The sequence below is a fragment of the Thamnophis elegans genome, chromosome 2 (genome assembly GCF_009769535.1).
Source record: "Thamnophis elegans isolate rThaEle1 chromosome 2, rThaEle1.pri, whole genome shotgun sequence".
Taxonomy (NCBI): Eukaryota; Metazoa; Chordata; class Lepidosauria; order Squamata; family Colubridae; genus Thamnophis; species Thamnophis elegans.
In genome coordinates, this window is record NC_045542.1 from 51,490,332 (window position 1) to 51,561,959 (window position 71,628).

At 44.3% G+C, this 71,628-nt stretch overlaps 3 protein-coding genes across 5 annotated transcripts in view; 2 read left to right on the forward strand and 1 right to left on the reverse strand.

The window, feature by feature from the left end:
- LRRC59 (leucine rich repeat containing 59) overlaps positions 1-2,881 on the forward strand; it is a 16,043-nt gene extending 13,162 nt beyond the window's left edge. For all 3 annotated transcript variants that reach the window (XM_032210476.1, XM_032210475.1, XM_032210477.1), the window contains exons 7-8: positions 1,345-1,518; positions 2,211-2,881. In XM_032210476.1, coding sequence (XP_032066367.1) covers positions 1,345-1,518; positions 2,211-2,452 — 416 coding nt within the window. In that variant the 3' untranslated portion in view covers positions 2,453-2,881. The remainder of the gene's footprint in view (positions 1-1,344; positions 1,519-2,210) is intronic.
- A 3,987-nt stretch (positions 2,882-6,868) lies between these two features.
- On the reverse strand, positions 6,869-20,703 carry EME1 (essential meiotic structure-specific endonuclease 1). Its single transcript, XM_032211228.1, has 10 exons — positions 20,625-20,703; positions 19,331-19,406; positions 17,185-18,047; positions 16,966-17,093; positions 16,692-16,781; positions 15,573-15,685; positions 14,460-14,598; positions 13,471-13,586; positions 12,187-12,376; positions 6,869-7,123 (listed from the first exon to the last, which is right to left on the reverse strand). The coding sequence occupies exons 3-10, from the start codon at positions 17,996-17,998 to the stop codon at positions 6,947-6,949; spliced, it is 1,767 nt and encodes a 588-aa protein (XP_032067119.1). The 5' UTR covers positions 17,999-18,047; positions 19,331-19,406; positions 20,625-20,703; the 3' UTR covers positions 6,869-6,946.
- Positions 20,704-20,745: 42 nt separating this feature from the next.
- MRPL27 (mitochondrial ribosomal protein L27) lies at positions 20,746-37,610 on the forward strand. Its single transcript, XM_032211227.1, has 4 exons — positions 20,746-20,854; positions 24,133-24,255; positions 35,970-36,037; positions 37,239-37,610. Exons 1-4 carry the CDS (start codon positions 20,800-20,802, stop codon positions 37,443-37,445), a joined length of 453 nt encoding a protein of 150 aa, XP_032067118.1. The 5' UTR covers positions 20,746-20,799; the 3' UTR covers positions 37,446-37,610.
- The last annotated feature ends 34,018 nt before the right edge of the window (positions 37,611-71,628 follow it).

Here is a 71,628-nt window from a genome sequence, read left to right on the forward strand (position 1 = left end):
GTATGGCACTCACTATTAAATGCTTGGTTTTGCTTGGCAGCAGGACTGATAATCTTACTCACAAACATCTATATTACATGCACTGATAACCCTATGAATTTTAGATTGCTGGGGACAGAAATGTTCTATATCAATTAATTCTGTCCCGCTGTTCAGTTTAAATGTTTATCCAGAAAATCTGTGAATTTAATGCCAAGTAACTCAGTCTCTTTCTTGGATGGGTGCAAACCATCTCTTTTGTACAGTTTTTAATTGGACCAGCTGCAGACATTATGACTAATAAAACCAAAGCCTTCCCTTTTACACCACTCCTTTAGCCACATATTAAACTCTGCTACACGCTGGCCCTTCCCTTTTTGTTCCTTATATACTGTTAAAACCTCTGAAAAGATAAGCCTACAACCTATACTACTGTTCATACCCCAAGCTCTGGAAATCATTCTTCACAGAAAGTACATCTTTTTGGGTCAGATCATTTGTGCCAAGGTGTATAATAGCATCATCACAGTCCTTACTTGCATTCTTGACTAGTAATCGTAAGGAGTTCTACAGTAGGCTGCAAAAGTCCTTCAGGATAAGGCTGATAAAACCCACTTTTATCTTCCTTGACGCACTGCCACACTGCCAAAGACTTAATTGGCAATTAGCTTGGCAAGGCCACACGGAGTAAAGAATCAAAACGGAGCTTCAGAAGATAAACTGACCAGCATGGACCAAGTTGCTTCCTTGCAAAGGCTCATGTGCCTTTGCTCCTCCTTTATGTCCTATGGGAGGGGCCAATCAGTTCCAAACCTTACTTCCGAGTCGCCCCTTCTGTTTTAACTGTTCTTGCCTTCTGGACGCTCTGCCCATGCACACACTGGGAACAGGGAGAGCCTGTTACTCTGCCTCGCTGCTGTCCAACTCTGGAGGCTCAGGAGGCAGCACATAACTCCCAGATGGCCCTGGCCCCCTCTCTGCCTCCGACGCAGAGCCTTCATCCAAGCCTTCACCAGACTCCAGGACTGGCCCAGGTTCCTCCCCAACCTCCTCACTGTCTGACTCTGCTGCCAGCTCTGCAGGCCGCTGGCGGACCACAACAATTTGGCTGTTTATGATTGGTGAAGAGAAGCCATCACTGCTAGTCTGTGTTCTCAATACCTCCTATGTTACAGCATAAAAATTGATACACTGGCCTTGCAGGCCATCTTGGTTGTGCTGGATACAAATTCAAGAGAGCCTGTTTGGTAAATGCAACTTTCTTATTTGAGATAAATCCGCAAAGCCTGTTTCTCCTGATTGGATAGAGCAGTGTGAAGGTGCAGTCTTCTAAAAGAAATATTTTGGGTTTATGCTTGTGTGCAGAGCTAGAGAAGAAGCGTGAAGCAGAGCGGCAAGTGAGAGAGGCTCAAGAGAAGGAACTACGTAAGCGGGAGAAGGCTGAAGAGAAAGAACGTCGGAGAAGAGAATATGATGCTCTTAGAATTGCAAAGCAGAAAATGACAACACAACAAAGAAGAGAAAAGGGTGAAAATCAAAGTAAGAAAATAATATTCTTATCTAAAGAAAGATAAGAATTATCTGAAATAGGGAAGAAATTATCATGACTAAGTTTGGTAAATATGCCGTCACAGAAAGACCAACAAGGACACAGCACATATATAGTCTACAGACAGCCTGAAACCCATAGGGGGGATAATCCAAAAATGGCAAAAAAAAGTGAGCAAGCCACATATCTATTGAGATGTTTTATTTGCCCAGTCTCTTTCTGTTGCCAGCTTTCAGAACTGAGTAGAAGATTGTGGTTATATAATTTAGCCATATTAGTAGCCTTTTATTTTTTTATATCAGCAAGGCTAATATATTAGCCATTAGGAAAAAAATACCAATTAATCAAATATCAAAGCACTCATTCTCTGGGGAGCAGAAGTCTTAAAAGTACGGAAAGATCTTGGCTGGATAGGAAGGTTCGCTGAACTATTTGGGTTGAGTTTAACAACCCTCATATGTTTGCCTTGATAGGATCAGTTAAACATGGAAGAGTCCAATTAATTTACTTGTTCTGCTTTGTATTCCTTAAATAGCAGAGATGATTTCACACTGGATGTACTTTGAATTTATGGAGTTAGGTCTGAGGCAAAATTGATTTTGCTGCTTAGCATGGAATTGATTATTTTTATTTGGCGATCAGTTTAATAACAACTTTTTTGTTCCCATTGTTTTTTTTACAGAACCCTCTGTTTCCCATCCGTCTCATCCACTGAAAAAGGAACGCTCTTGGTCTAGAATTTTGCTGAAGATGTTTCTGCTTCTCCTGTTAGGTGCCTTGAGCACTCTGGCTGTTTGTAGGGTTACAGAGCTACAGCACCAGCCACTGTGTGTCAGTGTGAATATGCTGTATGAAGATGCATTAACCTTTTTACCAAGTCGTGAAATCTTTCAAAATATACTGCAGCCAAACTCACAGCAATAATGCTGTCTGGGCTCTGAAGGACACTTGCCTCCTGCTCCCCCCCCCCCACCCCCATATTAACATAGCCAGAATTCCTATGGAATTATAAACTCTGGTGAAAATCACTTTCAGTTGTTTAGCAATGGCGGCTTTAAACAGAGCAGATGTTGGCCCAGATCTTCTTTACTGTATCTTTTTGATAAATAACGTATTCTTTTTCCAGAGTGGAGCCTTTTTTAGGCTGCAAACCATAGACTTCTGGTCTGTAGAAAAAAACTGCTTATCAAGTGAAGCTAGCTTGTCATTATAAAAAGCTTTACTACGCAACAGCCTTTGCATATTACCATTCTAGCAAAGATGCTCATTCTGGAAACCTTTATACCAGATGGCTAAATCATCCATACAGTTGAGAGCTAAGTTTATTGTTACATAAAAACTCCTTCAAATCCAGTTTGACTCCTGGTGACTTTATGAACAATATGAACATGATTTGCCAGTGCCTTCTTTCAAAATGTTTTCCCACTTTTTTGTATAGCTACAGACTTAATACTCTCTAGAGCAGTGGCCCCCAACCTTTTGGGCACCAGGAACCAGTTCCATGGAGAGAGGTTTTTCTGCGGGCCAGGGGAGGCATGGTTACACATGCTGCCTACATCCCGTGGATGGGGCTTAGCTTGTTTGCATGGATCGGTTACTGGCATGCCATGAACCGGTGCCGGTCCATGGACTGGGAATTGGGGATCCCTGCTGTAGTTTCTCAACCTCAGCCACTTTAAGATTTGTGGTCTCCAGCTCCCACAATTTTCTACCCAGCATGCTGGAAGTTGAAGTCCATATATCTTCAAAAGCAGCTGAGGTTTTGAAACACTATCCTAGAGGACTCACATTCAAGTATAGAAAATCTGCCTGGTTCCTGCTTAGTTCTTGTTACATGCCCGCCCAGGCAGTATTTCTCTGTTGCTTTATACATCCAAATGTGATGTTTCACATCCAAAACCTTAAACGTGCATATTACAGCATCTAATCTACACTGCACTGCTGGGAAAATGTATTCAAGTCTTTCAAGAACAATGTTTCTCAACCTAGCAACTTTTAAGATGTGTGGCCATGTCTGGAACTGAGGTCCACACATCTTAAAAGTTAGTAGGATGAGAAACATTGCTCTGGATAGAAACAAATACATACTTCTGCATATGCCCAAATATAATATTTTGGTAGACATCTACATTCTCTGATTTTGCTGAAGACCAAAGAACAAATTGGCAAGGTTCTATCAATGGTGTACCCAAAGATTAGATGTTAACAGACCATAGATTAGATAAGGTAAAGGTTCCCCTCGCACATATTTGCTAGTCGTTTCCGACTCTAGGGGATGGTACTCATCTTCATTTCAAGGCTGAAGAGCCAGCACTGTCTGAAGACAACTCCGTGGTCCTGTGACCAGCATGAGTAAATGCTGAAGGCGCACACAACAGTTACCTAGCCGCCCAGAGTCCTACAGGATTGGGCGGCATACAAATCTATTAAATTACTAAATTACTTCCCACCAAAGGTGGTCCCTATTTTTCTACTTGCATTTTCTGGTCAACAAGCTTAGCATCTTAGCCACTGAGCTACCATGTCCCTATAGATTAGAGACATCTCTGTACATTTCTGAACAAATAACATTTGACTAGGCTGCCTCAACATGGTAAGCAAAAACTGTATTATGGTTGAACTTAGCAAAAGCTTCTGTTTGCTGTTCTTACAAAAAAGTTCCTTTTGCTACCTGAAATTCAGCTATTTTACATTCTCTAAAGCAGTCGATTTAGATAAAACTAAAGCCATTGAAGCTTCTAGATAGATGTGTATTAATAAGACTGAAATGGTGGGAATTTAAAAGCATAAATGTGGGTTAGAGAAACTTCTGTAACCTCTATAATAAGAACCATAGCATTGAAACCTGTGCCACGTATTTCTAGAAACTATACCCTCCAGACTTTTTAAAAAAAATTTCCATTTATACAGCCTTCTACAGAGTACAGGTTCCTGCATTGAGAAACTATACAGTTTAACATCCATTTCAGGAGTAATAGTGTGCGAGAGAAGAATGCATAGTTTGGTAACGGTTCAAAATGGGCAAAGAGCATATAAAATAGAAATGCCAAAGTTTGCTGGATGAGGTAGTCCAGAATCACTTAGCAGAGCTGCAGTTCAAAAGCTTTTACCTGACAAATGCTGTTTATTGAATTCTTTATAGGCTATACTTATTACGTTACAAAGAGTGTACACATCTATGTTCAAATATACTTTCTAAAACAATGGTAAATAATGCTAAGTTAAGGAAATGAAATATTTCGCTTGTTTATTGGAAGCCATTCAGCTCATAGGTTTCAGATAATTTTTATTTTTTAAAAGAGCCCTCTAAAATTTATAATGTACTAGCCGATAATCTGCCATTGCCCGGGTATTTATTTATAGGGGGGAAATGTTCAGACCAAATGTAATTTCTAATATTGGATTTTCATCCCTACCAGAGGGAGCCTCCTTGTAGAGTATTGTGAAGCCTTTACCATAGCAATTCCACTGTGCTGTACAGTAGAATCCATTTTATGGCAGTACAGTAGAAGTAATTTAAAGGCACAACAGGCTGCATCTTAACAGAGATGTTAAGAGGGTTGTTAAGTCTGTGTCTCCCCCCCCCCCCCCCCCCAGCATTTGTCTCTAGAGAGTAATAGAGAGTAAGTCATCTGTGTACCAAGTTTGGTTGAAATTGCTCAAGGTATTCCAAAATTATGCTGGAACACACACACACTCGCACAGCCAAATTTTATTTATATTATATATGTTATATTTATGCTGATAACAAAAAGGCAACAGTAAAAAATATTGGGTTTCTGTCTGGATGGTCTCTTGTGACGAGCCGAAGACAGAGAGTGGAAGTGTGACCTTCCTCCCATATTTGGGCATACCAGGGGTTGTGACTTTAAATATATATATTTATATAATTGAATTGAATTGAATTTTATTATTTGTATGCCGCCCTTCTCCGGGAAGGACTCAGGGCGGCGAACAATTCAAAAGGGGAAAAGGGTAACATAAAAACGAAATACAGATAATTAAAATGAGCAAGAGTCACGCAACCATACAAGTCGAGAGGGGAGGGAACTCATCAACCCCAGGCCTGCCGGCAAAGCCAGGTTTTGACGGCTTTTCGGAAGGCCTGGAGAGAGGTGAGGGTCCGAATCCCTGCGGGGAGTTCGTTCCAGAGGGCTGGAGCTGCCACAGAGAAGGCCCTCCCCCGGGTAGTAGCCAGATGGCATTGGCTAGTAGATGGAACCCGGAGGAGGCCAACCCTGTGTGATCTAATGGGTCTGTGGGAGGTAATTGGCAGCAGGCGGTCTCAAGTACCCAGATCCAATACCATGAAGGGCTTTATAAGTTACGACTAGCACCTTGAAGCGTATCCAGAGACTGATCGGTAACCAGTGCAGCTCGCGGAGGATAGGTGTAACGTGGGTGTACCGAGGTGCACCCACAATCGCTCGCGCGGCTGCATTCTGGTATATGTATATATATATGTATATATATATGTGTATATATATATGTATATATATATGTATATATATATGTATATGTGTATGTATATATATATATATATATATATATATATATATATATATATATGTATGTATGTATGTATGTATGTATGTGTGTGTATGTATGTATGTATATATATATATTCAGATGATAAAGGAGGAGAACCTGTGGCTTAGTGGCTAACACAACTGCCTAATATGTAATATATGTATATATATATATGTAAAATATATATATTGCATTTTGTGCTGATATATATATATATATACACACACACACACACACACACACACACACACACGTTGTATTTGTGCTGATAAATGAATAAAGGAGACTAGTATAGATCTATTTCAAGCTATTTAGCTCTCATCAGCTAGCCATACCCTTACTGGGATTAGAATCTGTGCTGTATAATCCCAGTAAGGGTATGGCTAGTTGATGAGAGCTAAATAGCTTGAAATAGATCTATACTAGTCTCCCTTTATTTATTTATCAGCACAAATACAACATAAATGTAACAAAGGCAACAGTAAAATATTGGGTTTCTGTCTGGATGGTCTCTTGTGACGAGCCAATAGGCAGAGAATGGAAGCAGTAAACTTCCTCCCATATTTGGGCATACCAGGGGTTGTAACTCTAAATTATGTATGTATGTATGTATGTATGTATGTATGAATGTATGTATGTATGTATGTATGTATGTATGTATGTATGTATGTATGTATATAATGACACAGAGAAAGAACGTCAGTTCTTAATTTCCATCAAATGTTTATCTTCATAAATGGGTTTTACGAAGATTTCCACAGGATAAAAGAATCAGTTTGGATCGAGATCCAAGCAGTAGCGTCAGAAAAGTTTAATTTAGAGGAAGTACGGTAATTATGTTTTTAAAAGTTGCTTGAGCAGAGTTTTAGAGAAATCCACACTTTAAGCTCAACCAGTAACATCCAGGGAAAGGTCAGGGTTACGAGAAGTCATCTGCAAATAAATCCGTTTGGAGAGGTCTGGACCAACTCGCCTTGTTGTCGTCGTCACTCCATCGCCACGACGGACAGGAACCTCCGCAAGAAGATTGTGTCGCTCCTGCTCAGAAGTGTGACTGTCATAAGCCTGGAGGCAGCCAGAACACAAAACATTATTTCTATAAGTAAACATACATGTTCTTTTGGATAGTTCATAATTGTTTTGATACCTATGATAAATGTGTCGGGCAGAAGATGGAAAAGGAAAGTAGTGTGAAATTCTATTCCTAGCTGAGCAGCAATTTTTCCAACTTCAGTCATTCCATGGAAACTGATGACACGTAGACTAGAATCACATATGCATAGCTGACTACCAATAATGGGACCAAGTTAGGTCATCTTTTTAGGAGGATACTGTATCTACTTGCTTAGGGAATAAGCTCTCTTTAAGCACAATTAAATGTAGCATCTGAGTAATTAGGTAGGTTTCTGAAGTGAGGTGTGGGAGGAGTAACCAATGGTATTAACCCAGCCCTTTTGCCTAGAAGACTGAGGTAATCTTTTGAAGCCACACCTACATTCCTCCTTCTGACCTCTCCAGATTAACCTCAGTCTCCGGCCTAAAAGGAGTGTTTCTCTGACTCTCCCTTCATTTTGAAGACTTAGGATTTTTTCTACAGGGTTTTTTTCCTTAGAAATGGATTTTACCTTTATCCATCAACTGCATCGCTGCACCCCTCCTCTGCCATGCTCAGCACTGCTAGAATCCAAGCCTCGCTGCTTGCTAGCGTGTGCGCGCGCCCCAAGCGACCGGACGGTCACGTAAGAGGGGGGGAAGCCTCCGCATCGCGGGGGCGATAGGAGTGACCGTGCGGCCTCGGAAAAGGCCGACAAAGACCAGCGGAGGCCCGGGGATCCATCAGAGATCACCACAGCGCTCCCCAGCTCCAGGAGGAGGCTCGGACTGCAGGTCGGCGGTCGCCATCTTGCCATCGTCATCTTGAGCATGTGAATGAGCGTGTGATCGGCGTTCTCCTACGGATGCCGAAAGCGCTCAAAAGGCACCAGTGAAGCCAGAAGAGGCTGCCTTTAGGACCAACTCCGCCAGTGATGCGTGGAGGGCTCCAGAGCGGTGCCTGCCGGTGGCTCAGACCGCAGATCAGCGGCAGAAGAGAGAAGAACGCGGATTCAGGGACAGAAGGAGGAGATCCCCACGCCAGAAATGTTTCTACAGGTGCTCAAATCTCAGTGGGTGAAGCCAGGGTCTTTTCCCACTCCATGGGGAAATGAGAGGAAATTCTATAACCTTAACCCAACCTTTGCCCAAGCTCTCCAGGTTCCTGAGGTGGACAACCTGGTTGCCACCCTAGCTTCAGCGTCAGCGGTGATCACAGGGGACATCGCCAGCTGTCTCAAGGCAGAGGACATTGTACTGCGTAAGACGTTCCAAGCTATAACATGGGCCATTAGGGCAGCCGCTTCGGCTTCTTTTTTCAACAGGTCCACGGTGCTGTGGTTGGAGCAGCTGAGGGACAGGACTCCGGCCTCAGAAGTTCGTTTGTTGCAGGACATCTCCAAGATGCTGGCAGCCACGCAGTTCTCAGCAGATGCCACCCTGGACGCAGTTAAGTATGCGTCTCAGGCAATGTCATCTTCAGTGGCGTCTAGGCTCCTGCTGTGGTTACGCCACTGGCAGGCAGAGTCCCGGGTTAAGTGGCACTTAACAGGAGCAGACTACACTGGTGATAAGCTGTTCGGAACTGCGCTGGATCCTATCCTGGTGGAGGATAAGAACAAGCGGAAGGTCTTCCCAGCGACCACCAGACGCTCAGACTTCCGGCATGCTCCATATCCCAGGAGAACCTCGTACTGGCCGCCTGAAGTGGAGACCCAGAACCAGAGGTACCAGAACCCCAGGTTCCACAGGCAGGGGGATAGGCAGTTCCATAGAGGCAGGTTCAGAGGTCAACAGCAGGACAAGCGGCCCTTTCGAGGAGGAGGCGGTCACCCTTTCCGCAGGTTCAAGTGATCTGTCCGTGGATCACCCTATTGGCGGTCGCCTCTCCCTTTTCGCGAATGCCTGGGAACGAGTCACCTCAGATGAGTGGGTCCTCCAGACTGTAAGGCTCGGGCTGCAGTTGGAGTTTCGCTCACTACCCCCTAGTAGGTTCCTCACCTTCGCCTCCTCCACAGATCCGACCAAACGGGCCCTTAAGGCCAAGGCCAAACACCTGTTAGAGATCAGGGCCATTGAGAGGGTCCCAGAGAGGGAGAAGGGCTCCGGTTTCTACTTGAACCTATTCCTAGTCCCCAAGAGTTCAGGGGGGTGGAGAGCCATCCTGGATCTTAAACTACTCAATTCCAGGGTGGTCTTCCGTAAGTTTAAGATGGCCTCCTTAAAATCCATCTTAGAGGGCATCCGATCAGGCGATTTCCTGGCCTCCATCGATCTCATGGAGGCCTACCTTCACATCAGAATCGCCCCGGAACACTGCAAATTCCTTGGCAAGAGCCAAGGTGGCGCAGTGGTTAAATGCAGCACTGCAGGCTACTGCTAGATCAGCAGTTCAGCGGTTCAAATCTCACCGGCTCAGGGTTGACTCAGCCTTCCATCCTTCCGAGGTGGGTAAAATGAGGACCCAGATTGTTGGGGGCAATATGCTGACTCTCTGTAAACCGCTTAGAGAGGGCTGAAAGCCCTATGAAGCGGTATATAAGTCTACTGCTATTGCTATTGCTTAGGTTTTCCCACGAGGGCAACCACTTCCAATATAGGGCCCTTCCCTTTGGGCTGGCCTCAGCCCCCAGGACCTTCGCCAAGGTGTTGGCTGCAGCCGCAGGCCACCTGCGCTCCTTCCCAGTCCGTCTGTTCTGTTACTTAGACGACATCCTCGTCTTAGCTAGGTCCCCAGAATCTGCCAAGGAGGACCTGGGGACCACCATCGACACCCTCAGGGCTCTGGGATTCTCCATCAACTTGGAGAAGAGTCGCCTGGTCCCATCCACCAGACTCCAGCACCTAGGATCCATTATAGATTCAGTAGCTGGGGAGGTCTTCCTTTTGGCCACACCGTCCCTGGCTAGCAGACCTAGTGGATCTGTCCTCAGCCCCCCACTGGAGGATCCCAGCGGGGGAGGTGTCCCTACACCAGGAGTCCCTGGAGCATCCGGATCCGGAGTGGCTTCATCTGACCATCTGGCGATTGAGCGGGAGCAGCTGAGTGAGGCTCATTTTTCCGAGAAGGTCATTAAGACCGTGGAGGCGTCCAGGAGACAGTCCACCACTCGTATTTACAATGCCTCCTGGGTGGCCTTCACAGACTGGTGCCAAGCTAAGGATCTCCGCCCAGCTTCAGCCTCTGTACCACAGGTTCTGGACTTCCTCCAGGAGGGACTAGAGAAGGGTTTGGCCCCTAGCCAAGGTCTCCGCCCTTTCTACGGTCCTGAGGGGGGTGAATGCTCCCCCTTTATCCCAACATCCGGTCCTAAGGCGCTTCCTCAAGGGAGTGGCGAATCTGAAACCCCCAGTGGTCCATCGAATCTCCACCTGGGACCTACACACAGTCCTCCAGGCCTTGACGGAGGCACCATTTGAACCCTTGAGGGAGGTTTCCGTTCAGTTTTTGACCCTTAAGGTCGTCTTCCTGGTTGCCATCACCTCAGCCACGAGAGTATCTGAGATCAACGCTCTCTCCAACAGAGCGGATCTCTGCACCTTTCTAGAGAACCGGGTCATCCTCAGGCTGGACCCCGCGTTCATGCCCAAGGTCAATTCCCCATTCCACAGGGCCCTAGAGATAGTACTGCTGGATTTCTGTCCGCAACCCTCCAGGGATAGGGAAAGATCTTGGCACAGATTGGACGTCAGAAGGGCCTTGCACATTTACCTGAAGCGCACAGCCCCCTTTAGGCATTCGGAAGCCCTCTTCGTATCCTATCAGCCATCCACCCGAGGTGCCAGGGTTTCCCCGGCCACCATTAGCAGGTGGATTAGAGCGGCCATCTCTCAGGCCTACGGGGCACGGGGACTTCAGGTCCCAGAGGGCATCCCAGCGCACTCCACCAGAAGTGCGGCCACCTCAGCAGCCTGGTCCACCCAGGCACCCATAGAGGAGATTTGCAGGGCTGCCGTCTGGTCTTTTCCCTCACCTTTCATTAGGCATTATCGGCTAGACGCTTACGCCTCTGCGGAAGCAGCCTTCGGCAGGAGGGTGTTGCAGGGAGTCCTTGACTCTCCAGGGGCTCAGGCCCATTAACTCCCTCCTAGGACATCTAGCTTTGGTATGTCCCATTGGTTACTCCTCCCACACCTCACTTCGGAAACTGGCAGTTGGTCTTACCTGAACTGCATGTTTAGAAGAAGGTGTGGGAGGAGTCACTTCTCCCCCTGTGCAGGGCGCCCTGCGCCAAGGGCCTGAGTTAGCTCAGTGGTCAAGCAATAGCAGACAGGAAGGATTTGTGTTGTGCTGTTCTTTGTCTGTCCTTCCTTTAGGGACGTAGGTGTGGCCTCAAAAGATTACCTCAGTCTCCTAGGCAAAAGGGCTGGGTTAATACCATTGGTTACTCCTCCCACACCTTCTTCAAAACATGCAGTTCAGGTAAGACCAACTGCCATTCTCGACTTACAACCATTCGTTTAGTGACTCTTTGAAGTTACACCAGCACTGAAAAAAGTGACTTACGACCGCTTTTCACATAACCGTTGCAGGATCCCCATGCTCATGTAATCAAAATTCGGATGCTTGGCAACTGGATCACATTTATGAGGGTTGCAGTGCCCCAGAGTCATGTAAATCACCTTTTGTGACTGTCTGACAAGCAAAGTCAATGGGGAACCTAGATTCACTCAGCAACTCTGTTACTAACTTAACAAGTGCAGTGATTCACTTAACAACTCTGGCAAGAAAAGATGTAAAATGAAGCAAAATTCTATAACTATCTTGCTTAACAACAATTGAGCTCAATTGTGGTCGTATGTTGAGGACAATACTTTTGTCAATGGTTCTGAAGTACTGGAATATCATCCAACAGAATATATGAAAAACAAAAATCAGTTTACTTCCAAAATCTAGGTTTTCTATGTGAAACAGTCTCTTTTTTCTTGTACCATCTGAGAATTTCAGCATGAGATTTTAAATTTCTTCTGCTAGCTGGATATGAATTGGCATGCACACATTGAATATACCTTCTTATAGAAATGTAAAGCCTTGCCTGTATCAGAAGCAGAGGAGAAGGGTACTGGGCTACAATGGCATTGGCCATCTCCAGACTGACTCGGTTGAGTTGCTGAATCTGTCTCTTCCATACCTGAAGCAGTCCTTTTCCAGTACGATCCACTTTCACACCTCTACACCAGTCTCCCTCAAGGCAGAAGGAGAAGCTGGTTTTATTTTTTTCCTTTCTACAAAAAACGACAAGGAAGAAATGTGGCAAAATATTGAAACAAACCATCTCTTGTGATGTTTTTGTTGCTGTATGCAAATCAAAAGCTGGAAGATGGGATCTTCATACAGATGCCATATTTGAAGTCGGGCACTTTGTTTGACGGAATGATATTTGAAGGAATTGGATTACTTCGAGAGATAAGCACAATATGGGCCAAACTCGTCTCTTTTCTAAAACATCTGGCAAACACGTGCTTCATTACTTTGCCTACATCTTAATTGCTAAATTTTGATGTAAATAACCCCTTTTGTAAGGCATCTACCTATAGTGCGCAGTGACACCAAGACTTTCCTTGCAAAACAGACGAAGATGATTTGTGGTAGAAAATTAGAAATGAAATAAAATAGGAACAAGACGCAGATTACGGCAAATGTGCCAGGAATTCACAGAATGTATTTATTTAATGGGTTTTTTAGGGCTACCAACTCAAACAATTGAGTAGGCAGTATACAACACAGAGAATAAACGGGAAAAAAGCTAACATTAAAAAAGCAACCCAAAATATAAAATAAAAACCAAGCACGGCAATGAAACAAACAAATAGAGACAACTCCGCTGGTCACAAATGTCTGGGGAAAATGTAGCTTTTTATTTTTTTACATTTTTTACATTTTTAAAAAATGTATTTTTTAGGAAAAAATATGGCTTTTCTAAAAGTAACCATATTTGGCTCTTAAAAAAGGGAACCTGGAGCATGGCCTCCTCGTAGGGGTATATGGGGTGAGCAGGTGCTCCTGAAATTGAGTAGGGCTTTAATGCTGATAACCAGGACTTTGAATTGCACTTAGAAGCCTCTTGGGAGCCATGGCTGCTCATGAAGTAGCCATATCACATAGATACAACAAGCTGCACTGTGCAACGTTGCATTCTGGACCAACTTAAGCTTTCAGGTGCTCTTCTAGTGAAGCACCATGCACAGATGCTGCAATCGTCCTATCAGGAATGATTAAAGCACAAGTGACCATGAGCAAATCCTGTCCAGGAATGTATGCAATGGGTACACAAGATAGCCTTAGATACTATGCATATACTCTTTGTTAGCTCACTCACTTGAATGGGGCTTCAGCCACAGCCTTAGTGAACATACTAGCAAATTCTCCAAACTCCTTCCAGTTTGCAAGCACTTGAACCTGGACACCTGTGTGAAGCTGCAGCTCAACCAGAGCCTGAACAAGCAAGGATGAAAACAGACGTATCTTAAAAAAATATATATATCAAGAAAGACACTAGACATAAGTTACTATTTCATAACGGGTGGCACTATTTCCTTCAGGATGGCCACTCTTCCAGCTCATTGGATCCAAAAACATTTCCCTCTGCCCCCAGTAGTTCAGAGCGTCGTTATCTCTTTTTGGCCGGCATATTCTGCTGTCCTGAGTACCATTTTATAAGGCAGTCTTTTCCGATCCAGTGCCTTTCAGTTGTATTCGGATCACAACTCCCCAAATTCCAAGCTAGCACTTGGCCACTAGGAAGAGCACCAGATCAGAATGAACAATTCTGTGATTAGGATGAATGGGGATGGAATTAAAAGTTTCCTGGAATCTAGAAATAGCTGTATAAGCTGTGTTCTTTCATAATTTAAGTATGCCATCTTAATGCTGAACAAAAACAGACTTCAAAACCCATTAAATTGCTATTTATTTATTTATTTATAAAATTTATATGCTGCCCAATCCCGAAGGACTCTGGGCGGCTTACAAAAAAGAGAAGAAAAAAAATTGGCTAGGGTTGCTTCTCTAATGTCTGAATGTCATGATTCCTGGCATCCTTCACTCACCTATCTTCCTTGCTGATTGCATCATGCAGTCTCCTCCTTTCAATCTGTGCATCTGAAGCCTACCTTATTTAGTTTAATATGTGGATGTGTATTGCAAGGAGAGACATTTCAGGGTTCACCATTAGCCTCCCTTGGAGATTGAAGCCCGATCTGGCAGCAGAAAAAACATCATTTCCAGAAGAGGTGATGATCCCAAGGAAGAATCTGAGACATGGCTGAGATAGCCAGCCACACAACCCTCTGCACCAGGTTTACTTACTTCTTCCACATCCAGCCTAGACAACTGAGAAACTGGAATGGCCTTTTCTTTCCGTTTCCTTGGCTTGCCTTCCTCCTGTGCCTTGCTGCTACTTTGCTCTGCTTGCTGCAGCTTCTTTTGTGACTTGGGTTTCTGAGAACTGAAGACACAATTCAATTCACTGATGTATACATTAGTGGTGGGATTCAATTTTTTTCACTACTGGTTCTGTGGGCATGGCATGGTGTGGCTTGGTGGGCATGGCAGGGGAAAGATACTGCAAAATCCCCATTTCCACCCCACCCCACTAACCTGCTTTCCAGCTCCATTCTGCACAGGGCAACAGAAGATGATGCAGCCAATCAGCTGGGACTCGGTAGGCATAGAATGGATGGGGGCGAGGCCAGTCAGAGGTGGTCTTTGCCGGTTCTCTGAACTACTCAAAATTTCTGCTACTGGGTCTCCAGAACTGGTCAGAACCGACTGAATACCACCTCTGGACTATAAACCTTGGATTCATTTCAAGGAGATCATCTCAGCTTCTGAAACTGTAGCCGTGGATGGGCAATATCTGGGGAGGTGTTAGGAGATACCCAAACTCTGGCCTTTTGGGTTGTGGCACTCTGCTCTAGAACTACTTCCTAATAGAAGTGTATTCCCAATATTTTAATGTCAGCTGCTGTTGAAGCTGCATCTTTTTATCTGGGCCTCCTCTGAGAGGTTAACCATAGTATCAGCCTAGCCAATCCAATCTGCAGGGTGGGTACACTCCGGACTACTTTAGTTAAACAATGCCATCTAGTGGGATCCCAGGACTGTGCCTTCTTAAATGAGGTTCCCTGAGATTTGAACAACCCCCACCCTAAGGTGTTTCCCAGGGCCTCAAAGATCAAATTATGAGATTTCAGAGGGTAGGAATTTCTTCCGTGTTTTAAGCAGTAATTTATCTTGGAGTGGCCTGGCCTATCAAGAACAGAAAGCATCTGATTTAAAGGATCGATGTATGTCAGATAGATAGATAGATAGATAGATAGATAGATAGATAGATAGATAGATAGATAGATAGATAGATGATAGATAGATAGATATTTATTTATTTATTTATTATTTCAGAAATGAAAAGTAAATTTTAACCTGAAGTGTTTTTCTAGTTCTGTTACTGCCAATGACAGCGTTTTCCCAGGAATTTTCTCTGTGATGTTCGCCACAAAACTCTGCAGTGTTTCAGATGGACTTTCCATCCTAGGCTGCAAAAATTCAAAAGGTCAGAAAGGATAGTTCTTTAGCTCTTTGGACTGAAGCAAAGATGTGCAGCCCTTCCAGCCTCTTAGACACAGCTCAGATGATTTCTCCTGCTAAAGCAACAGAAACGCCTTGGTGGACTATTCCAAAGGATCATTTTATCCAGCATTTTGCATTGCGCAGTGTTGACCCAATGCACTTGACTAGCCCATCCTGAGAACCAGAGATCGTTCTCACTGTGGCTTCCCAGCAAGAGGAGGAGATATTCAGCAACTAGGCCTGGTGGCCACTGAGAGCCCACTGCTTTGGAAATCAAAATGCAATGCCCAAAGGAAATAATCAAGGTGCATAGCAGTGTTAGTTACACAGTACATTCTGTAGGGAGTCTCCTCCTAAAGAGAAGTCAAAAAGATGCATTCATATTTATACGTGTCAGAAAGGAGACGAAAATGCTGCATGCATACATGTCCATAAATAATAGCATAATAAATCTCAAGATTATTTCTTGCCCTTCTGCTATCTACAAATAAATTTTGGATTACTTCCTGCCCTTCCTCAGATTACTTCCTACAGGGAATAATGGTCTTAGTTAGGAAAACAAAACAAAACATTTGCATCTTGAAATTCAAGAGTTGCAATGGAATGTACTGATAAGAACTTACAATAGGCCACTGTAAAGCTAAATGTAGCAAGGCCACATTCTTTTTGTTTCAAATCCTTTCCATTCTAGTGAAAACTGATGTTCTCCATTCTCCAATTCTGCTCCCTAAATTTGTCAAGCAAAAGCATTGCAGCTGATACACCCATAAGGAGGGCTGGTCAGTTTTGGACGCATCAACTTTTCATAATAAATGAGAACATTCACTGCCCCTGAGTCTCCTTACTCTTTATTTCACAGTGGGAAATCTGATTCATTATTTAAAAAACACGTGTTGTGTGTTGTATTTTAGAACAAGAGATTTTTGTTTTGCTTTGCGCTTTTAGGGTTGGACATTGCTAGACCGATCTTACCTGCTTGCCGTTATGAATCATTGCAATGAAGTCTGGGAGCAGCACTGGCACTAGGACATTGGGTTCTTCCATCCAGTTGTCTTCTTCAGCCTTCAAGCCAAAGCATACATTTAAAATAGGAAGGACAAAAATAGAAGGACAGTTACCATTAGTAAAAAGGAACAACAATTAGGTCATGGCCAGGATTCCTTCAGAAGAAAAGATTAACCAAGGAAACTTCATTAATCAAAACTACCAAACAAAAGACTGCGGGGGAGGACACATACTATCATACCTGTGCTAGGCCAGTTCTCCTTCTCCAGGTGATGCTGCAGGGCACAATTTGGCTCTCAATCACATAGCTACTCTCCATTGACTGCAAAGCAGCAAGGATCTCATCCGCACCATTAATCTGTAAGAGACCTATTGGAGGCTGTGATTCAAGATGGATTCCCTAAGAAGGAGAAGAACAGATAAGAAAGCCAAGTGTGTGTGTGTGGGGGGGGAACCATACCTGGGTCTAACACTATTCCAATGTGTTTCAGACACTGCTCTGGTCTTTGGGCTTTGCGAAGTTGGGCCAAAGCTGCTTTCCTCTGTTTCTCTTGCTCCTGCAGCTGCTTCTGAGCTCCTTGCTCTTTGCCCTTCTGCAGGGCAGCCTGGCAAGCTTTGTCCAAATCCTGATGGTTCTTTCTTGTACTTGTCTGAAGAGGAAAGGACTTCAGGCATATTTGGCGGGTACCATCCTGCATCTTATTATCAGGGATGCGAACTGGGAGCTGGGGCAAGGATTGTGACTTAGCATCCCATGAATATAGCTCTTGATCACTGTCTGAAAATTCCCAAGTGCTGGGTGCCACGTTTTCTTGGAGATCTGAGCCAGCAGGTAGTGGCTCCTGCCAGCAAGTGGGCACCCATTCTTCATCACTGACACAGGGCCTATTTTGCCCACTGAGCTCTTGGGCACTCTTTGTTTGGATCTTAGTAAACGAAGGAGCGGTTGTAGAGGGTCCGGCTACCAGCAACTTCCTTTGCAGCCTTTCGGCCAAGGGGACAAGCATTTCTTCCTCCTCCTCCTCCTCACTCTTGCTACTGAGCTGCAGTCTCACATCTGTAGAAGCAGCCATCTTGACTGAATTGCATGGACCATAGGGCTTTTTCCTGGCAGGTGAGCAAAGGAATGAATCTTCCGAGTCTGAGCTAGAGAGCACAACTATTTGGTTCTCAGGAGAAGGCTGGAGGCTGGTTTGTGGGTCAGAAGGAGGTTTGTTTACAGAAAGGAAAACTGGTAGTTCTTCACAGTTGCTCTCATCCAGTTCTGAGAACATGATGTTTAGCTTCAGGCACTGAAGAGACTGCGCTGGGTTGGAGTGGCATCTGAGGGGGGGAAAGCAAATTGTTGAATTCAACAACAGAAAGTTCTCCCTCTTCAAAAGTCACATTCCTTCAAGGATACTTGATCAGGGTCTAATGCTAGAAAAGAATCAGCCAACTGTGAGAGAGATCAATCAAAACCAAGTCACCAGATCTCAGCATTTATTTGTTCCTTCTATTCTCCTGCCCAGTGTACTCCTGCATGAGGAATGCCTATACTTCTGCAAGTCAGGATAAGGAGTGTAAGTTTCCACATTGGGTTTAGCTAATGTAATGTCAAAACAATCTTCAGTACAGTTTCCCCCAAGTGATTCTTCTCCATGTGTGTTCGTGATATAGTCCCTAAAATTTCCAACCAGCATAAGCAATGCCCATGTTTTAAGAATTTAGAGACCCGAAGACTGTTTATCTCAAAAGATAACTGATCACATAGCTTGGAATTCTGGATGCTGTGGAAAAATACATTTCTCTTCCTCCTGCAGCTGCTTGGAGTCTTGGAGCTATTTGGAGCTACTGAAGAGGTCTAATCTGAGGAACAGGAAAAAGATATTTTCCAGCCACATATTAATCCATTGCCTTCTGTGGGCTCCCCTACTAGTTCCCAGGAGTTGCAGATGATCTGACTACCCAAGTGAAAATGGGTCATGCCCCCAGGAACTCTACAATTAGTTATTCAGCCCTGGTTGCTAAACAGTTCATGTGTGGAAGGGGGGAACACTATTATTCCTTGTGGTCACCCTATAACCCACAAAGAAACATCTGCAATAAGGGCAGCGTCAAAAGTCAGTGGAGTGGACCTTTCCCACTGACCTGCCAAGGATTTATGGTAATAACTCATCGCTGATGTCTTCCTTCTATATTTTCAAAAGGACTATATTTTATCATGTATTCATATTACTAATTTGTTCTCAGGGATTGTACAATAAAAAAATTAAAGTTACCCACCAAATTGGCAGAACAGGAAGGTCTATAGAGCCTTACAAAGTGAGAGAATCAAGTTTTCAGGGGAACTCCAAAATTCCATTTTTCTGGAATTCCAAAAAACAAGGGACCATTACAATAAGGGGCCATAGCAGTTCTTTTGCCCACTTCTCCCCCAGTCATTTGTCTGCCTGAGGGTTTTTAATGAGTCAGAATGCAAGATCTCAAATATCATCATCTATCTTTTCTTTTTCCTATATTACGGCCAGACAAAATCAACATACAGTAATTGATTTTTACATACACAATATTGATCTCCATATATTCTAGCTATTTGCATTAAGATATACTCCAAATTTACTTACAAGAGAAAGGTTCATAAACTACAATTTCTTTGATGTGAAACAAGCAGGATTCTGTCACCAATTATGTGTATTTCTCCTAGGGAAAGAGAATACCCATTATGAAATGAATTGTGTTGCCTGTTATTTTAATTGTATATTTTATTCCCAAACAGCACAGAATGACACTTCTACTTATAAAGTGATAAAGATGGATATGGAACAACTCAAATAGGAGAACCAGAGCCAATATTATTCAATTGCACTGAAACTACACCTTAGATGAAAGACTGATTTTGTATTGCTTTACCAGTATTATCTTCCCTGTTTATAATTTAAAAGCAATCCTACACTAAAATGGCCCATCAATCTCTTTTCCCCTCCCAGGAAGATAGTTTGCTTTGGAAGGATGAAGCCTCTTTGAAGAATTTTCATCTTTTTAATGAGTTGTTGCAAATTCTGTTTCTGATTGTTAAAGTTTTGACTTTTTTATTGAGTAGGGTTCATTTCTAAGTAGACAGATAGAATATATTGCAGTGGGAGGCATATCCAGCTACATCCCTGCGCAGGAAAGTGGATCTGCTCAGTACACATACACATAGGATTAACTGCTTCAACTTGCTGTTGGCAATAACACTTTAAAAAAAAAACCAAAAACAGTTAGAATGATGACAAGGTTGACTCAGCCTTCCATCCGTGGGTAAAATGAGGACCCAGATTGTTGGGGGTGATATGTTGGCTCTGTAAAAACTGCTTAGAGAGGGCTGTAAAAGCACTGTGAAGCAGTATATAAGTCTAAGTGCTATTGTTATAAGCCTATCTCACTGATGGGGTGACAACAAAGATTAAGGAAATGTTGTGCGAACATAACTAAAGAAGATATCAGAGAAAGCTTACAACATTGTCCAATGGTACCATATCTCCCCCACTATATAAATATTTATAAAATATGCCCCATTCCAAGCACATCATAACTTTTTTTAAAATCTTGAAAGTATTACGGAAAGATTTGTCTAAAATCTTATAACATAAATATCAGATTTGTTTGAAGAAAAAGAACTACTGTACTATATATTAAAAGCGAGTTTGAACCAGCTATGGAATTCAGCTTGCTGGCTTTATGCCCTAATTGGTGGATGAAAGGAAGGAAAAAGGGAGGGAGGGGAAAAGGAAGGAGAGAAGGAAGCAAGGAAGTAAGATATTTTCTGTTTACGCAAACCGCCTTAAAATATTACTCCACCCTTCATCACGTGAACTCGGGTGCTGGTCCTCCAGAATTCTCCGTTTACAAAACCACACGAAACGTTTCGGCTCTCACCCCCTCGCTTTCGATCTCTTTGCAAAACCAGACCCTGCACCTCCGAAGCCAGGCGCTTCGCTCATTCATTCAAAACGTTCGTTCAAATCGCGCGCTCGCCGCCGCCGCCGCTCCCGGACCCGGAAGTGTCGCAGCGGAGGCTGGGCCGCTTCGCAGGGCGGCGAGGGAAGGTCAAATGGCGGCTCTGCTGGGCCGGCTGGCTTCTTTAAGTTCCGTGGCCGGCAGGCAACGTGAGTCGGGAAGGTCGGGAGGGCGGAAGCCTACCTGGACTGGGGGTTAACTCTGGGGAAATGGCAGCGGGCAACGCTAACTGGTGGGACTGGGAAGATGTAGAATGTGTGTGTAGTTACGAGCAAGAGGGGGAGAAACGCTTACGCTTGGAGCAGGCAGAGCTTCCTTCGCCTGCAAATGGGTCAGAGGAGTATGTTCCTAGTAGAAGTTCATGCACAAGGTTTGCATTGATTGCAAACCGCCGATCCTTTGCAGAAATTGATGCATTTCGTCCCTGTCCCCGCTTAGGAGCGAGCCTGGAAAAACCCCTACAAAGCTCGCTCTGTTGGGCGATGTTTATTTTATTTATTTTTATTTTATTTATTTCGTCAAGCATGCATTAGATAACATCTATAAGAATAAACATAATTTTGGATACATGAAATGGATACGAATACAAGGGAACATTAAGACAAGGACGGTAGGCAGGCTGGTGAGCTTATGCACGCCCCTGACAGACCTCTTAGGAATGGGGTGAGTCGACAGTAGGCAGGCAGTGGTTCCCAACTTGGGGCCCAATTTGATTTTTAATGGGGGCAATTTGAACCTTGTTTAAACCAAGTTAATGGCCTTTTAGGCTTCCTCCACATGAGTAGAGTTCACTTTTTGAGTAAAGTAAGAATTATATGGTGTGCATCAGGATTTTAGAGATGCTTAGGTGGGGCATGGCCAAAAAAAGGTTGGGAACCATTGGTCTAAGGTTAAAGTTTGGGGGGTTTAGGGAAGAAACCACAGAGTCGGGTAGTGCATTCCATGCGTTGATCACTCTGTTGCTGAAGTCGTATTTTCTGCAATTGAGTTTTGAGTGATTTACCTTGAGTTTATATCTATTGTGTGCTCCTGTATTGTTGTGGTTGAAGCTAAAGTAGTTATTGACAGGTAGGACATTGTAGCAGATAATTTTATATACTACACTTAGGTCAGACCGAAGGTGTATAGTTGTGAATGATTCTACTAAATCCCAAATGTGCTTCTTTTTCCCCCTCCCAAGAGGCAACTGGACTTTCTGGTTTTTACATTTCACTTCTCATCCAAGAAGCTTCTTCACCTCTCCTTGAATGAGAAGTGAAACATCTTCAAGGAAAAACAAAGAAAGTCCAGTTGCCTCTTGAAAAAGCACCTTTGGGACAACCAGGACCTGGATGATGACTGAGAATCTCATACATACCTAGATTCTACTAAATGTATCTTCCTTGGGGAGTTCAGTCATCTTCCTTCATTGGTGTCACAAGGTACTGTTTTGTTTTAACGGTGCTATGGGTAGGCTTCATCAGCTTTCAGAATTTAGATTATTCTGTCTTTTTTAAAATTATTCTTAAAGGTCCCATTTTGGAGCAATTGAACAATGTGATATTGACAAAACCCATATGTGGGCTTTTTTTAAAAAAAAAAATCCTAAGAATTTTAGGCCATTTCCTTTTCCGCTGACTTCAACCAGTACAGGTAGCCTTCGACTTACAACCTTTCATTTACTGACCATTCAAAATTACAATGGTACTGAAAAGAGTGACTTATGACCATTTTTCACACTTAGGACCGTTACAGCATCCATGTGGTCACGTGATCAGAATTTGGGTGCTTGGTAACTAGCTCATATTTATTTATGACGGTTGCCGTGTCCTAGAGTCATGTAACCATCTTTAGGAACAATTTGACTGAATAATTGATTAACTTATAAATTAATACAATACAATACAATACAATACAATAGCAGAGTTGGAAGGGACCTTGGAGGTCTTCCAGTCCAACTCCCTGCCTAGGCAGGAAACCTTATACCGTTTCAGACAAATGGCTCTCCAACATCTTAAAGACTTCCAGTGTTGGGGCATTCACAACTTCTGGAGGCAAGCTGTTCCACTGGTTAATTGTTCTAATTGCCAGGAAATTTCTCCTCAGTACTAAGTTGCTTCTCTCCTTGATCAGTTTCTACCCATTGCTTCTTGTTCTATCCTCAGGTGCCTTGGAGAATAGTTTGACTCCCTTTTCTTTGTGGCAACCCATGAGATATTGGAAGACTGCTATCATGTATCCCCTAGTCCTTCTTTTCATTAAACTAGACATACCCAGTTCCTGCAACTGTTCTTCATATGTTTTAGTCTCCAGTCCCCTAATCATCTTAGTTGCTCTTCTCTGCACTCTTTCTCGAGTCTCCACATCTTTTCTACATTGTGGCGACCAAAACTGAATTCAGTATTCCACATGTGGCCTTACTAAGGCATTATCAAGTGGTATTAACACGTCACGTGATCTTGATTCTATCCCTCTGTTTATGTAGCCTAGAACTGTGTTGGCTTTTTGGCAGCTACTGCACACTGCTGGCTCATATTTAAATGGTTGTCCACTAGGACTCCTAGATCCCTCTCACAGTTACTACTATTGAGGAAGGTACCACTATACTGTATCTCTGCATTTTGTTTTTGTTGCCTAAATGTAGAACCTTACTCTCTTCACCATTGAATTTCATTTTATTAGATAGTGCCCAATGTTCAAGTTTATCAAGATCCTTCTGTATCTTGAGCCTGTCTTCTGGAGTATTGGCTATTCCTGCCAGCTTGGTGTCATCTGCAAATTTGATGAGTTCCCCATTTATTCCCTCATCCAAATCATTGATGAAGATGTTGAAGAGTACTGGGCCTAAAACAGAGCCTTGGGGTACTCCACTGCATACTTCCCTCCATGTAGATGCAGTTCCATTGAGGACTACACATTGAGTGTGGTTGGTCAGCCAGTTACGAATCCATCCGGTGGTGATGCTGTCTAACCCACATCCTTCTACTTTATCTAGTAGTAGGTTATGGTCTACCTAATAATTCTGAGTGTTTGATTGCATCTCTGTGGTTTGACACTTTGCTACATAGTTGTATGATTTCTTGCTTCAAATACTGTAAAAAATCTACCTGTCCAAGCATCCATGTCCTAAATAGGATGCTGAGGGTTACTATACTAGAAAAATTCAGTAAGGTTTTGCTGGTGTTTGGTGCTTTTTAGTTGTGGTGTCAGCCTCCTGGAACAGTCTCCCCAACCTGAAATCTGGAGGATTGAACTCTCCTGATGTTTTATTTTAGAAAAGCTGTTAAGACTACATTTACTAAACTAAGCTGTAGTTATTTCAAATTGTCTTAAACATGGGGAATTGATTTGCATTTTGGACTGGGAACTGCTGGCTCATAGTGCATGCTTTTTATTATTAGCAGATTAATCATTGCAAACTCTTGCTTTCTTCCCCTTCCTGTAACAGTTTTGCCTGTTCCCACATTCAGTGCAACTGTGGTGAGATTTGCATCCAAAAAAAGTGGAGGCAGCACCAGAAATCGTGGAGGGAACAGAGCTGGAAAAAGGTACGGCTTCAAAAAATTTGATGGTAAGTTTCTCAATCACTTTAATTCGGTTTCCTGCTTATTATTATTATTATTTACTTTATTCATTAAACATGAAACTCAATCGACTGAAAATCCAAAAATGCATCACAAATACCATTGACTGGTGCTGATGGTTGATAGGGGTTGCTGTCAGCGTTCCAGGTATCAACAAGTACCTTCTTAAATATACAGTGTTCCGAATAGCACAGATTTTTGCAGTTCCGCTGCTGTTGTTGCAGGAAGCTGCAATTGTTGTTGTTACGTTTATTGTGTTTATTATGTTTATTATGTTATCATTAACAGCCCATCAAAAAACCAACTGAAAAAAAACCCCAAATTAATTTTCTTGCTCTTTGCTATCAAACATGGACTATACTGTTTGAAGGGTCCTGAGGCCATGGCTTTGGTGATTGAAGAATCCTTTCCCTTCCTCTTCCCTTTGTTCCATCCAGTTTTGTCACTTCGGCCAACTTTATTCTTTTTGGGGTCGTGACCCGACAAATGCGCGAACGACAAAAGCGTGCCGACAAAAGCGCGGCACTAAAACCACGATGTCAAAAGCGCGCCGACAACAGCGCGCCGACAACAGCGCAATTTAAGTTAAGGTAAGGTTTAGGGTTACAGCGCACTTCTGTCGGCGCGCTGTTGTCGGCGCGCTTCAGCGCTCATTCGTCGGCGCGCTTTTGTCACCGCGGTTTAGTCACCGCGGTTTAGTCAGGCATGCTTTTGTTGTTCGCGCATTTGTGGGTGAACCTTTTGGGGTTTGGGGTTTTTTTCTTTGTTTTTGAATATTTTATACCAATTTGTTAAGTGGCCTAGAGTGGCTAAGAGTTTTGGGCAGCATATAAATTGAATCCATTATTATTTTCATCTGTTCACAACAACGTGAGGTCACAGCTGCCAGCTCTTTAGCTGGTGTTGGCCTGCATATGCATTGAATCATTCTCAAGAACGTTGGCTGTTCAAATGTATCGGTAAACAGGTAGTCCTCAATTTATGAGCACAATTGAGCCCAAAATTTATGTTGCTAAGTAAAACGTGTTAAGTGAGTTTTGCCCCATTTTATAATCTTTCTTGCCACAGTTGTTAAGTGAATCATTGCAGATGTTATGTTGGTAATCTTGTTAAGTGAATCTGGCTTCCCTATTGACTTTGTTTGTCAGAAGGTTGCAAAAAAGGATCACGTGGTCCCAGGACACTGCAACGGTCATCAATATGAGTCAGTTGTCAAGCACCCAAATTTTGCTCCTGTGCCCAAGGGGATGGCGCAATGGTCATAAGTGTGAAAAACGGCCATAAGTCACTTTTTTCAGTGCTGTTGTAACTTTGAACGGTCATTAAATGAACTGTTGTAAGTTGAGGACTACCTGTATTACAGTATATGTGCAGGTCTAATCAGTGTGATCTGCAGTTGACAGATGGAAATTTCGTCAATGCGTTGCCATGTTAGGTACTATGTATTACGGTTTGTTCCACAGTCAGCAAGATGGTTAGACTGGATTTGGCATTTTTAGCCACCTATTGATTCCCAAGGACCTGGGATAGGGAGATGTTGTTATTTGATGGCATTAAAATATTGTTACAGGATATAAACTATTTCAGGTAAAGTTGCCTTTTGCAATTGATGAATATGATTTGGCCATCTGGATAGTCCTGTGTTATGCCTGTAAACTATGAGACAGCCAGTAGGTGGTAGAACTGCAATAGTATACTGCAAAATTGTGTCTATTTCTTGCAGAATGTAGATCCACTATTTACAATTAGTGCTTATATTCTGTACATTTTTCTCTAGAATATAACTTGGGTGGGGGGGAGGATACAGTAGCGCCATGATGGCGAACTCATGGCACGTATGCCACAGTTGCCACGCAGAGCTCTCTCCCGGGTACGCGAGCAGTTGTCCCAGCTCAGCTCCACCGTGCATGCGGCATGCCTCCTGGCAGCCAGCTGGTTTTTGGCCCTTTGCTGCACATGTGGGGGGGGCGCAGGGCGCATGTGGGAGATATGTGCTCATATGCAGGGATGTGTGTGAGGGGTGGAGTGTGGATGCATGGAGGTCACACACATGTTGGGGGGCGGGATGCATGCTGGGGAGGTTGCACATGCATGCATAGGGGCACAGGAGGGTCATGTGTGCATTGCATCATAGGTGAGCGCACGCGCGCTTTAGGCACGCAGCAACAAAAAGGTTAGCCATCATTGCAATAGGGAGAGTCTAAATAAATTACCAATAAGTGAAATGTACTGAGAATTCTTAATCAGGTTTATATAACTCTGTAGAACATTGCTGGTTTTTCCTTTACGCCATCCTTGGTTGCTGGCGAGTAAATCTGGTTGGTAAATTGGGTCAAAGTTATAGCCAGTGGTGTTATTGGGAAACCAGAGGGAAAATAAAGATATTCAGTAGACTACATATTGTGCAGAAGTATCCTTCCAAAAGCACCCCTGATAGCAAAAATAACGCTTAAGCCAAAAGCCCTTAGGGGACAAATATTTACCTTCCAGCCCTATGATTCGATCATTTTCTGATCATGTCCAGAATGCCTTTTATGAAGTCCAGTGTGCAATGGTAGATTTGTTACTCTTGATGTTACTGCAAGGGTCCCTTGTTGTAGCAGACGCATGGTCATAGAAATTTGAACATGTGTTTACTGAGAGAAGGAACAGTGTGGGAGGAAAGGAAAGGAAAAAAAAAATATAGCAAAGCTTGGCTCCAATCCCCCTTTTCTCTCTAAAGCAGGGCTTCTCAACTTCAGCCTTTTAAACTCTCTGCATTGCCTGGGGATTTTTGGGACTTGGAAGTCCACACAACTTAAAAGTGGTTGAGGTTGAGAAACATTGTTCTAACATTCAGATGTTGAAGCAGAGTCCAGATTTGGGGGTGGGGGGGATAAATTGAAAGCCCTTTTTGTGGGGGTTGCTTTTGTAGAGCTATGCACACATGAAGCTTTAAGGAAATACAGGTAATCCTCAATTTATGACCACAGTTGAGCCCAAAATTTTATGTTGCTAAGTGAGAAATATGCTAAGTGAGTTTTTCACATTTTACGACTTTTCTTGACACATTTGTTAAGTGAGCCACTGCCATTGTTAAGTTACTCACATGATTGTTAAGTGAATCTGGCTTCCCATTAACTTTGCTTGTCAGAAGGTTGCCAAAGAGAATCACATGTCCCTGGGACACTGCAACCGTCATAAATATGAGTCATTTGTCAAGCACCCGAATGTAAATCATATGACCATGGGGATGCTGCAATGGTCATGTTATTTTTCCAATGCTGTTGTAACTTTGAACAGTCCTTAAGAGAACTGTTATAACTCGAGGTCTACCTGTATGCTAAAAAGAGTTAAAAGTCTAGCCCTGGAAATAAGGAGACTGGGGTTTGGGGGGAGTCAATAGTAATTAGTAATTTAGTAATTTAATAAATTTGTATGCTGCCCAATCCCGTAGGGTCAATAGTCAATAGTATTCCCCCCACCCCCAATTTGATGATGTAGTGGTGATGACAGTGATGATACTTACCTCGATTTTTATCTTAGGACAGTGTTTCTCAACCTTGACAAATTTAAAATAATGTGGACATCATGCTGGCTGGGAAATTCGTGGAGTTGAAGTCCACACATCCTAAAACTGGCAAGGCTGAGAAACACTGTCTTATGTAACACCTTCATTAAGATAACAGAGCACAAAAATGCAGGGTTTTGCAAGATCATACACTAAATTCTGAATTCAGAGATTCAAGACTAACGAAAAGAAGTATTTTTAAAAAATTGGCAGTCAGATGCAATATCTTGTTCGCCTTGCTTGCTCTCAGAATAATCTAAGCAGGATCAGATGTGTTTATCTTCTACCATCCTTGGTAGGAAATGTCAGCTGTTGACTGGATTGTGGAGCCAGAAAAATATCCTAGAAGCAGCTATTAGCAAATACTGTAGTGCTCATATAATTTTCTTGACAAAATGTACCTGGAGTTGCTTGAAATCAGTTTTGACTTGAGGAGCTCCTTCCTTTTTTAACAACAAAAAGTTAATTCCATTTAAACTGAATATACTGCAATCAGATGGTCATGGTTAGAGATTTAGACCACTATAAAAAAGAGGATTAGATTAGGGTTATCGATAGTCACTAGTCCTGATGGTTGCTTGGTGTCTCCAGGATTTTCAACAGCACTCCTGACATATCAGCTGCTTTGTAGGAACAATGGAAAAGCGTGCTTGCCCTCCTTGCTAAGTCTTTGAACTTCGATAGAGACATCTGTTTGAGGGTCATTAAAGGCTGAACTAAATGGGCTATTGGCTTGATGCAGTTCACTAATTCTTTATATGCTTAGCAAATCCAGCTCTCTTGTGATGGGATAAAAATGGGTTGGGGTACAGGGAGCCTGACTTGACCCTAGCATTAACAAAACCTGCAAGGTCAGATGGAATCTGGGAGGACATATATGCAAAAATTCAGGACCACCCCCTGAAGCAAGCCAACGTGTCATGCTTGCAAGCGATCTTTTCTTTTGGACTTCAGGCCTGCCACACTTTCTACTATTCATTCTCCATAGTGAGGGGGGAGGAGTAGCCAGAATGGGTTGACCTTGTCCTCTCATGATTGGATGAGTCAGATAAGCTCTTTGGGCAACGCCCCCTGGCCAGCAGATATTCCCCATATTTGACTCATCCACTCACTGGATAGGTTGCACCACTCTGGACCTCCAGTAATTTACAAAGGATTAAGGAAAATAAACTTGGACCTGGCGAATCCTGCCTTCCTACATCATGCACAGCCTCCTCCTGCAAGGACTGGACTGCCACAAGCCCCCTGGGGCGGCATGCTGCCCTGGCCACTGAGTGAGATGGAGTCACTCAGTGAGGACCTTTGCTGGGGCAACCAGGAGGACAGGGCACATGCTTCCTAGAGGCAAGCCCTTGCCGCAGAGGCTTCTCAGGAGCAGGAGCACTCCTCCGCTCCCCTCAGGGGTTGAGCCACGAACCGCGGGTTGTTAAAATGCCCTGGAAAGCCTGCGCTGGCAGCTATCACCAGTGAACAAGGTGAGAGCCAGAAAGGCTCAGAAAGAGCTGCGGGAGGCAGGGGGAGGCACGGCAGCGGCAGCCACATGGCAGTCTGCAAAGGCACAAGCCATTTCCATGTCCTCCAGCAAAGAGGAGCCTTTTGAATTTGGAGCCGGGGGCCATCTTGCAATCACGTGGTTCAAGATGGCGCCCCCCAGCAGCTCAGAGGAGGCCGGCAGGAGCCCAGCTCTCAGCCCTCCAGCAACAACCACCACCAGAGGCTCTGAGGCGCCCTTAAAAAGGTGAGAAACCATCGCAGAGGCATTAGCCAAGGGCGGGAGAGGCAGCAAAGGGCCAAAAGGAGGCTTATCAAGGAGGTTAAAGGGGCAGGTGGTGGGTCAATCCCCCCCCTCCAAGGCTACCTCCTAGATGAATCACAGAGGCAGCTGCCACAAGACTTGCAGCAGGAAGAACCCCCCCCCCACCTGAGAACTCCTCCCCCCAGGGGAGGGTCCCCTTCGGCTTGTCCTCTGGTGTTACAGCAACCTTGCCTCACGATGTATGCAAGCCCGTTTCTGTCCCTTTTCTGACTGCCAAGTAACAGGAGAATTCCAGAGGCTTCCCCCTTAAGAACACTCTCCTTTAAGTAGGAGAAAGAGGGGGGCGGGGCGAGAAGGCTCTCAGAAGGAGGCCACAGTTAACAGCCAGCAGCTCTTAGTAGCACAAGCTGTGTTTTTGTTGCTAATTCTTGAGGGCGGGGCTATGCTATTTGCCCCGCAGAGCCATTTGGGAATAAGGGGGAGGAGAGGCCCCACGTGGCCCAAGATGGCAGCCCCCTGCAGCTGGGAAAACAAGCAGAAATCAGCCCTAGCTGCTAAAGGCTACAGCTCTCAATGGAGGGACAGAAGAGCCTCCAATCAGGTTAGAAATTGCCCCTGAAGGCCTTCCAAGGGTGGGGGCGACTAGGCAAAGAGCAAAACACAATGCAATACAATACTATGCAATACAATAGCAGAGTGGGAAGGGACCTTGGAGGTCTTCTAGCCCAACCCCCTGCCTAGGCAGGAAATCCTATACCATTTCAGACAAATGGCTATCCAACAGCTTAAAGACTCCCAGTGTTGGGGCATTCACAACTTCTGGAGGAAAGTTGTTCCACTGATTAATTGTTGTAACTGTCAGGAAATTTCTCCTCAGTTTTAAGCTGAATTGAATTGAATTGAATTTTATTATTTATATGCCGCCCTTCTCTGGGAGGACTCAGGGCGGCGAACAATTCAAAAGGGGAAAAAGGGGAACATAAAACCAATACAGATAATTAAAATAAGCAAGAGTCACACAACCATACAAGTTGAGAGGGGAGGGAACTTATCACCCCCAGGACTGCCGGCAAAGCCAGGTTTTGACGGCTTTTCGGAAGGCCTGGAGAGAGATGAGGGTCCGAATCCCTGTGGGGAGTTCATTCCAGAGGGCCGGAGCTGCCACAGAGAAGGCCCTCCCCCGGGTAGTAGCCAGATGGCATTGGCTAGTAGATGGAACCCAGAGGAGGCCAACCCTGTGAGATCTAATGGGTCTGTGGGAGGTAATTGGCAGCAGGCGGTCTCTCAAGTACCCAGATGCAATACCATGAAGGGCTTTATAAGTTACGACTAGCACCTTGAAGCGTATCCGGAGACTGATCAGTAACCAGTGCAGCTCGCGGAGGATAGGTGTAACGTGGGTATACCGAGGTGCACCCACAATCGCTCGCGCGGCTGCATTCTGGACGAGTTGAAGTCTCCGAATACTCTTCAAGGGCTGCCCCACGTAGAGCGCATTGCAGTAGTCCAGTCTTGAGGTCACGAGGGCGTGAGTGACTTGCGAGCACCTCCCGGTCCAGGTAGGGACACAACTGGTGCATCAGGCGAACCTGGGCAAATGCCCCCCTGGTCACAGCCGACAAATGGTGTTCTAAGGTCAGCTGTGGATCCAGGAGAACCCCCAAGTTGCGAGCCCTGTCTGAGGGGCGTAGATTTTCACCCCCCCAGCCTGAGTGATGGAATATTGACCAAATTTTGGGGAGGGAAACACAACAGCCACTCGGTCTTGTCTGGATTGAGTACAAGCTTGTTAACCCCCATCCAGACCCTAACAGCCTCCAGGCACTGGCACATCATGTCAACCGCTTCACTGAGTTGGCACGGGGCGGACAGATACAGCTGTGTATTGTCCGCATATTGATGGTGTTTTATCCCATGCCGTCGAATGATCTCACCCAGTGGCTTCATGTAGATATTAAACAGCAGGGGGGACAGGACCGAACCCTGAGGAACCCCATATTTCAGGGGCCTAGGGGTCGACCTCTCCTCCCCAACTAACACCGTCTGCGACCTGTCCGAGAGGTAGGAGAAGAACCACCGAAAAACGGTGCCTCCCACCCCCACCTCTTGCAACCGTCGCAGAAGGATACCATGGTCGATGGTATCGAAGGCCGCTGATTATGTGATCAACAATTTCATCAGCTTCTTTGCAAAGTCTGCATTTGGCATCATCAGAGGATTTTTCGATTTTGGCCTTAATGGCATTTGTGCGGATAGCTTGTTCTTGCGCAGCCAGGATTAGTGACTCTGTTTCTTTCTTTAATGTACCTGTTGTTAACCATAACCAAGTTTGTTCCCTGTCCACTTTATCTTTTATTTTTTCCAGAAATTGGCCATGCAGTGCTTTGTTCTGCCAACTCTCCATTCTTGATTTTATCACATCTTTTCTGTATTCTTGTTTTGTCTGTTGGGCCTTCAGTAGATTTTTGTTCTTTACTTCGATTAATAGATGTTCTTGACTTTCTTTTAAATAGTCAGCCAGTGCATGTTTTTCTTCTTCAACTGTTTGCTTCACTTGTAATAATCCTCTGCCACCTGTTTTTCCGGGCAGGTACAGTCTATCAGTATCACCACATGGATGTAAACTGTAGTGCATTGTCATTAGTTTCCTGGTTTTTTTGGTCCAAAATGTCCAAATCAGCTTGTGTCCAGTTAACTATACCAGCTGTGTATCTTATAACTGGTATTGCCCAGGTATTTATGCCCTTGATTGTATTTCTACCATTCAATTTAGATTTCAAAATTTTCCTAACTCTGTTGGTGTACTCTCGCCTGACAATAGTTTTTACTTCTCCATGCTTGATGTTATCCAACTGCAGAATGCCTAAGTATTTGTAGGCTTCATTTTCTTTGCATTTAATTAATTGGCCATTGGGCATTTCAATTCCCTCACATGCAGTGATTTTGCCCCTTTTTATGGATTCAGTGGCGCATTTTTCCATGCCAAACTGCATTGAAATATCGGTGCTGAATACTCGGACTGTGTTTGTCAATGATTGGATTTCTATTTCTGACTTTCCATAGAGTTTCAAATCATCCATATATAGTAAATGCTAAATTTTTTCAGCTTCTTTGGCTGTTTGGTAGCTTAATTTCATTTTTTTTAAGATTACTGATAGTGGGATCATCGTGATGATGGAGAGAAGAGGTGAAAGTGAATCACCCTGGAAAATTCCTCGCTTGATATTAACCATTCCGTAGATCTCATTCCCTACTGCCAACTCAGTTCTCCATTGTTTCATCGCCTTTTCAGTAAAGGATGTAATATTTTTGCTAATGCCAGTTATTTCTAAGCATTTTGTGATCCAACTATGTGGCAGTGAGTCAAATGCCTTTTTGTAATCAATCCAGACCATATTCAAGTTCGTTTTTCTGTTCTTACAATTTTCTAATGTCATTTTATCAATTAGGAGCTGATCTTTTGTGCCCCTGCTCCTTCTTTTGTTGCCTTTTTGCTCTACTGGCAAGATGTTGTTTGGACTACTGCAATGCGCTCTACGTGGGGCAGCCCTTGAAGAGTATTCGGAGACTTCAACTCGTCCAGAATGCAGCCGCGCGAGCGATTGTGGGTGCACCTCAGTATACCCACGTTACACCTATCCTCCGCTGCCCAGGAACTGATTTGCCCAACTCCTGTCCCACCCGTTGGAGAAGAAGTGGCACACACTGGGCGTAAGGAGGGTTCTGAGGATTTACCTCAGGAGAACCAGGTCAAACAGGAAATCCGAAGCTTTGTTTGTCTTCTTCCAACCAGGTCCTGGGTAACGAGGTGACTTCCACCACAATAGGCAGGTGGTTGCGAACCTGCATTGCCACTGCATACCAGTCGCAGGGCTTACAGACACCAATCATATCACAGCTCACTCCATGCGGAGTGCCGCCACATCCACAGCTTGGGCCATGCAGACATCCCTGGCCGAAATCTGCAGGGCAGCCACGTGGGCTTTCCCCTCTCCCTTTGCTAGGAACTATAAACTGGACTCTTTTGCCTTGGCAGAAGCCTCTTTGGACGCAGGGCATTGTAGGCGGTTCACAGGGCGGGGCCCGTGCCTCAACTGGCATGAGCGGGGGAGATGGGGCCTCAGGGGTTTCCCTCCCTAGGGACGTTCAGGCTTTGGTACGTCCCATTCTGGATACTCCTCCCCCCTCACTATGGAGAAAGGGCGCTGGTACTTACCTGATACGCCTCTCATAGTGGGGGGAGGAGTATCCAGTCCCTCCCTGACTATGTTTGTACGACTAAGTGTTATGTTCATGCTTTTATGAAGTTATATAAATATTGATGTTGAAGATGATTAAAGCTAAGAACTGAATTAAGAGTCTGGAGTGAATGGTGCAACGAGTCGGATAGAGCTCTTTGTCAAATATGGGGAATATCTGCTGGCCAGGGAGCGTTGCGCAAAGAGCTTATCTGACTCATCCAATCATGAGAGGACAAGGTCAACCCATTCTGGATACTCCTCCCCCCACTATGAGAAGAGGCGTATCAGGTAAGTACCAACACCCTTTTTCTATTGTGGGAAAATGGGAGGGGGATTATATGCAGTTGGGTGATATGTAGCCATAATAACATTCTTCTTAGAAAGCCAAGATCATCCTTGTCTCTGCACCTGGCCAGAACTGGATGGGTGGAACTGCCAGCAAGGCAGTGGAAGATTGGACTATGTGATGAACTTGTGGGTGTGGGGACAGGATCTTGAACTTTCAACTGGGTGGGAAAACCTGGAAGATTTCAGATCCGAGTTTTCCCATATGTGCCAACATGGCATCTCTAATAAAGTGGAACTTTGAGGAAACTCAAGCCTCAGAGTTTTATTTCGTTGGGGGTATTGACACAATGTATGGTTCCTCTTCTGTTCAAAATGTAACATTAATTTATATCCTTAAGGAAGTATATGGGATGTTGAAAAATAATGTTTGCAGTAACAAAGCTGGAGAACATATTACATGGTTTTACTACACGTTTCTTTTTTAAGTCAAAAGAGTGTAACTTCAGTGGGTACAGATTTGGCTGCTGACTTGCTCCATTTGGAATGAACCAAATCAGAAGTGATGTTGATTGATCTTGGTGACATATAGCCACATCTGTATCATTCTCTTGGCAATAGTGCTGCAGAGGTTTGTCAGTTTCCTCCCTCCAGGATGTTTGCCAAACTCCACATTTTTCTACAGACCTGAGATTCCCTGGTGGTCTACGGCCCAGACCAAGCCCTGAGAACTTCTAAACCAAAACAAATAAGTGTCCACAAACCATCAAGTTACAATGCTTAGTCCAAGGCAGATGAGTCATTAATATGGCTCAGGACATGGACATTCTGGCCTTGTGATGATGCAGAAGGGACTCTTTCCTTGTGTCATCCTGCTCAACATAATCAGTAAGTTGCGCAGCCAGATACCAGATTTCTTCATCCTTCTCACACAAATACAAAACAATTCAGTGCTATCATAAGTCCCACTCCCTATTTTCCCATTTAGCTTAGCAGCCCTCCTAATGTTGTCTTCTCCATAATTTCCCTATGAGGAAAGCAAGGATGTCCCCATGAGTCCTTGTAAATTAAGCCATAACATGTTGGGTTACAAGTAGTTCTCAATTGAAAACCATTTATTTAGCAATTGTTTGAGTTACAAGGGCCCTGGAAAAAGTGATTTACGACTAGTTCTCATATGGCCTCCTAAATATCTCCATGGTCAAATTTGAGTGCTTGGCAACCGGCACGTATTTATGATGGTTGCAGCATTTCAAGATCTTGTGCTCACCATTTTGTGACCTTCCCAGCTGGCCTCTGACAAGCAAAGTCAATGGGGAAAGCTGGATTAGCTCAACACCCAAATGATTCATTTAATAACTGCAGGGATTTGCGTAATAACCATGGCAACATGGTTGTAAAATTGAGGCACAAATCACTTAACTGTCTTAGCAACTGAACCTCTGGTCCCAATTGTGGTAGTAAGCCAAGGACTACCTGTAATTGAATGTGGATTCAGGATTAGTGAAATGGAAGAGTTTTCCTTCTTTTCCTTTTGGTAATCTCAAGATGGCAGTCTACACTAAATGGAGTGTAATGTGGTGAATTAATGTATGAATCGAGGCTATTCTGATAATCTGTTGAGAAAATACTTTGGATAGGTGTGCTAGAAAGCCTCAGCCAATCAGACTAAGTAAAATTAGGGGCATGACTCTCAAGGTTTGAGTCTGAGATTTTTCACCTTTGACCTCTTATCTTCTGCAATGGGTCCTATTTCGTGAGAAGGAATGTTAAAGACAGTTGCTCTGTTGTACTTGTCCATTTGTATTCAGCTAAAATGCATTCAAGCTGTCTTGTTTCTGAGGTTTACTTTCTTTAACTCATTTGCAGGACAATTTGTTCATGCAGGCAACATATTGGCCACTCAGCGTGTGTTTCGGTGGCATCCGGGAGCTCACGTAAGATGTTCTCTTTGTTATTTCAAATGCCATTTAATTAAGACTTCATTCCATTTTTTATCAAAGCATCTGTTTCCTTGTCTTAGTCTAAATTATCCTGGAATTAAACATTTTTCATCATGGTCTGTCAAACCTCTTGGTTTCAGTTTTATCCTTTTTTCCAAGAATCTTCCTCTCAGCTGAGACCAGAATAAAATTCTGTTTTTGATCTCTCTTGCTATAAAAGTGTTGACATTAATAACCAGAAACTGGAGCCTGCCTCTCACCCTGATTAGAGTTTCAGACTTCGAACCACCTATTTAGTAAAAATTCAGATCCAGTGTAGAAATACAAGAATGTGTCAGATACTCTGGAAACCCATCCTCATAGATGGGATAACCTCCCTTTAGAATATCCTGAGGTAAAGAAAGAACAACATAAGAAAATGCATCTTGGAGCATTGGATGACTTTGATCATTGGAGGGGGAGGGGATCAAGTTGTGAAAAAGGAAAATAATTAGGCATTTCTTTACATTGATCCACAACACAACTTGTATATATTTTTGTAATCGGTACCTTCTAAAGAGAAACGCTTGCTTACTCTGCCCAGAAGTAGCTGGGTAGAATGATATATAAAATTGGGCTTGTTGGAGATACCATCTTTAAAACTGAAATTATTTTCAGCCATTTTTGGATGTGAAGAAATCAGCTGTCACTCAACATTTTTGAGCTCACAAGCTGACATTCCTCGTATTCAGCTGGCATGGAATCAGATTCAGGCTGAATGGGTTCAACTGTGATGTTATTAGAAGTCCAAAACACACCATCAAGAGCAGGTGTCAACAAAAGCTGGAGAGACAAGGAGCAAATGTAATTGACTTGCAAGGAAAAACAAATTACTTGCTACAACCCGTAAAGCCAGGCACCCCTGGTTACAAGTATAGGCCCTACCAGAACAGGGATTCTGAATTTAATTTGCAGACGTGTCTTTCATTTCTGCAAGTAACTGGAATCCTGCAGTCTCACTTTGACATCTTTGCATTATGCTGTATCCTTCTGGTGATAGCAATGTTTTTCTTGCGCAAGCAGTTTAGCACACAGTTGGCAAACTATACCAGAATTTGAGAATTGTTGACAGTCCCAATGATAGGCATGGGCCTGCGCTCTGCTCCAGAGGCTGCTTCTTCCCTTCTTTAATTATGATTGTGTCTCATTGACCCAGGTGGGGATGGGATACAACAAATGGCTGTATGCTCTTGAAGATGGAATTGTGAGGTTCACCAAAGAAATCTACGTACCGCCTCCCCGTAGCAAGGAAAGCCGAGAAGTGATCTGCCGGTTGCCCAAAGGAGCTGTGCTGTATAAAACTTTCATCAATGTTGTTCCTACCGAAGAAGTGGGGAGGTTTAAGTTGATCACCATGATCTGAGAGCTAGCGCTGAATGGCTTTTGGTTAGTCCTCTGCAGCTGGGAACGAAGCAATATTTGCAGCATCTACAGCATGTCATAGAGACATGTTCTTAACACACACCTCTGATGTGTGCTGCTGAAATAAAGATTGATAAGTGTTTCTTTCCAAAACACAACAGTAATACGACTGCTGCTCATTTCAGCGGAACCATCTCAAGCCAATTCTTTATTCTTGGGGTAAAAGCAGATGCTGGAGGTAGGTTTCCAATTTAAGAGTGTCCTTGAGTATTCATTCTCAGCAGATTTCATACACCAGTAGTGATGTCTACCTGCAGATGTATGACATTTTTTCTTCCCAACTTCAGCACATCACAATCTGGGTACAGTATGTACACATTTTAATGTCATGAGTTGTACCAATGTATGCACACAATAAACTTTTGCAGTGCTGCCTGCTATGTACCAAACAGATGTGCAGCTGCTGTAGATGCAGTCGAGCAGGAAGTTCCTATCCCATCTCAGCTTCTTCCTTATCCAATGTGTCAAGCACTGATCACTTTACACAGCTTGTTCAGATAAAATGTAGTTTCTTTGGTGTTCGCTTGGCTTAGTGCAGGGGTGTCAAACTCAAGGCCTGGGGGCCAGTATGGCATATGGGGTGCTTAGAGCTGCCTCACGGGGCTGCCTTGGAAACCGCGAAGGAGCGGCCCACAGTACCTCTGCCAATGAAAACAGCTCAGGAGGGCTGCATGTGGCCCTCTCCAGCTCTGTTTTCGCTGGCAGAGGGTTGCAGGAGGCCGTTGCAACTGAAATGGAGCTCTGGAGCACATTTTTGCTGACAGAGCACTTGGGCCACCATAGATGCCGCCAGCACGAGTGATGTCAAGCTGGCCACACCCAGCCCCCCCCCCAGGTCAAACGCAATCCTGATCCGTCCTTCAATGAAATTGAGGTTGACGCCTCTGTCGTAGTGCATGATGTGGATCCAGCCAGGTGGTTTGAAAACCATAGGTTGTAGCATCACATGTGAACCACAGTTATTCCTTAGAGCCGAGTATGGCTTCAGTCCCAGTTATACAGCATATGACTATTTGGGAAACCTTTATAGCAATACATCAATTGAAACTTTATTGCAACAAAAGGAGGAAGCAAGACAACTTGATTGCTTTAGACTAATTATAAATTTGACTTTTATGGTACCTGTGTAGAACTTTTCATCTCTAGATAATTTTTCTGTTAAGACTCATTACTTTGAAATTATTTTACAGTGGTGACTGGTCTTGCCGCTATTAAAAAAAGCAACACGTCCTTAATATACAACATTGAAATTCCAGTCCTTGGATACATTTCTTTGTCACTGTGACCAACTGAAGAAGGAAAAAGCAGGTGACCTAGGATGTAGGCCACAGCATAGCATAGGCAATCAAGATTATAGATGGGATGGGATGCAATTGCATGGCAAAGTGTATGTGTTTCGGCCTGCTTTCACCCATGAAATCTGAAAACTTAAATGCCTGTGCCTCCAGGTAGCCACATACAGTTCTAGTGCACAGTTGACAACCTTCCTTGACCATTAGCAACATTTCCTGGGGCCTAAGAAGTTAAGAGTTTAAACATCTGAAGAGTGCAAGAGTGCCTGTTCCCTTCTAAATCATATACATTATTCAGTCAGTCTTCATCTTTCATTGACCGCCTGCTTTTTTTAGATTGAAAAAAATATTGTAAATTTAGGGCTTGTCTTCACTGGGAAAATTGTCAAATCACCCTGCACTGTACACCGTTAGAATATGAAATGCAATGCTAGATTTCATGTGCATTTACAGGCATGATTTTTTTTTCATGTTTCATTGACAAATGCATAACCAACGGATTCACATATCCCACTGATCCCAAAGAAACCAGCCACATTTTGACTTTGGGTATTTTGGGACCTCAGTCAATGAATGCCACAGATAACCCCAGATGAGGCAAGTTGCAGATTTGCTTCTCTCTTTTAAGATCTGATGTAAAAATAAGTCTGACTTGACTTCACATATCCCACCAAGCCAAAATGGGATGATTCAATAGGTCACGGTGACTGGCTTCCTATTGCAATCTGAGTCGAAACTCTTTTATAGCTTAATGCAATGTGTGAAACTAGCAAACTGGAGGCCCATTGGTGCTAGCAACAGAGCACTTCCTAATCGCCGTCATTTCCTTCTGTTTTTTTTTATCTGCAGATACGTAGCCATAGTTCTAACTAAAGTTCAAGTAAATCATTCAACAGGCTATGGAACTCAAGACAGTAATTAGCTGTATAAATACAGCATGCTAAGCTGCAGTGTGATTTCTTTGGTTTTGCCTAACTGGGGCATGGGCTGTCTAACAAACCATGGATAAACTGGTTTCATGCAATGCATGAACCTAGCTGTTAAGTTAAAGGAAAGCCTGCTTGCCTTTAAACATGAAAGACAGTATAGTACAAATAAGGTGTTAAAGGGAGGGGGGATAGGAGCAAAGAAATATAAATTTACTGCAGCTATCTCTTTATGGGTTAGCCATATCGAGTGTTACATTAACTGTCCTTAAAATAAAACCTGAACACAAATATACCTCACATTCCTTCTTTTCAATCTCACAGACAGGAAAGAGTAAATAAGTAACTGCATTCTGGTAACTTACATGTTAAGACTGTAGAAGCGATCCCAGGCATTTCCCAATTAGATTAATTTTCAATGATAGCATTAGGAACATTTGGAGTGATTATTAGTCAAACACAAACAAACAAAAACCTGCCTCCTCCCCCCCCCCCTCCAAACAGCAAATTAGATTTAAACTTATCAAGATTGTCTGAGCTCCAGCTGACAAGCAGAATAAACAATTCTGGTATATGTGAAAATAGCTAAATCTTCCCTTCCAGGGAGATTTCTACATTTTGACAGGTAAGTCTTTTTTATCAGTTATGGCTTGGCTGCAAAACAGGCTATTTGTATTTCAATGGGAGAAACATGAGACAAAAGTGCCAGACTTGTCTTCTACTTAATCTCTTAAACTTGTCCAGATCGGCAAAATGGCTCCCACCCTGTCTTCAAAAGGAGAAAAATCCCACCAGAATTTGTCCAAAGAGTCCGTTCACTGGTGTAGCTTGAAGAAAATAGCCAGAGGGTAAAATACATTCATTGTGTCATCTGAAGCCCCGCAAATGGTGTCCTAGGGATAGTCCTATGACGGCTAACAGAAAATAAAATGTTTGGGTAAATATCTTGAAAGTTTGGCAGCTCTAGCAGAGGTATTTTTTTTAAGTGGAAGAGCTGCTGTATGTCCTCCCCCTCCCCCAGGGTTGTCTTTGAACCAGAAGCCTTTATCTCTTCAAAGCAACAATCAGACAAGGCTTTGATGTTTAGCTCCTGGGGATCAAACTAAAATTCCAATGGTTTATCTGCTTGACTTACTCCTGCAGCAAGATCATCTGGAGATATCTTTGAAATAGTCTCTAGGCCAGAGAGTGGCAACATTCGTCCACCTAGCTGGGAAATTCTGGGATTTGAAGTCCACACAACATAGCCAACCAAGGTTGAGCCAACATTGTTCAAGGGTGTTCTTGGTGAAGTTGATTTGGGGGTCCGATGTATAAAAAAAGAGGACGAGAGAAGCTGATCAGAACTTCCCTAGGGCCATTTGTTCCATTAGGATGAGGAAATTTTTTGTCTTTAAGGATTAGTTCAAGACAGCTGTAATTGTTGTAAGGGGGAGGGGGGAAGGAGAGAGAGAGAACATGGCTTGCTTTGCAACAATGCCGGAGAGTTTCATTCCACTTCCTCAGCATCAAGGTTTGGCCGGCTGCAGAAACGAAAGCATTGCCCAGTCTGTGCCATGGAGCTTGGAGGACTCATTTCCAGCCTACACCGAAGTGTTCCTCTGAGTATGGAAAGTGGGAGAAGCTTGCAGCATATCTGGCAGGCTCTGCCTGGTTGACAACTCTGAGCTGGCTCCAGTTCTTGACAAGGCGGCAGGATACCTCAAGGCCTGTTCGTAAGGGGGCGGCAACTGTGAAGAGAAGATCAGGAACACGGGTATATTCCCTACAATTGAACTCCACACTCCATTCAAGAATTAGTAGAGGGGGCAACATATTCACCAGCCACTACAACCAAATCTTACATGTGTTCTGACCCAGGCTTCCCAAGAGCATGAAGCAAACTCCTGGTCCCAACAAAAACCCCTTTTATTAATTTACTGTGAATTCTGCTCCTTCGCATCCAGCAAAGTCTTTCAAGGGAGGATTTACAGTCACAGACCTTATCTGGCTTGGAGAGCTGCCAGGTCGATATCTGCAGAACTTGGCAAGGAGTCTTAGAGAGTCAATAACCAAGTAAGCGAACCAATTGTCTCCTGCAAACTCCACTCCCCTCTTGCTCCTATTTTATTTCCTCTGAGAGGGGCCATTCATTGTCCACCTGTGGCAGGGGTGGGTTCTTACCAGCGTTGGTACTGGTTCACTTTGTGGGCGCTTCACATGCACGCAGTACACTGTAAATTGTTCTGCGCATGCGCAAAGAACACTAAAAAACATGCCGGTAAGGGCAATGGAGACCGGGGAACTGGTTCGGGGTCATGGCCAGCCTGGGTCGCTGCCAGTTCTGAGACCCAGACCAAATTACCACTATCGGTTCGCCTGAACTGGTGAGAACTGGTATAAATCCATCTCTGACCTGTGGCCTTACTCCCAAGTCAACCCCTGTTCTTTAGCTGTTCCCTTCATCTGGCAACTCTGCGCATGCGCCCACTTGGAACAGGCTCCAGCTGTTCCTCTGCCTCACTGATGTCTGACTGAAGGCAGCTGATGACTAGCATATGGCCCTGGCCCCCTCTCTGCCTCCGACACAGAGCCCTCCTCAGAGCCTTCCCCAGACTCCAGGACTGGCCCATGTTCCTCCCCAACCTCCTCACTGTCCGAATCTGCTGCCAGCTCTGGCGGGCTACAACAACATGGGTGACTTCAAGGCCTTACATCCGTGGCTGAATAAAAGTGGAGGCTGAGGTAGATATGAAGAAAACCTCTTACAATTACTGAATGAATTCTACTAAAAAGACTGAAGATACAGGTTCATTGGCTTGGGCCTGCACATATTGTGCTAAGCCAAAAATATTAATGGGTGCAAGCTTGATGCCAGGACCTCAGTACAAGGACAAAACAGTATTAAGACTATTTTAACTTCCCAGGATACTCCATTACACATCTCAAAGTAGCTGGTTTTGCCAGTAGAATTAACGGAGCAGCTGCTGAATTCACTTGCCTCAAAAGGTTTCAGGTCATCTCAGTAAACTTCAACACGTCCAATGGATTTTTTTTTAAAAAAAAGCAGTTTTCTGTAATTTGTCTATGGAGATTCTCAGCCATTCAGGTCATAGTTGTCCCAAAGGTGCTTTATCAAGAGGCAATTGGACTTTTCTTGTCTTCAAAGAATAACAAGGAAGTCCAGTTGCCTCTTGAAAAAGCACCTTTGGGTTTTCTGTCTCACGTATAATCTGTATCTCCTTAAACGCCCAATCCCCCCGCCCCGCTCCCATTGCACTCTAATTTTAATCCTGCATCAATTAAAACCCACTTTGAAAAGTGAGCTGTAGTTCACAAAAGCCTTTGAATAAGACAGGTTAGTCTGAAAAGAGGTCTCCTGATTTTTGGTTACTACAAGCTTTTCAAAATGTATTGTACAGACCCACTCATTATGTCTAATAATCCATGCTTTATGGTTTGGAGCAATGAGTGATCTCAGTCTTTGCGATGTTATATAAGGACAGTGCAAACCAGTGCAATGATTTTCTGCATTCTTCTGATGTAGCTTTTATTTCCATTTTTTTTTAGGGTCAGCTCTCCTTAGAATAAAGGCCTATAATCACCCTAGCAGCTTCTTTACAGGTAGTCCCCGACTTACAACAATTCACTTAGTGACCATTTGAAGTTAAAACAGCACTGAAAAAAGTGACATTTTCATACTTAGGACCATTGCAACATCCTCAAGGTCATGCGATTTTCATTCAGATGCTCGACAACTGAGTCCCATCTATGACGATTGCAGTGTCTGGGGTTCATGTGATCCCCTTTTGTGACCTTCTGATAAGCAAAGTTAATGGAGAAACCAGATTCGCTTAACAACCATGTTACTAATTTAACAACTGCAGTGATTCACTTAACAAATGTGATAAGAAAAGTTGAAAAATGGGGCAAAACTCACTTAACAACTATCTCACTTAGAAACATAAATTTTGGAGTCAAATGTGATTGTAAGTAGTACCTGTGTACTTCTTAACTTTTAAAATAAATTATTCTTTCTTTTTCTCTTTTCACTATTTGGTTTGTGTGTGTGTGTGTGTGTGTGTGTGTGTACATACATACATACATACATACATACATACATACATACATACATATATATATATATATATATATATATATATATATATATACACACACACACACACACACACACACATATACATATTTCAAGCACTGGAAATGCATATTTCTTATGTGTGAAGTGGGTGTTTGTAAACACACCAAATGTTTCAAAGAATTGTGATAGAATTTTTCTTTAGTTGTTGCAATTAAATTACCCAGCAGCTGAGCAAGTGATACACTGCGCTGAAGCCAAGGAAGTAAACTGAAAAGCAGTAAAATATGATAAACACCTAGCTTGCAATATAGAAGAAGCTTGTCTGTAGTCTTCCATTGGCATGTAAATGTTGTGTTTAAACACTTGCTACATAAACTAGGATTGTCATCCAATGCTTTAATTATACTTCAGCTGCAATCCTACACCCATTTATCTGGGAGTAAGCATTACAGTACTGAATGTAAGGGCAATTTCAGTAAACATACAGTATTTTTCAGAGTATAAGATGCACCTTTTTCCCCCTAAAAAAGAGGGTGAAAATCTGGGTGCGTCTTATACACTGAATACAGCATTTTTGGCCTACTGAAACCCCGTCTCCTTTGCAAAAATGGATGTGCAGAGGGTTTGGGAGGCTTGCAAACTGCTCCTGGGGGCTCGGGAAGGCAAAACCGAGCAAAAAATGGGCTGTTTTTGCTCGTTTTTACCTCCCACAGCCCCCAGGAGCACTCTACAAGCCTCCCAGAAACTCTGCATGCCCCCCCCTTTTTTTTGCAAAAAATGAGGTGCGCAGAGGGATTGGGATGCCTGCAGAGTGCAAATTCCTTTTTTTAAAAAAATTTACCTCTTCATAATCATAGTGTGTCTTATACTCCAGTGTGTCTTACAGTCCTAAAAATACGGTAGGTAGGGCTGTAATGTAGTCAGTTAATACATATATGTGCCTTGGCATGCAGAAAAGAACAACAGCTCTGAAGCTAGAATCATGCTTAGTTTTCAGAGGGTACCAGTATATATAGTAGTGGATGAAAATAAAGGGACTCCTTTATTATTGATTCAAGATTTCAAACCTGCTAATGGAACCGACTGACTTATTTTTTTTATGTTGTGGTTCCTGGAAATCTATCATAGGAGCCTTCTGATAAAATAAGCTGCTCCCCATACCAAGAGGAAAAGAGAATTGATGTCGGAGGGGCCAGTATCCTCAGATATTTCCCTTCATCATTCCCGTCATAACTTCCCATGAATCTTATTTTTCTGATGGAGGCAAGGACAAAATGATGGAGAGAGGAGAGGCTTTGGATCAAGCGAACATAAGACTTCTTTGTCTTCACCCATACACCCAAAGAGCTTCTGACCTAAGATAGAGTTTGGGTTTGCGTTGTAGGAAGTTAGCATCTACCCCTCTCCTAGAAAAATGAAATGGGCCATTAAAATGCCTGAGACAGTCTATTCTACATAACAAAGATATCCTCCCTTCAGCTCCAGAGTGATGTAAGTAAGGCATAATAGTATTAGCCCTTTACCCATCTCACCACAGGGCACCTGGGAAGAAGTAATGCTCAACCAAACTTGGACTCAAAACACAGCCTACAGAGTTGCCCTTGCCTGGCCCCATGGGAGTCTGACAACCAATCAGAATACAAGCTCAGGTTCAAAGCTCAGAGAGGGCATAACCATGGACTTTCAGCATCTCTCTCTTTTTTTCTCTTCTTCACCCAACATCCGGGAGCATGTGATGCCCTTTTCTGTTCAGAAGCTCAAGCCATGTGATCCTGTTCACCATTAAAACCATCTTTCCAAGCAGCTTTCATGTTTCCAGTGTCTTTTCCCCCACTTGGAACTGAACCCAAAAGGACATTTCTTCCAACGGCGTAATCACCATTTCCCACTCCCCCCAAAGGGAGAAACTGTTGATTTTTTTTTTAAAAAAGAAGAAAGACCAAATCGGTGATATTATATTCCTTCCTATGCCCAGCTGATTTTTCAGCAGCAAGAGCGTGGATTCATTGGGATTTCAACACTAGACCCTTCCACAAACAGAAGGGACTTTGACAAATATTAATGCCTATATTTTAACAACAATTTCTGTGTCAATTTTAGTGGGGATGATTCTTGTATAATCCTTTGGCCTATTCTCTTGAAAATAGTTGATCAATCAGATCATGGTTGGGCTATGTGAGAGTTCAAAAATAATTTCATTTATATTTTTAAAAGAACTATCTTCTTAAAAGAAGACGGTTTTGTGAGCAGCAAAAGCAATGAATCAGTGCAATAACAGCGAATGCATTAAAAAACGGAGTATTGTAATTCACAGACACATATCCGGCAGCAGTAATTCCCCATCAATGAGGTCTCAAAGGCATTCTGGGAACAACCAGGTTCTTACATGATTTTACAGATTTCTGGAAGGAGTCCTGTAATCCAGAGGGGAATCCTCTTTGCCTTGCGATGGGGAGAATTTGATAAGGAATGTCCATTTCAGTCATAGGACAAAATGGTAGAAATGGGGTGATTATCACCTATTACATCAAAGCTACACACATACAGTATTACACAACTACCTTGGGACAGGGCAGTTTTGACCTTGTTTTTGTGCAAGGATCACAAAAGCTACATCTGGTTAAAACCTTCCTATCTTCTCCCTAACTATTAAGAACCAGAAGAGTCTACCCTCGGTATCTTGGCACTGAGATGGAATGTGACCTAGTCAGGATAATGTCTAATATATTAATCCATATAATTGTGAAAACATGCCCTAAAGACTAAAAGAATCTATAAGTCAAAAGGTTAATAAGAAATCGCAGAGAGAGGCCACTGCAAATAATCTATGGTTGCTGAACTTACTAAGCATGTGAGGTTGGATTTCTGCAGTAGCTCTAATACAGTAGCTCTAACTCAGGAAAGCCTCCAGAGTCTGGGAAGGGCGAAAAACGGCCCAAGGGCAAACTGGATGTTTGTTCCCAAACTTCCGGTTGGGCTGTTGGGCCGTTTTTCACCCTTCCCAGGCTTCAGGAAAGCCTCTGGAGCCTAGGGGAGGGTGAAAAACAGCCCAACCAGAAGTTCGGGAATGAACTTCCAGTTTGCACGTTAGGCCATTTTTCGCCCTCCCCAGGTTTCAGGAAAGCCTCCAGAGCCTGGGGAGGGCAAAAAACAGGCCTGATGGGCCAACCGGAAATTCGTTCCTGAACTTCCGGTTGGCTCATTGGGCCTGTTTTTTGCCGTCTCTAGGCTCCAGAGGTGTTCCTGAAGCCTGGGGAGAGCAAAAACGGCCTCCCCCGGCCCTCCGGAAGGCGGAACATTAGCTGGCCAGTGCGTGCATGCACACCAGAGCTGAAGGCTGCCATGCCTGCCAATATGGTTTCGCGTGCCACCTGTGACCCGCGTGCCATAGGTTCGCAATCACGGCTCTAATACATAGTTCCAAATAAATGGCACCCACAATAAACATTAATAGTCCTGGCCTTGTTTAGGGCCAAATTTTGCCTATAAAAATTCTGTTTAATTCAGAGGAAACATCTTTTCAAGGAAAGAAAGGAAGAACAGCTTTTTTTATATCTAAGGTGACCAGATTTTCAGATTGGTAAAGAGGGACACCATTGACCGGGGGGGGGAGGGGGCTTGATTAAAAATTTTATATTTTGTCGAAAGGTCACAAAAGGCGATTACATGACCCCAGGACACTGAAACCAGCATAAATACGAATTTGTTGCCAAACATCAAAATTTTGATCACGTGACCATGAGGATGCTGCAACGGTCGCTAAGTGTGAAAAATTGTCGCAACGGTGGCTAAGTGTGAAAAATGGTCATCAATCACTTTTTTCAATGCCATTGTAACTTTGGTCACTAAATGTTTTCCCCCTCCTCGAGACACCTCACTTCTTCCTTCATTCCTCTTGCTTATCTACCTTCACCTTATCCGTCTTCTGCTCTTTCCCTCTCTTCCTTCCTTTCTCCTTCCATCCTCTCTTCTTTCCTCACTCATTCCCTTCCCCCTTTTCTCTTCCTTCCTCCTTCCATTCTTTCAGCTTCCTTTCTTTTGCCTATCTACCTTCTCTGTCTTTCTGCTCTTTCCATCTCTCTCTTCCTCTTCGCTTCTGTTCCTTCCTCCTTCCATCCTTTCACCTTCCCTCCTTCCTATTTCTTCCTTCCTTCTGCCTATCGACCTTCACCTTCTCTGTCTTTCTGCTCTTTCCCTGTCTTCCCCTTTCCTCCCTTCTTTCCTTTCTAGTTCCATCTTTTCTTCTTTCCTCTCCCCCTCCCTTTTTCTTTCTTCCTTCCTTCCTCCTTCCTCTTGCCTATCAACTTCATCCTCTTTGTCTTTCTGCTCTTTCCCTCTCTTCCCCTTTTCTTCCTACCGCCTTCCCTCTTTTCTCCCTCCCTTCTTCTTTTTCTTCCTTTCTTCCATCTTCCCCCTTCTCCTTCCTCCTTCTATTCTTTCTCCTTCCTTCCATCTTTTCTCCTTCCATCTTCTCCCCCCCTCCCTTCTTCTTTTCCTTCCCCCCTCCCTCCTTCCTTCCTCTCCTTCCCACTCTCTCCTTGGGAGGGATTGGGGGTGGGGGGGAGCAGCAGAGACCAAATAAAGTCAGAAAATCTTATTAAAACTTTCCTATTTGTTGGATCGCATTGCTGCGGACTTATAAACCAAATCAGGGGAACATTTTGCAACCGAGGATGCTGCAAGGAAAGGGGGGAGGCAGCCCTGCCCTTTCCCCAGTTTTGCAAGGAATGAGAAATGGTGCTTTAATCCGAAGCAACTGCAATCGGAACCGCAGACAGGGAAAGAAAGAAAGAAAGACCCTTGTAGCACAAAACCCACCTTTGCATGGTTGTGAGAACATAGGTAAAAAAAAACAAAAAAAGCACAGCGTCCCTCCGTCCTCTGAATGGGACTCAGCGTGACTCCGATTTGAATAGAAGGACACGGAGCTGGGCGGGGAGATAAGCACCCTCATTTGCATTCTCTGCGACCATGATGCTTTGCGAGGAACAATCCCAGGGGCTCCTCGTGACTTTTTGCAGATTTTTCTGGGGGCTCAGAAATCGGAGCGAAAAGCCAGTCCTCCATCTCTTCCCTCTTCCTGGATTCACCCCAAAGTTTCTTAAATCCCCCCCCTCTCTCTGTATCTGTTTGTCTCTCACTCTCTGTGTGGCTCTTTGCCTCTATCTCCCTCCCTCCCTCTGTCTCTCTCTCTGTCATTCTCTGTGTGTGTCTGTCTATCTCTGCCTCTCTCTCTGTCTCTCCTCCCTCCCTCTGTGTGTGTGTGTGTGTGTGTGTTTGTGGATCCCTGCCCCCGTGGATGGGCTCCGGACTAGCAGAGCCTCCTCTTCCTCTTTTTTAACCAGGCGATCTTCGGCTGCTGCACAATCCCAAGGGCACGCGCTGCCCGGTTTGCTGAATCCGGCGCGGCTTCAGAGAAAGAAGGCGTGCAAGAAAGCCCCCCCCATCCCCGCTGCCTGAACATTTGAATGAAGGAGGCTGCAGGCTCCTTTGTCCTCGGCTATGCCATTTTCTTTCGTTCTCTGCCGAACGAGTGAATGAGGCAGAGGGAGACTGAAAGGAGATTGCGTCCCTTCTGTCTCCCTGTTGCTCAGAAAAGCAACTCCAGGAAGGTCCTTTGGTGGCGACAGGCGTCCTAGAACCTGCCTGCTAGCAAAGGACCTTCCCAGAGTTGCTTTTCTGAGCAACGGGGAGACAGAAGGGACAAAATACCGGCCAGCCGGGATGGGTATACAGGGCTGGGGGTGGGGCAGGCTTACTTCCGGGTCCGGTCACAAAAATCGGGACTTTTTAAGAATGCCCTGGGACGTGGGACAAATTGTGCAAAATCGTGACTGTCCCGTGAAAATCGGGACGTCTGGTCACCTTATTTATATCCCAACATTACAGAATTTCAGTTCCCGGCATTGTTCACTCCTGTCAAGGTGGCTAGAGCTATCAAGAGGTACAACTCAGAAATACCTGCTCCGCTCTTTTGTCTGACTTCAGCTTGTAAAGATAAAGGTTCCCCTTGCACATATGTGCTAGTTATTCCTGACTCTAAGAGGCAGTGCTTATCTCCGTTTCAAAGCCAAAGAGCCAGTGCTGTCCAAAGATGTCGCAGTGGTCATGTGGTCGGCATGACTAAACACCGAAGGTGCACGGAACGCTGTTACCTTCCCACCAAAGGTGGTTCCTACTTTTTCTACTTGCATTTTTATATGCTTTCGAACTGCTAAGTTGGCAGAAGCTGGAACAAGTAACGGGAGCTCACGCCATTACGCGGCACTAGGGATTCAAACCGCCGAACTGCTGACCTTTCTGATCGACAAGCTAAGCATCTTAGCCACTGAGCCACCGCGTGGCTTGACTTCAGCTTGTAAGTTTTGGCAAATATTTATATTCAAAGAATTCCATTGACGTCTTGCAATGAGTTCTCCCTTTCTAAAACTCATTACTTCAGGTTTGGCATGCGGAGAAAATAAACCTCAACATACTGCAGGGGGAAAGGTAGGGTGAGAAGAAAGAAGTGCTGGATTTTGAGGACAGATGATTTAATCTGAGTACAAGGATTTGACGCTAGATGTATGTTCCAACGTGAGTTCTTACTTATCTACTGTTTGGCCTATCTAGATTACATGCTGTTATATAAAGGCTTATATATCTATAGAAAGTGCTTTAAGTGTGCAATATAAGTTGTAATTGGTGTTCAAGGTGCTGACTGCCCTTATTATTTGTTGATATGAAAGTTTTAAGGCTCAAGGCCATTAGAAATCCCAGCATAGGGTTCCAGGTTGTGATTTCAAAAGCATTTACTTTCAGAGAAAGGAACTAGGTTGTAAATTCCACGGAGATCAATTGAATAGACTCCCTAATAATTATATATGAGATTACATTTCCTAGTAGTGAAGCTGGTGTTAGTTCATCTGAGTTAAGTATTCTGCTCTAAGCAATTATTTCCTTGAAATGTCAATATCATTCACCCCGGTTATTAACTCTTTCACTACGGCACAGGACAGACTGAAATTTGTTTGAAATGGGGCTTCAAAGCACTTCTATGAGACTACAATTTTAAAGAAATGCCAGTAATATGGTGGAGTCCTATTTGCACAAAGGCCATGCACTTTTCCCTTTTCTTCTATTATCACTGCTTGCCAAACAAATTCTGTAGATTTTGAAACCCTAGAAGAAGTAGCAATAGGATAATAAGCCTTTTATTTGATTAAATTTGTTTCTAGCCTCAGTGACCTGGAATTACAGGCCACTGAGGCTAGAAACAAATCATTATTCTTTGACTAAGAAACCAGAGAAAAATCACCCTCTAACAGACTTTTGATTTTGGTGAGCACTGATGGTTTTACGAAAAGTATAATTTAAAATGTGCAAGTTTTTTTTTTAGCTGTTCAGTTCCAAGAGAGTTGTTCCAGCCCTCCTAAAGGTTTTCAGATATTGCTCCATTTATCTCGAGGCCAGTTTGGCCAGAACATTTTTCTAATAGCCCGGGTAGTACCAGAACATTTCCAAACTGCTCAGGACAATCATTTTGAACTCAACTCCAAATGTCATGTTTTGTACTGATAGATGTACTAGACACTTTTTTGAAACATTTTAAATTCAAAACATTTTGCACGCCACCAGTGTTAGAAGAGCAAGATTAGTTTTGTTTTTATTTTAGTTTCTCAAACCACTATTATAAGGCACACTGTGTTTTCCCAAAAATAAGACAGGGTCTTATTTTCTTTTGACCCCTGGAATAAGCACTTGGCTTTATTTTCAGGGAGGTCTTATTATTTTTGAGGTACAGGAGGCGGTGAGCGTGGTCACCTCATTGCTGCTGCTGTGTTGCAATATTTTCAGGGAGAGCTTATTTTAGCGCATGCACTCAAAAGCCCAATTGGGCTTATTATCCGGGGAAGTCTTATTTTCGGGAAAACAGGGTAGTAAAGACCATGATGACTTAAATGATTTAGAGTACTGGGTCAAGAGCAGCCAGAGTTCATGTCACAGGTGACCTAATAACAAGTGGAGACCCTAGCAATACAGTCCATTCTCTAGCTTTTCCTACCTTCCCTCAAAAACACACTAGAAATATAACTTCCCTCTTCCAGGATCCCTTATCTGTATCATAGCAATAGCACTAGAACTTAAGACTTATACACCGCTTCACAGTGCTTTTATAGCCCTCTTGAAGTGGTTTAGAGAGTCAGCATATCATCCCTCCAACAATCTGGGTCCTCATTTTACCCACCTCGGAAGGTTGGAAGGCTGAGTCAACCATGAGCTGGTGAGAATCGAACTGCCGAACTGCAATCAGCTGGCAGTCAGCAGAATTAGCTTGCATACTGCATTCTAACCACTGCACCACCATGGCTCTTTTTTTAATTATCCCTTATCAATAGTAATATTTATTTTGTCTACATCTCACCTTTCCTACAGAGACATAAGAAGACATACAGAGGATTCACTTCTTCTACTTTCTCCACAAACACCTTGTGAGATTGGGTGACTGAGTCTATGTGTGTGTGAGAGAGAGACACTAGTCAAAAGTCACTAAGCGAACTTCCATGGCTAAAAGTAACCCTAACCTGACAAACATCTGAACCACTCCACCACTCATTCAATTTCTTGCATAGGTAAGTTCTCGCTCTGCTATCTTAACCAGAAGGTTTTTAAACACACTCAATTAAAACTAGGGAGAACTCCAAATAGGTGTTTTGAATGGGGGCTGAAGGAGTCTCACATGTCTATGCCTACGACATGGCATAAGTCAAGCTGTATCCTGCATATAAATCTTGGAAATCTCACTGGTGTAAACTGGATTCATTTTTAAATAGTTGGGACAGAACTACAATAAAAGAAAATGGCATTCTGTGTCAAGGAAAACCAATGCAATTACACCTTTATCCCAATTTCTCTTGATTTAGGATAGGCTGGGTATCTGGAATATCAAAATAAGCGAACAGGGTGGATTTTGAAAAATGGATAAATCACTCCCATTTGCATTGGTTAATGAAAAAGATGCAGTTGTCCAGATGATGGACTACAGGTTGCATCATCTGCTATTACTAGCCATGTCAACTCGACCTGAAGGGAGTTAATCATCTAACAAGCTCTGAAGAGTCACAAATTTCCGATCTGTACTTTGGGGAGTGATTGCAAGCTGAAGGAGCCACATGTTCAGAGACAGTTCTGCTTAAAGAAAATGTCTTTCAGGTTTCACGTCCTTGCAGTAAAATGATCACAAGTAAAAATTGGAGAGGGGCTTGCCTTAACTCCTTGATACAGTCTGGATAGATGATAGATAGAGAGATAGATGGATGGATGGATGGATGGATGGTTGGATGGATGGATGGATGGATGGAAGAGAGAAACAGAGAGAGGGGGGGAGAGATGATAGATAAATAGATAGATAAATAGAAAGATGAATGGTAGATAGATGATAGATAGATAGATAGATAGATAGATAGATAGATAGATAGCTGATAGATGAGATAGATAGCTGATAGAAAGATAGATGATAGAAAGATAGACAGATGATAGCTAGATAGATGAGATAGACAGACAGATGATAGATTAGATAGATAGATAGATAGATAGATAGATAGATAGATAGATAGAAGAGTGGGGGAGAGAGGGAGAGGGAGAGAGAGAAGGAGAGAGGGAGACTGACTGACTGACTGACTTGGTCCAACACAGCACAAACACCGCAAATTTAATGTGGACTCACATCGTTTACTTTGAATTACATATATTTTAGCTTAAAATCTTAACAAGACAGGGACTGATAACAGGCAGAAGCAAGTTGAAAAAAACCACTGATTATTTCAGATATCCAGAAAGATCCCAAGGAGAACTGTATCAAGATGAGGAGAACAACCAAAAACGCTAGAATCTTCCTGGCCTTTGCCCTGCACAAGGTTGTGAGAGAGAAGCTGAAGATAAAACCATATGCTCTATTGAAACCCCCGGGGCTATATTCACCACGAACCAACCCACTCACTTATGGTTTTAAATGGACAGATCTCTTATGCATGATTGCCTTCTTGTCCTCTGTAGCTCCTTGCAGAAGACAGAAAGACTACTTTTCAAAAGATACTAGATGAATCATTAACCAGAAAGAATATAAACAAGTGGCAAGCACTGGAGATTCCTGGAACACTCTGTTCCTTCCTCTAAGAAAATAATAATGGAGCAGAGTCCCAAGTAATCTCAATAAAAAGGACTTAGAACAAATTCTATAAATACCTCATCAGGGGAATCATTTTATAGAACTAGATATAAGATACATATTTTTCATCCCGACAGACCCTTTCTACTGATTGCTCACCTCTGGAGAGACTTCTGCCCATAATCCAAATCGATCAGCAATCATCTGGTGGATTTCCCGTTGCCGATCCTTTTTTCGTACGCTCTCATAGCTTGGTAGGTGAGGCTGCTCCCATTGTGGAAGCTGATAGCTACCGGGGCTTCCAACACAGAACAATTCATCTCCCTAGGTAGGCAAAGGAACAAAGGTCATCTTTCAAAAGTTTGGTAGGTTTACATGACGTTTCCCCCCACGTTTAGTATGCATACTATAGGCAAGCAAGAGACAGAATAACAGAGTTGGAAGGAACCTTAGAGGTCTTCTTGTCCAACCCCCTGCTCAGGCAGGAAACCCTATACCATTTCAGACAAATGGCTGTCCAGTCTCTTCTTGAAAGCCTCCAGTGTTGGGGCATTCACAATTTCTGGAGGCAAGTTGTTCCACTGATTAATTGTTCTCACTGTCATAATAGATAGATAGATAGATAGATAGATAGATAGATAGATAGATGATAGATAGATAGATAGATAGATAGATAGATAGATGATAGATAGATATAGATAGATATTATGATAGATAGATAGATAGATAGATAGATAGATAGATAGATAGATAGATAGATAGATAGATAGATAGATAGATAGATGATATTAAAAGAACTCCGAAACAAAATCCCACATCTACTGGAACAAGGTAGAACTTCTGATAATTGACACAAGACTTTATATTTATCCTTTGCTTCAAAAGTGTTGGTCCGCTAACTATGCAAAACAGGATATAAGGTCAGAACTGAGGCTAATGTAACTCTATTGTTCTCTTCCTTTCAGCGTCTATAAACCAGCCTAATCCATTAAACTAAGCAAGCCTTTGGTGTATTCTGACAATACGCAGCAAGACAATTGGTGCTAATTCATGAGACAGAACGACCGTTGACTTACCTGAACGGTGTGCTGCGAGGGGAATCTAAGCATGGGTTAACTTTGTCCATTAGCCTAGAGACTGAGTTATGCAAATGTTGACCACGCCTCCTCTGATTGGATGGGTCAGTTTTGTACAAAGTCAGCCGGTTATGATGTGTAACAATGTCAATGATGGCCATAGCCAAACAAGTCTTAGTCACGTCCAGAGTAAAGTCAAGTCAGTAGTCAGATAAAGAAGTCATTGAGTCAAGGTCTTAAGATAGCCCTGGCCAGCCGAAGCTGCAGACGGGTTTGGATTCCCCTCGCAGCACACATAGAAGGACCGTTCAGGTAAGTCAACGGTCGTTCTCCTATGCGCTGCTTGGGGAATCCAAGCATGGGACATGCCAAAGCAATTAAGAGTCAGGGCGGGAGCTTAGGCTGGCCAGGGTCCCCTGTAGAGGGGAGCACCCTTTGCAAAACTCGCCACCCAAAGGAAGCCTCAGCCGAGGCATACACGCCTGGGAACCGGTCAGGATTGGCTGTCATAAGCAAGAGCAATGCATGCCTTTAGCCATCGGCCGATGTTATGGGAAGACACCTTCTGCCCCATGGATGATGGTTGAAAGGATACAAAAAGCGCTTCTGACCGTCTGAAGGACGCTGTGCGCTTCACATAGCGTCGAAGAGTCCTGCGCACATCCAGGTGGTGCCACTGGCGTTGCTGCGGATGGGAAGGGCTGGGGCAGATGTCTGGAAGGATAAGCTCCTGAGCCCTGTGGAATAACATGTTGATTTTTGGCAGGAAAGGCGGGTCCAAACGGAGGACAACTCTGTTGGGATGGAATATGCAGAGATCCGCTCGAACCGACAGCGCTGCCAATTCGGACACTCTTCTGGCCGATGTAATAGCTACCAAAAAAACAGTCTTAAGAGTCAGCAACCGAAGGCTGATGGATGTAATAGGCTCGAAAAGAGAGGCCATAAGAGCCTTGAGCACTAAGGTCAAGTCCCAAGTAGGGTAACGATGCACGGTCTGAGGTTAGCAGCACCTTTCAAAAAGGACTTGACTCGTGAGTGTTGAGACAATGAATGACCCTGGCCGCCCCCAATTACCGTGGCCAAGGCCGCAACCTGCCTGCGAAGTGTGTTGGGTGCTAAACCCTTGTCAGGTCCGGTTTGTAAAAAGTCCAAGACTTGGGGCACCGAAGCCTTGAGAGGGTTGGCCCCAGTGCGGCGGCACCACCTGCAGAAGGCCTGCCAGGTGGCCTCGTAAACACGAATAGTAGATGGACGACGGGCCGCTTGAATAGTGTCAATGACCTTACTTGAGTAGTGAAGTCCGGTCAGAATAGCTCACGTGCCACACGGCTAACTGCAGCAGCTGGGGGTTCGGGTGGACGAGAGCTCCCTGGTTGAGGTGAATCTGGTCGTCCGGAATCCTCCAGGGATGTGAGATCGACAGGTGCACGAGGTCTGCGCACCAGGGACACCGGGACCACATCGGAGCCACCAACAGGACTTCCGCTTGCTCCGTCAGAATCTTTCGGATGACCAGCGGGAGGATCGGGAGCGGTGGGAAGGCGTAAAGAAGGCCGGCCGGCCACGGGCTGCATAGGGCATCCACTCTCTCCGCCCCGGGTGTCACGTACCTGGAGTAAAATCGTGGTAGTTGAGTGTTGTAAGGCTGCGCGAACAGGTCCACTTCGGGATGGCTGAACTGGCGAGAGAGCTCTCGGAAGAGGTCGGGGTGGAGTTGCCACTCCGCTTGGTCCACCATGGCTCTGCTCAGCCAGTCCGCCTGAGTGTTGGAATCGCCCAATATGTGTTCCGCCCGAAGCGACAACAACCTGTTCTCCGCCCAGTGATGTAGTTTCTCCACTTCCAGCATCAGGGCCCTGGAGTGGGTGCCCCCCTTGGCAGTTGACATGGGCCTTGGAGGCCACATTGTCGGTCAGGACTAGAATGTGGTGGTTTGACACTATGTCCCTGAACTCCTGAAGGGCCAGGCGGATGGCCCGGAGCTCCAACCAATTTATGTTGTTCCTCAGTTCTTGATCCGACCAGCGGCCTTGTGCAACTCGATCCAGGGCATGGCCCCCCCACCCGAATAAACTGGCATCCATCGTAACTTGGATGCGGTTTGGTTCCTTGAATGGGAACCCTTTGAGGAGTTTGGAGGACGTCCACCACCGAAGGGACTGGAGAGGTTTGGGTGGGAGCCGCACCTTGATCTGGGAATGGCTGGTGTGTGCCCTCTGAAAGGGAAGCAGGAACCATTGCAATGGGCGTGCATGGAATCTGGCCCAGGGGACAATGTTTATGCAGAAGATCATTTTCCCAAGTAGTTGGGAGAGCGTAGCCAATCGCAAGAGTCTCTGAGATAACACCTGGGCTGCCAAACATTGGATGCTCTGACACCTTTGCAGGGACAGGGAGACCTCACATGTGATGGAATTGATGAATGGTCCCCAGGTGGAGCAACAACGTGGTCGGCTGCAGGTGACTCTTGGGGATATTCAGGACGAAGCCGTGACTCCGCAGAGAATTCATTGTTACCTGTAGATCCCATAGGGCCTGGTCCAGAGATGGAGATAGCACCAAGATGTCGTCTAGGTAACAATTTACTCTCACCGGGACTGATCGAAGCGACGCTGCCACCACTGCCAAGAGTTTGGTAAAGGTGCGAGGGGCCGATGACAAGCCGAAGGGCAAGGCTCGATACTGAAAATGGCGACCAGCAAAGTGAAAGCGTAGGAACCTCTGATGTGCCAGATGGATGGGCACGTGGAGGTACATCTCCTTGATGTCGACTGATGTCATCATGTCGCCCCGGCGAATGGATGCCAAGATGCTTTTTAAGCATTGCATCTTGAACCTTTGATACTTGATGTACCGATTGAGTCTTTTCAAATCTAGAATGGCCTGCCATCCCCCCGAGTTCTTGGACACTAGGAATAAGATGGAATAAAACCCTAGGCCTTTTGGAACCTGCTCTATGGCGTTGATGGAAATGAGATGTTGTATTTCGGTGTCCATGAGACGCCTTTTCATTGAGCATCTGGGCACAGGGCACCTGATGAATCATCTCGGGGGGATGGAGAGAAATTCCAGAGGGCCCAGGCGTTGGACGTGGTCTCCGCCCACTGATGGGCAAAGGCCAGGAGACGCCCGCCCACGGGTTCTTCCCTTTGTGAGTCACCGGTACCTCCGAAAGGACCGGTTGCCAGTCCCACGAAATGGCCTTCTGTTCTGGGAGTGTGCCTGGTTCTGCTGGCGACCCCTATCCCTGGCCCCCGTGCAGTCCTGACCACTGTTCCCTCTAAGGTGCGCGCCTGCGCGGCCGCGCACATGGCTAGAAACCCTCGCGCAGAGATTTCTAACTGCCGCGCAGAGCTTTCTACCAAACCAAATGTGGGGAAGTCCTTTGCAGGCAGCTAGAACTGGCCGCCTGCAAAGGACCTCCCCAGACTTGTTTTGATGAGCCGCCCGTGGCAGTGGTGCCTCTCTCTCCACGCGGAGCACCTGAGCTGGCCCCCGCGTTATCCCTCCCCCTTCCTCCTCTGCCGTGCTTTTGAGGCCGCGGGAGCTAGTAGGAAAGCGGTGGAGGTGGAGGCGATGGCAGGGATAACCCAGAGCCCAGCTGAGGTGCTCCGAGCGGAGGGGGAGGCACCACCGCCACTGCTTTGCCGGTGAAGGAGAAGGAGCAAGAGGACTGGCGGCTTTGAAATGGTCCCGCCGGCTGCAGATTTGATTCGGCGTAAGCAGGGGCCGAACACATGCTGAGCCGACTTTGCGCAGTGAGGCGGAGTAATTCAACCCCCCCCAAAGAACACGTGTGTGTGTGTGTGTGTGTGTGTGTGTGTGTGAGAGAGAGAGAGAGAGAGAGAGAGAATTGGATCAAAATTGGTGGCCAAAGGAGTGGAAGGAAGGAAGGAAGGAAGCCCTGCCCCCTGTGAAAAAAACTGAAGATGGAGCAGTGAATGAATAAGCCATAAAAGCAACAAACAGTTAATGCGTAAGTAAGCTGAGGAGGAAGTTCTCAACTAAGGAAGCAATATTAGAAAGAAATATAAAAAGCTCAATATGCCAAAACACTTATTTTAGTCTTCATTTAATTACTTGTATTGTAGTCTGATGTAACATGTTTTTAAAGTTAACGTTAGTTAGAAAAGATAGGGTACAAAACTTAAATAATAAAAAAAATTCTACATTCATTTTGAAAAATAAATGCAATACTTGATTAATTTCATATCTTTATTTAAAATAGTTTTGGCATGGCATATCATTTTATTGACTCAGTTGGAAATGATGTGGATGTTGTATCTGATTCTGAGGCATATATATTCTTAAGTAACATAACATATAGCATATTGTCCAAACTTGCTAGACTATTTAATTGATCTTATTACTTTAAAGGGGGAGAGTTTCATGATAAATTATTTCATTACATTTATGTTGTATTTATATATTATATTTATTACATTTATATTCCACATTATATATTTGTATTGTTATTTTAGTGTTTATTGTCAATTTTGATAGATATATTGATATATCAATACTGATTTTAATCATACTAAATAACAATTACTGCTATTATTTATCAGCATTAAATATTTACATTTTTAATATCGAGTTAGTCATATTTTAGAATAATAGGATTATCTTTTAATAGGATAATTGGCAAAATCTAATTCAAATGTGATGGGTTGCATTCCAAAGGAATGTGAGAGGACAGGTTGCCTGCAAAATGCCAGGACCCAGGACCTGTTGGTGCCATGTCTCTCTCTAGCCAGTCTAATGATCTAAAAGCTGAGCAGAAGTCTTTTTTTTTTTCAGGGTGAGCGGAAAAGTATAGTATTTGAGTAGCACATTTTCATGCCTGGCATTCATCAGGCTGAAACCTCGCTCACAATTGGTGCTTGGCGCTTGGAATGTTGCGCAAATGTCCAGCAGACGAGACAGAAGTTCAAACTGTTGCTCTCTTAGGTGCTCAGGCATGAAACTGTGCCGCTCAAACACTATACTTTTCCGCTCACCCTGAAAAAAAATTAGAGGGAACATTGGTCCTGACTGTGGTCCTGTGGCTGGGTAAAGGCCCTGTTGTAGTGGGGAACGTAGGGGGTGGTGGTGAACCCAGAATCACCAGGCCGAAAGGGCTGGCACCTATTGTAAGGTTGTTGTCTTCTATTGCTGCGGCCCCCAGTGGAAGGGAGGACCTTGCGTTTATCCCTTGTCTCTATGAGAATTGGGTCGAGTACAGACCCAAAAAGGCCCCACCCTTGAAGGGGGTGGAAGCAAGACGCCACTTGGATTTAACATCGGCCTGCCAATGGCGAAGCCATAGCAGACGCTGGGACGCCACATTGGAAACCACAGCCCGGGAGGCAAATTTTGCTGCATTAAGAGTGGCATCCGCCGGGAATTCCAGGGCTGCCATCAGTTTGGTAACGTCTTGGTGAAGACATGCATCCTCAGGGGCAAGTCTATCCTGTAACTGCTTAAGCCAGACCAAAGAAGTCCTATTAAAGAAGGACCCTGCAGTAGCAGCACGGAGGGCCCAGGCCGCAGCCTGATGGGTCTTACGAATGATTGTTTTGGCCTTACGGTCCTCAGCCTTCAGGCCTTCAGAAATTTCTGATGGGATTAGAGCTGGGGAAGCTAGAACAACCATGGGTGGATCCACAGTCGGGAATTGTAGAATACCCTCCAGTTCCAGAGTGGAAGTGTACAACTTCCTGTCCTCAGTGCTGGGTGGGGCAACTGCAGTCGGTTGATCCAATTGCTTTTGGACAAGATCTAGAAAAAGTTTGGGAGAGAGAATAACCTCCTGCAATGAAACTGGCTCAGCAAAAAGGTGTTCAGTTGGATCCAGGCCAACTGCAGTGCTATCTTAGAGGCCGCCTCCCCCATGAGAGTGGTAGTCTTAGCTTTATATAATAAAGACTTAAACAGCATGGGGCGAAATAATCCAGAGGAATTAGGTTGATCGAAGATCAAACCTTCATCAGAGAAATCTCTGTCTATCACTTCCCCTTCTTCCACCAAGGCCGAATCCTCACTATAGACTGAGGGAGGAGGTGAGGAGGGGCCTGCCTGGAGATCTGGGAGATCATATACCGCTCTTTAGAAAAAGTTGCATCTCATTGTTCAGCAGAGAAGAAACCGCCAACTAATTCAGATGAGTGTGGAGAATGGCTGTCATATTAAAATATATTTGTTTTACATAGCTGCCCATTTCACTAAACATGACTGTGGGTAGCATACAACCAACAACAGTTAAAAACAATATAATAGTATTATAATACAAATGTTAATAATTGTATTAATTGCACTCCTCCTAAAACATCTAATATTTAATTTTAAGCTTCAAAGGAATCCTTTCAATTTGCATCATTTATTTACCAAAGTGAACTGCATTAAAGCAAAATTTTCCCTAATTTATTACCTCCATATATAGGCAATATGCGACTTGCAATCATTCATTTAGTGACACTTCAAAGTTACAATAGCACTGAGAAAATGACTTGTGACCATTTTTTCACACTTAACAACCACTGCAGCATTGATCAAAAACCAGACATTTGGCAACTGGCATATATTTAAGCCCGTTGCAGTGTTCCGAGGTCATGTGATCATCTTTTGGGAAGCAAAGTCAATAAGGAAGCCAGGTTCACCTCACAACTGCATGATTAATTTAATAACTGCAGTGATTCACTTAACAACTGTGGCAAGAAAGGTCGTAAAATGGGGCAAAACTCACTTAACAACGTCTTCTTAGCAACATAAATTTTGGACTCAGTTGTGATTGTAAGTTGAGGCTTACCTGTACCATACTATAATTCCCATAATTATCAGCAATCATGATCTGTGGCTATGATGATAATAGGATCTGTTGCCCAACCAACCAGTCTGGTAGCAGGCTGATTTAGGAAAGGCTGTCATAAGCCTTCTACACTTCTCTGGACAAAATGCTTTGCAGTATTCTATATTAAAAAGGGGACAATCTAGCAACTTTCTACCCAATTAAATAGTCTGTTCTTTACTATAAGATAGCTGAAATGGTACAGTCTTGAATGTGTCTTAACCATACAGTAGTACTGATGGGGCCAGCTTCTATCATCTTTATATTCAAAGCCATGTTAACTCTATTAGATTCTTCTGTTGCTACCTAGTGAAAGATGACAGGCTGCAGCTCTGCTGAGCAATGCTTAACTGAGGATTACATTAAATGTGTCATTCAGACAATTTGCAATTTCACAAATATATTCAAATTCCTGCTAAACCTGGTTTAGTGGTTAAGGTGGTTAAGGCACCAAGAGACTACGTTCTACTCCCATCTTGGGCATGAAAGCCGGTTGGGTGACTTTGGGCCATTCATACTCTCTCAACGCAATTCACCCTAGAGGGTTTTGCTTATGGGGAAAATAGGGAGGGGAGGAAGGAGTACTAGGTATATTTGCAGCCTTGAGTTATTTAGACAAATAACAAAGGGGTTTAAAAAAATATTTCAAAAATTTAAGCCCCCATCGCAGACTATTTCACAAGATAATTGTAAAGGGGGGGAGGGAAATCAATAGGTCTTTTGGAGGAAGAACAAGATAATCATTAAGCTCATTTTACCCCATTCATATGGTTATTCACATACACAATCTTCATTATGCTTCCTTTGAGGACCCATTGCCAAGTTCCTCTACTATGTTCAACCATGCTTTCCCCCCTGTATGCTTATCTCCTTTTCCAGATGATCCATCCATTATTTTAAAAAAAAAGGCTCTCCCACCTGGACACCAGGGTTTTCAGCAGCACCTGTCTCCATTCGCTGTGCTCCAGACTGGGATCCCACCAGTCGTTGGTTGCTATTGAAGTAAGAAGGAGGACATTCCTGTAGGATGGGAGGAGAGTATTTAAAAAAAAAGCTGTGTTTTTCTTTTGGAAATTCCAGACCAGAAAAGCAACCTATTACTCAACACGAACCAGCAAGTGGTCCACAAGAAATACTAATTCTGCTGAATTGTCTCTGTGGAGCCCATTCCATATGTTTCACTAAAATGTATGGCGTATGCATAGGGAAGGGAATAATACATTTTGCTTTCCTCAAATGGAAACATGTAAGACAGGTACACCATTGCAAAATTCCCAAATAGCTAGTATAAGAGCTGTGGTGGTGCAGTGGTTAGAGGGCAGTACTGCAGGCTATTTCTGCTGATCACCGGCTGCCAGCAGTTTGGCAGTTCAAATCTCACCAGGCTCAAGGTTGACTCAGCTTTCCATCCTTCTGAGGTGGGGAAAATGAGGACCCAGATTGTTGGGGGCAATAGGCTGACTCGGTAAACCACTTAGAGAGGGCTGTGAAGTACTGTAAAGTGGTATATAAGTCTAGGTGCTATTGCTATTGCTAAATAAAAGCAGCATCTCAAACCAACTCTTGGTATCCTGGTGTTGTTCACTTGAGCTTCTCTCTGTTCTCTCGCCCACACTAGCAGCAGCAAACAGTTCCTTCACCGAGAGTCATAAGGCTGCTCTTGATCATGAAAGCCCCCTGGAGATATGCTCCCACCTCTCTCTAAACGACAGCTTTCAATGGGGTGGGAGGAGTTTCCAATATCTCTCTTTCTTCAACCAACCAAACCTAGAGATAAAACGAGACGAAAACGACACATTTCTTGCACATGCAGAATCTGATGCGGCTGACTAATCTTACTGGCTGGTGCTGCCCAATTATGTCGAAGAGTAGCAGGTAGGTTAGGCAGAGGTTGACAGGCCATCTGCCACCCTGGGGGGGATGTTACATGTGTGTTCGAAACAGGCAAGATGCTGGATGCAGGATTGCAATGCAAGTCCAACCTCTTTGCCCACGTATATGACATCAATGCCCATATGAAAGAGGGAAGCTTGAATTCTGAGGCTGTATCCACTATCTTGCTGGTTTCAACACCTGCCACTGTAGGTGCCAATGGACAGACCGCAATTCACGCAACTTTTCCATTCTCCAACAAAAGAGAATGCAGGGAATCCTAGCAGTAATAGACAGACTTGTTGTAACTACAGTGAAGCTATCTGGAGGAGATCCCTCAGTGCCCAGGATGAAGGTGATCCTTTGTAGAATAGAATAGAATAGAATAGAATAGAATAGAATAGAATAGAATGGAATGGAATAGAACAGAATAGATTAGCTTTATTGGCCAAGTGTGATTGGACACACAAGGAATTTGTCTTTGGTGCATATGCTCTCAGTGCATATAAAAAGACAAGATACATTCTTGTTTCCACTTTCCCTCTACATTGCTACATTACTGGACAATGTAGATTCCACTGCTGGATTCCAACACAATCTAAGGGCAACCTCAAGTTCTTAAAACCCATTAGGCTCTGCCACCCATTACTGAAGAGAGAAATTGGGTGACTGCAATGAGTTCAAAATGAGGTAGGAGAAGGATCACATTGAGATCATGAATTTCATATCTGGTATTATTTCCCGCTGGCTCAGGGATGAAAGGTAGGCATTATACTTGGGTAGAGCAATGCCACAAGACTGATTGGATTGGCAGAGATGCATGCATACCTCGTGAGCAGCTATAAATCTATATATATATATAAAAGCCAAATACCACTCACTCATCACAAAATCTCTAGAACTGTAAAGCCTACAAACTTGAAATTTGGCATGTATGTTCCTCTTGGCTTCTAGGTGCTTGCTAAGAAGTTAGACCTTCTACTCCCTCCCCCCACCTGAAACGAACTCTGTTCCAACTCCAAGTTGCCTTATATGGGTGTGGCCAGTGCATGACTCATCCGGCCTGCGGGCTGACCTGATCACATGGTTTCATAGCGAAACAGGGTTATCCAGCTAGTCATTTTATATATTGGAAGAAAGCCAGTCTAAATGCAGCAGCAGCAGGGGTCAACAGTGGTCTCAATCACAACTGTGATAAGAAAAGATGTCAAGAAAGTATTTCTCCTCCCACATATGGGGAGGCAATGTTCACAGGAAGCCCCCCACCCACCAGAATGCTTGTTGTCTTCATCTGATTCTCTTTATAACTATGAAAAGTGCCGTTGTTCTTGAGACCAGCACCAGCTGAAATGTTATGTCTCTGAAAGCTGACATTTCCTTTTTTAGACAGCCACTTCACTTCACTCACTCACTGAGGGCAGCATTATTTTATGGTTTTGAGTAAAACTACACCTGTCTGGATATTTCCACCTGGCAATATGATATTACAGTAATCCTACTTCCTAGAACAAGGAGAGAACAAAAGCAGGATTTTGATTGGGTATCACACCAAAGCTATTGCTTTTATTCTGGGGTTGTTTTCAACAACACGCACATACACACACTTTCATAGATTTTCACGGGTACAGGTATGAAGGTCTTGATACTCTCAATCTTACACGGGAAAAGACCCGAATACAAATGAACTAAAATACAAGTGTATTCCAACCAATGCTGTGGTTTAAACAAAAGGATGCTAAATACAAAAACATATTCTATTAATATCTTTTCAAATACTTGTGGGGGGGGGGATTTATTAGGCAAATAGAAAAATTAGGAGAAATGTAAACAGAAATGTATTTACATTTGGAAAATGTGAAAGCTCACGTAAAATGAGGCAAAATGAATATAAGAAGTAAATATTTAAACCACATGAAGAATTTGAAAGCGTCATTTCCTAATTTTAAGACTCTCTCCTTCCCTCCCCCCCCCCCTTCTCTCTCTGTGTTTCTATATTCTCTGAAGTGGAAAGGATCTGATTTTGATTTCTGGGATGTGCATTATTTTCTATTAAAACTGCGAGTCAGAAAAGAAATATGATAGAAAAGATAGTTCAGAGGAGGTGAGGAGCAGACATAAAAGTAAATAGGAATGTGCGTTTCCAGGGAGTTTGTTTTAATAATGAACTCACAAATGACCTGAACACAGAAGTCCTGATGATTGCTATGCAATTATGCCACTCAGTTCTGATTACTGAGGAGCAAGTCCAAAGAATGGCAGTTGGTATTACCTGAACTGCTGTTTTAGGAGTTGGGACAGGAGGCTCCAGTAGTGGTATTAACACGCCCAATTGGCCACGAGACTGGGATGAAGCTGAAGCCACGCCTCTGTGCTCCACACCCTTGAATTCCAGTTTCATTGAAGCGAGCTCCCCCAAGACCGGAAAACAAGGCACAAAGGAGAACTCCCACCACCCCTGCTAGACTAACTAACCTAGGGCGGGAACTGGAGCCTCCTGTCCCAACTCCTAAAATAGCAGTTCAGGTAAGACCAACTGCCATTTTCCGGAGTGAGGGACAGGAGGCTCCAGTAGTGGGACCTACCAAAGCTAAGTCCCATGGGTGGGAAACTAACGATCCGCAATGACCTGCTGTAGCACCCTATGCCCGAACGCAGCATCAGCCGATGCAAACGCATCCAGCCTTTTATTGCCGAATAAACAGAAATGGTGAAGCCCATGTTGCCGCTCTGCAAATGTCATCTATCGGGGCTTGGGAGGCCCAAGCTGCTGAGGTGGCAGCATTCCTCGTTGAATGTGCCATAATACTGGCTGGCACAGGCAACATCTGGGACTCGTAAGCCAGGGCAATAGCCAAGCGGATCCACCGGCTAATGGTGGAAAACGTAACCTGCTTTCCCAGCGACAAAGGTTGGAAGGATAGAAATAGTGCCTCCAACCTCTGGAAGGAGGCCGTCCGCTTCAAATATATACGCAGAGCCTGTCGGCCATCCAACCGGTGCCACTGCTGTTTCTGTTCTGTAACCGATCGGGACAAAAATCTGGCAGTACAACCTCCTGGGAGCGATGGAAAATAGAATTTACCTTTGGCATAAAAAAACGGATCTAATCTCAACACAACCCTGTTGCTGTGGAACATGCACAAATCCTCCCTGGAGGAAAGTGCCTCTAACTCTGACACCCATCTAGCCAATGTGATAGCCACTAAAAATACCACCTTAAGAGTTAGCAGCTTCAGGCTAACCGTCCTCAACAGCTCAAAGGGTTCAGTCATGAGAGCCCGCAACACCGTAGGGAGATTCCACGTTGGGAACCTATGGACCACTGGAGGGTGCAAATTGGAGACCCCCCCCCCAAAGAAACCTCTTAACAATGGATAATTGGGTGAGAGAAACAGATCCCTCGCCTGGAAGAACTGTAGCCAGGGCAGCCAGCTGCCTACGCACCGTGCCCAGGGAAAGCCCTTTATCCAACCCGTCTTGGACAAAATCCAGGACCTGTGGAACTGAGGCCCTGGTTGGCACCCCCTGGGCAGCCTGGCACCAGGTCACAAAGGAAGCCCAGGTGGAGTCATAGATCCCTGTGGTGGATTGTCTGCGTGAGGCCTCTATGGTCCTAATCACATGTAGCGACAAGTGAGCCTCTCTCAGGTGCTCCCGCTCAGTCTCCAAATGGCTAATTGCAGCCAGTGTGGTTCTGGGTGAACTAGCCTCCCCTGGTGAAACTCTATCTCCCCCTCCGGAATCCGCCATGCAGCCTGGACCGACAGGGTCATGAGATCCGCAAACCAGGCCCTCCACAGCCAATGCGGTGCCACAAGAATCAGTTCTGCCTGTTCCCTGACTAGCCTCTGAACGACCCCAGGAATGAGGGGGAAGGGAGGAAAGGCGTACAACAGCCCATCTGGCCACCTCATGTGAAGTGCGTTGACCCTCTCCATTCCCCGAATCGGGAACCGAGAAAAGAACCGGGGAAGCTGTGCGTTGGCCGGAGTGGCGAAGAGGTCCACTACTGGTCGCCCGAACCTCTGGCAGATGCTCTGAATCAGCTCCGGGAGGAGGCTCCACTCTCCGTTGTCTACTGTCTCTCGACTCAACCAGTCGGCCTGGTGGTTGTCGACTCCCATGATGTGCTCTGCCCAGATCAACCACAGGTGTCTCTTCACCCAGTTGCCCAGTGACATCGCCTCGGCGTGCAGTGCCTTGGAATGTGTGCCGCCCTGCCGATTGATGTGGACCTTGGCCACCATATTGTTGGTGAGAACCAGGATGTGACGACCCTCAACGGAGACCCGAAAGTGTCAAAGCGCCAGATGGATTGCCCGGACCTCCAACCACTTGATATTGTGACCAAAATCCAGGACTTGCACCAACTGAGACCCCAGGGTCGCCCCCAGCCGAACAGACTGGTGTCCGTGGTTAGGACGAGGCACTCCTGGTCCCTGAAGTCGCACCCCTGGAGCAAGGCTGGGGACAGCCACCACTTGAGAGAGATCAGTACCTGATGGGTGGCCTTGACCTTGGCCAGTGAACTGCTGGTGTTGGCCCTCTGGAACGGCAGGAGTCGCCACTGCAAAGTCCTGGCATGCAACCGCGCCCACGGCAGTACCTCGATGCAGGATATGAGTTTCCCCAACAAGCTGGAGAGAAGAGCTATGGGAACATAACCGTCCCTGCGGACCTGCTTAACCATTTTAACCAAACTGGATCTGAGGTCTGGGGAGAGGAAAACCTTTCCTAAACAGGAATCTATAAACACCCCCAAATGGAGGATCCTAGTGGACAGGGAGAGAGAACTCTTTTCAAAATTAACAGAAAAACCTAACCGTTGTAGAGTCTCTATAACCTGCATAAGGTCCGCCCTTGTCTGACTCGGGGACGCCCCCTGGACAAGGATGTCATCCAGGTAGCAATGTAGCCTAATGGGAAACGCCCTTAGGTACGCCACCACTACCGCCAGCACCTTGGTAAAAGACCTGGGTGCAGAAGACAACCCAAATGGCAGGGCCCTATATTGGTAATGGCGCCCCAGGTAGGAGAACCGGAGGAAGCGTCTATGATCTGGGAATATGGAGATATGGAGGTAAGCCTCCGTAAAATCTATAGATGCCATATAACCACCACCCCCAAACACCTGCCAAAATGGACTTAAGGGAGGCCATCTTAAATTTGCAATAAACCAAATATTGGTTCAACAGCTTCAAGTCGAAGATAGGTCTCCAGCCCCCCAAAGACTTGGACACAAGGAACAGGTTCGAATAGAACCCCTGACCCACCTCATCCGTTGGGACCAGTTCCACTGCAGCGATGTCAAGCAGATGTTTAATAGCCTGATGCATCAACCCACATTTCTCTATGCATTGGGCCGGGGGAAAAGAACGAAAGAAACTTGGGGGAAGGGAAATGAACTCTAAACGAAGACCATGAGTGACCGTGCTGATCACCCAGGCATCCAAGCAGATTTCCACCCAGGCCTCGGAGAAGAGAGCCAGGCGACCACCAATGAGTGGGGTCGGGCCCGACCTATTTGCCCCGGCGGTAAGGGCGACCACCTCCCCCTTGAAAGGGACACTTACCCTGTTGTTGAAAGTGAGACTTGTCCTTATTGTAACTGCGCTCAGGCTGCCTCTCTGACCTGGGGGAAGAGTACCTGCTCTGCTGAGCTTCCTGTTCCTGGGGTCAGTAGAACGGAGTAGACTTTTGCTCCTCCTTCTTCACCGAGGTTGGCAGGACTTTTTTCTTATTCTTGTCCTCCATTAGGAGTAGGTCAAGAGCGGCCCCGAAGAGGGAGCCCTCCCATGTAGTCAGCCGATGCCAGCTGCCACTTTGACTTGTTGTCTGGCTGCCACCCCCAGAGCCAAAGAAGGCGACGAGAGGTAATGGACAACGCCAAGCCCTGGAAATGAACTTCATGGCATTCAATGTGGCATCGGGCTTGATAAATTGACACTTAAAGCTTGAAAATTAATGTAGAATGTCTAACTCCTTAGCATCAGAGCATAATATAAGGCAACTGGCAGTTGGAACAGAGTTCTTTTCAGGTGGGGAGGGGAAGTAGAATGTCTAAACTCCCAGCCTGTAGGCCGCATGAGTCACACTCTGGCCACATCCATATAAGGCAACTGGCAGTTGGAACAGAGTTCCTTTCAGGTGGGGAGGGAGAGTAGAACATTTAACTCCTTAGTATCGACGCGTGTTAATATAATACTGTATAAGAAATACTGATGATCATTTTGAAAAATCCTTTCTTAGCAAGCACCTAGAAGCCAAGCGGAACATACATGCCGAATTGCAAGTTTGTAGGCTTTACAGTTCTGGAGATTTTGTGATGAATGGTATTTGGCTTTTATATAGATTTAAAATAGTGGTTAGGTTTAATCATATGATTATCAGTATGTTTACACTGAAACTGTCCAGCCATTTTATTTCTTATCCAAGAATGGATATCCATATGGGTTGGAAGCAAGGGTTGATTTCTTTCCAGGCAATTGATTTTCAAAGAGATGAAGAGAACTGAGTCCTTGGGGACAACTATCTAATCACAGGGCATACAAACCAAGACAGTTTGACTTGACCTCAGCTTTTGAAACAAAACAAGTGAATTTGGAAAGCTCTCAACATAGGATGAGCAGAGCAATTAGGCTGATGCACTTCTTCTGAGAAAAGTAATCAAGAACCACCATGAGAACTAGATCCTTGGGGACATCTATCGACTCACAGGACATGCTCTCCAAGCCAAGATACTTTGACTCGACCTCGGCTTTTAAAACAAAACTCTGAAAGCTCTAAACAGACACCAACATAGTTCTTAGGCCGATGCACTTCTAAGAAAAATCAGCAAGAACCATCATGAGACCTTGACATGCCTTTGCACATAAAATCAGCTAGGATGACCAGGCTAATTGTCATACTTTCACCCTGGGAGCTTTCTTGCCTTATTAAACAGGGGCGGCTTAAGAAAAACAAATGTTGCATGAAGGCAGCCTTTCTACTTACCCTGGGGACATTTGGTAATAAAGAACTTCCTGAGAAAAAGCTGTCCCAGAAAGCCTTATCGCAAAACACTCAGCTGAATCATAGATGAGACAGATGTCAGCTGCTTCCAAGATACTCTCAAGCAGTTTCTAAATTATACCACACTGTCTCTCTAACTTCCATAATTCCATATGATTTAGATTTACTATATAATGATTCCATTCTTCTGAACACAGAGGGGAGAACTAAAAACACTACTCTACACTTACTACAGCTATGGGAGAAGGCGACTTATGTTAAATCACAGACAGCTCTATTTAAACTGGAAACCTACAAGGGAGTGTTGTTGCAACAAAAGGGGGGGAGTATAGTAGAGGCAACAGAGAGAGTAGCACAGACTCTACTTGCATCACAATTATCTTAGTAACGTCTTCTTTGAAACGCACACTCTTTGGACTTTCAATGCGGATTATAAATAACTCAGATACTTTGCCAAGAGTGGTAGATTGCATGGCATTTGTGGCATAGGGCAGAAGAGGTTTATTTTAACGGCCAATCCTATAACTGAATGTCAAAGTTCCAAGTGATGCCATTGAGATTCCTCAAAATTCCATTTATTAGAGATGTCATATTGGCACATCTGGGAAAACCCAAATCTGAAAGCTTCCAGATTTTCCCCACCCAAAAGAAAGTTCAAGCCCCTACCAGCACCCACATGCCCATCACATGGTCCAATCTGGCACTGTCCCAACTGGAGATGCCTCCCAATCATGCCACTCCAGATGCAGGGCAAGGTGTTCTTGACTCTCTGAGAAAGAATGTTATTTTGACTAAATTACCCCACTCCATATAATCCCCCTCCCAGTTTCCCATAGCAATAAATGTGGCAGGCCTGAAGGCCCAATGCAAAAGATGGCTTCTAGGCCTGACAT

Bases quoted from the DNA above. Each gene is read 5' to 3' on its own strand.
- EME1 (XM_032211228.1), bottom strand. From the start codon at position 17,998: ATGTTCTCAGAACTGGATGAGAGCAACTGTGAAGAACTACCAGTTTTC. The intron at 14,599-15,572 runs GTTAAAATTTAC...TTGTGTCTTCAG, and splicing joins GAACTAGAAAAACACTTCAG to TTCTCAGAAACCCAAGTCAC. The intron at 12,377-13,470 runs GTGAGTGAGCTA...CGTTTTTTGTAG, and splicing joins GTGGCTGAAGCCCCATTCAA to AAAGGAAAAAAATAAAACCA.
- MRPL27 (XM_032211227.1), top strand. From the start codon at position 20,800: ATGGCGGCTCTGCTGGGCCGGCTGGCTTCTTTAAGTTCCGTGGCCGGC. The intron at 20,855-24,132 runs GTGAGTCGGGAA...TTCCTGTAACAG, and splicing joins TTCCGTGGCCGGCAGGCAAC to TTTTGCCTGTTCCCACATTC. The intron at 24,256-35,969 runs GTAAGTTTCTCA...ACTCATTTGCAG, and splicing joins CGGCTTCAAAAAATTTGATG to GACAATTTGTTCATGCAGGC.